This window comes from Macadamia integrifolia, chromosome 9 (genome assembly GCF_013358625.1).
Source record: "Macadamia integrifolia cultivar HAES 741 chromosome 9, SCU_Mint_v3, whole genome shotgun sequence".
NCBI lineage: Eukaryota > Viridiplantae > Streptophyta > Magnoliopsida > Proteales > Proteaceae > Macadamia > Macadamia integrifolia.
The window spans coordinates 10864198-10936286 of record NC_056565.1 but is presented as its reverse complement, the minus strand read 5'-3'; the positions used below and the strand labels follow the sequence as shown (position 1 = coordinate 10936286).

Genomic DNA, 72089 nt, shown 5'->3' with positions numbered 1-72089 from the left:
GACATAAGTCGTGCACCCTTAGTCAAATGGTCAAGAGGATAAAGCAAATCAAACATTACTGGACGGGGTAAAAAAAGGGTAGACAAGGTAAAAGGAGCATGGGTCGATGAGTTGTTAAGCATCCTATGGCCCTACCGGACCACGGCCAGAACCCCAACGGGTGAAACCCCATTCCACCTTACTTATGGAATAAAAGCACAAATACTAGTGGATGTAGTGCAGTCATCCTTTAGGACCACAATGTTCGATGAAATGGCAAACGAGGAAGGACTGCGAGAAAATCTAGAGTTCATCGATGAAGTAAGGGAAAATGCCCTAATACTCAGTGCGGCATATAAACAACAAGTGGAGCAGTTCTTCAATGGGAAGGTTCACCGCAGACCCTTCCAAGTGGAAGATTTGGCGCTCAGGAAAGCTAGCATATCCGAGCCTAAAGAGGTCAGCGAACTCAACCCCAACTGGGAAGGGCCGTATATAATCTCCAGAGTGGTACGTCCTGGAGCCTACTGATGAGCACATTTATGTGTGAAATCTTAGGTAATAAAGCATACATTTTTTCATATTTAGAATGGAGCTACCTTGTAAAGCATGCATTTTTACATATTTAGAATGGAGCTACCATGAGTTTTACTCTCTTTTCGTAGGTTGTGTATTTTAAAGACCTTAAGGACTATCAGGCCCCATATCTCCATTTTTACACGTATAAAGGTCCTGTTTCTTTTCATGGTTGCGAAGAGGATAAAATTTTAAGCAAGATGGATGTGTTGTATTAAGAGTACACATTCGTTTAATGATTATTCTTTTTAAGCCAGAAAAAGAATAATAGACCAGAACTGAACCGAGATGCAGGCCAGCCCTTCTGCATGCCAAGAAGATGGAGGGACCCACATGGGGCATTGAACACTCTCTCTCCTTCCATTTGGGAGATTTTCTCCTTTCTTGGAGATTTTGTGAAGATTTTTTCTCTCTTATTTTCCACCTACTTAAAGACAAGGGCATGGATGGAATTTTCAATAAAAGATTATCCAAATCAAATCAAAGCAAGATAAGAAAATCTTCCAAGAGGGTTTCTATGCAAGCTTGAAGAAAAGGGAGGAAAAACAGGAAAGAAAAAAAAAAAGGAAAAAGAAGCAAAATCGTGGGAGACCTTTTTTTCCCTACTTTCTTTCCTATTTTCTCTCTTCTCTCCCCTCCACCTCACAAACAATCCAAGCAGGGCCCACACTTGGGTGTTCTTCCCTTTTCTCCCCTATTCTCTCTCCCTCTCTCTCTCTCTCTCTCTCTCTCTCTCTCCTCCACCTCATCAGCCAAATCGTCTAAGCTCCTTTTCTCCCCTATTTTCTCTCCCTTTTTCTCCTAATTCCTATTTTCCACCTCATCACACATATTCGGCCAAGAGGTTGAATACGAAAGAGAAGAAAAAAGAATATAGGAAAAAAAAGGCAAGAAATAAAAAAATCCCGTCCTTCCTATTTTATCTCTACCTCCCCATTCCCTATGTAAGAGAGTCAACCAAGGGGAGGAGGGAGCACCTTTCTTCTCTAGTTTTTCTCTTTTCCTCTAGGTTTTTTTTCTCTTCTAGTTCTAATTCTCTAGTTCTTTGTTTTAGGTTTTGGTTTAAGCACTTATATAATGTTTTTTTTTTATTTAATGAATGCAAGCACTTTTGTTTCTGATTCAGTCTTTTATTTTATTGTTTATGGTATTGAAGTTGTAATTTTCAATTTCTAGTTCTAGGCTTAGTTTTAGGTGACAAGAATAAGTGAAGCATCTCTTTCAAGTTCAGTTTTTTTTTCTTCATGATTTGTTTTCTCTAGGCCTTGCAATTTCAGATTTGATTTAGTTCAGATATGATTTTTAGGGCTGATAGTGTCTCAAATCAATCAAGTTTTCAGTTCAAGGATTGAAGTTCAGGTAAGTAGGCTTCTACATAAGTCATCGCATCCCCCCTCTCATTCCCTCTTCTTGCTACCCATTCATTCTTAATTTAGAATTTAAATTTTAGCTTTTACTTTGATGCTTTCCCTTTCCCCCAAGGTCCTTGGCTAGATGCATGTGTTGGCTTTGCCCTTCTCTAGTCATGGAACCATCTTTTTACTTTCGTTATTTATATTGCATCCCTTCCCCTAGAGCTAAGTAGAGCAGCCCTTGTAAGAGTAACTCTCTAGTCAAGTAGGGAAGCTCATATTATTTATGGTGCATTCCTCGGGCTAAGTAGAGAAATCTACTATCCCCTTTATTTGCACTTTTCTTTACTTTTCAACACTTTTTATTTCAGCACTTTTACTTTCAGTTATTTGCTTTTAATTGCATGGTTTGAGTATTTAAATTCCTAGATGATGAATGGTTAGGGTTAGATGTGAATGGTTAGGTCGTTCAATTTTTATTGCAATTTCAATTCCAATTTCCCTAGATGTGTTAGTTAGGATGCTTTTAGATGCATCTGTGTTAGGACGGTAATTAAAAGTAGATCACCATAATCAATCGTTACACTTTCGCATTACTAAAAGAAGCTAAAAGTAAAGTGGCTGCTCTCCTTGTTTTCAACCCGTTAGCTACATTGATCGGTATGCTTATGGTTACTTTTAAAATTCAAACACGTACCTCTTATAGACTCAAGGGGATAGGATTATACCTAGGATGTGGAACACCAAACACCTCAAGAAGTTTTACCAGTGAAACACTAAGCTCACATGTCCGTAGACAGCTTCGAATTCCATTTCATTTTCTATCTTTAGTTAGATATATTTTCGGATTTCAACATCCTTGTTATTAAATTTGCATTTCCTTCAACATTTTTCTATAGTTTGATTTCAATTTATGTTCAATTCAGGTTTTTAATTCCAGCTCAATTGAATGTCTCTGAAATGTTGTGCACTCATGTAAGGCGTCTTCACCGCCCAAATTCAAAGAAACATTCAAGTTCGATTGTCTCTGCAATTATCTTATGCAAGGTTTCATTAAGCAAAATGCTAAGTCTTAGCCCTGGCTTAGCATTAGCCCAGCACGGCTCTAATACCGTCGTAGCCAAGGATTGGACCACAAAGACCTCAACCTTGAGGTGCAAGCAAAATGCTAAGTCTTAGCCCTGGCCCGGGCTTAGCATCAGCCCAGCACAACTCTAATACCGTCCTAGCCAACGCTTGGACCACAAAGACCTCAACCTTGAGGTGTAAGCAAAATGCTAAGTCTTGGCCCCAGCCTGGGCTTAGCATCATCCCAGCACGGCTCTAATACGGTCCTAGCCAAGGCATAAACCACAAAGACCTCAACCTTAAGGCATAAGCAAAATGCTAAGTCTTGGCCTCGGCCCGAGCTCAACATCAGCCCAACACAGTTCTAATACCTTCCCAACCAAGGCATGGACCACAACGACCTCAACCCTGAGGCACAAGCAAGAGTACTAAGTCTTAGCCCCAGCCCAAACATAGCATCAGCCCAACACAACCCTACGATTTTCCTAGCCAAGGCTTGGATCACAAAGACCTCAGCCTAGGGCACAATTGAAAATTCTAAGTCGGAACTAAGGCTTGAATTCGGCTAACGCTACCTATATGTCATTCTAGCACATGGAGACCAAAAACTAAAATCACAATTGCAGCATATGAAATGAAAAAGGGATGCTTTCATTAAACAAGGAAGGGAATGTACAAGAAAAAAAAAGAGAAGATGGCAGCAGGAGTAGATCAGGCAGCATTGGCGAACGGTGAATTTTTCTCTTTAGGTGGAGGGAGAGGCTTCTTTTTCTTCCCAGAGGCGTTAGCTCTAGCATGGTCTACCTCGTCGCTTGCTTCTTTGACTCTGGGGGCTTAGGAGGAGGAATGTAGTGCTCATAATCACTTAAATTTTCTGAAGGATACTTTTGCAAGAAAAAGGCGGCCATTGTGTCAAAACCGGAGTTGAAGGAGGCAGTATTGAGACCCAATAGCCAATCCTGTCCACATATCGCTTCATGGCCTTTTCCATAGCTTGCTTAAGTTCCGATCAGTGCCGCTCCTCCAAGGACTGGATAGTTGACACATGAGCGGCTGAACTCTTCTGAAGCTCCTCCTGTAACTCTACCAAGTCAGCCTAAAGCGCTTCCTTGGCCTTAACCATTTCGCTCCATTCCAAGAGCAACTTCTTCACCTCCTCTTCCAGCTCAAAGGACCGCTTCTCATGTGTCAAGGAGCTAGCCTTGGTAGTACGACACTCTTTGCTGGTGACGTCCAACTAGCCGCTGACTTGTGCAAGCTGATCCCAGAGATGATGGTTGTCCTCCACCATCTTGTTTCTCCTCCCGACTGCCTTTTCCATACGATGACATACCTCCATCGACCAGCTATAGCCCTATCCACCAAAGATACAAAGAGATCAGTACCAGTTCAGTGATAACCACAAAGAAAGTAGAAATCAAGACTCCACATGGAACACTCACATCGCATATATGCTGATACATGTAGTCAAGCAGGTAGGAATCGGGCAGTTGCCTCATCCACTCCCAATCAATACGCAGGTGCCCCTAACTCCCCCAGGTCCATGCCACATCCTTGTCAGCAATAGAAGACTCCTCCTCCAGCAGATTCCAGGATGGAGGGATGGCCTTTTGAAATGGACGGCGACCACCAGCAGCGGCCTAGGCAGCCACTCCTCGGCGGCCCTCAACCTCCTGAGAGCTCTCTTCTTCTCTCTTCCTCTTCCTCTCCTAGTCCTCAGAGGTCAGATCAAATGGTTGATTGAATGGTTGAATGCCAATGTCTAAGTGCTCAGCATCATCACCCATAACTCGACGAGCAAGGGGAAGTCTCATTACACCCTTTCCCTTGTCTGCGTCCCTGAGGATTGGTGACTCCTCTCTTTTCTTCTCTCCTTTCTCAAGCGACCTCACCACCGACCAAGCTGGAGTGTTTACCACCTTCTTTGTCTTAGCATGCCCAGAGCCACCGGTGCCTTGCCCTTGGCAGCCTTCTCCTCGGCTCGTTTGGCTACCTATTCTACCGCCACGCGCTTCCTCACCTAGGCCCACGCAGCAGAGAGCTTCTTGGGATCCAACTAAACATTCATGTCTGCAACAACACCAACAGCATGACAAACATCAGTAAAAGAAAAAAAAAAAGAGAAAAAAGGGGACATCGGAGCTCAGGTCTCATCCCCACTTAGATCCCACTTCCTCAGGAACTTTTCCTCCTAGAGCAGCCTCACATCTATTGCCATCCCGTTTAGGCACATTTTGACCATCTCACTATCATCCTCACAGAGGGAAGGAGCATAGTTCAGTTTTTTGAGTGAAGGATCACCCCAGGTGGCTTGGAAAGGGTTGTCCTGCATCGTCATGAAGAAGAACCTCTCCTTCCACCCCTTCACTGATGAGGGCATGAACTCGAAGAACTGCACCTCTCTGGATGGACCCTTCCCCTCTTGATGAGCAGAGTATTACCACCCAGAATGATGCCTTTTCAAAATAAAGTAATGCTGAAAGCACCCAAGGGTAGGAGCCCGGCCCAACTGAGACACATATACAAAGAAATCGAGGAGAATATGCCAGGAATTGGGCATCAACTGGCCAGGGGAAATCCCCTAATAAGTCAGCATGGCATACACGAAGGAGGGTACGGGGATCCTCAGCCCACACTGGAACGAGGCCTCATACATGGCAACTTCCTCTTCATTGGAATCGAAGGACTCCAGGGTGTTCGGAACCAGTATGACCATGTCATGGGGAATCTCGTACTGCTCTTGGAAGAACCCTAGAATCTCAGGCGGGAGCAACCTGTAGGTAATGCTCGCAACTTGTCGTGGACCAAACGACGAGGCTGAGACTTCTCCTTCTTCACCCTTGCAGTCACCTACATTGACAGCTGCTTCATTGCCCCCTCCGAAACCATCACCACCAACTAGAACATCCGTGCTCACCCTATCCTCTTCTTTGGGAATGACCCTCACACCACCATCGGTGCGAAGGGTGGCCGATTCTGCCTCGTGTGAATCGACCCCCACACTAGAGTCTATCTCAGTGTCTGAGCCCTGCGAAGACTCAAAACTGCCAAAGGATGATTCCTCACTGGATGACAGAGTAAATGGTAGTGCCGCCTGCTCTCCTAGGGACAGATCAGGACAAATCACTACATTGGGAGCGGGCTAGCCTGGAGGAACTGGACCCAAGGGATTTCTAGCAGCTACATGGAAAGAGCGAGTGCATGCTATCTCAAGAAAAGTACAAGAAGGCAAGTAAAACTTACTTAAGTGAAAGGATGGAAGAAAACGAAGCGCTCCAAAAAAATCACATTGTAAGAGATCTCCTGTTGTGTTGCCGAGCTGAACTGTCTGAGCAATCAAAGTTCTCTTACGAAGGAAATAATGAAATAATGAGGGAAAAACACTATTTATAACATTGGACGAAGACACAATTGACGGTTAGAATCGCATCAATCGGATGGAGGTAAAGTTGGGCATTTTCTCTTCTCGAGGCATAACCATCGCGTTAAACACATGTCAGAGGCTGGGAGGTGCAATGTCCCAAGAAGGAAACATACAGACTAGGTGCCATAAATACACAGCAGCTCACCGACATATATCGAACTGCTCAGCTCTGATAAGTCGACCCGACTCATCAGAGCTGGGGGGGCCTATGATGTGCCAATATTTACCATGCCCTTGGATACCGCATTGACAACCCCTTTCTTTATCTCTGAGCTTTGTCCTCGGCACATCATAGATGAGCTCTCGTCTTGTCCCATTCATGCCAAGCTCTAGCCTCGTCCCATCATGGACGAGCTCTCAACTTGTACCGTTCACTCCGAGCTCTGGCCTCGGCCCATCACCGATGAGCTCTCGCATCATCCCTTACACGCCTAGCTCTGGCCTCAGCCCATCATGGATGAGCTCTCGCCTCATCCCTGTCATGCTGAGCTCTCGTCTCGTCTCACCACGGATGAGCTCTGGCCTCGTTCTTTTCACTCTAAGCTTTGGCCTCATCCCATCGCGGATAAGCTCTCGCCTCATCCTGTTCATGCCGAGCTCTGGCCTTGACCCATCGCAGATGAGTTCTCGCCTAGTCCCATTCAAGCTGAGCTCTGGCCTCAGCCCATCATGGATGAGCTCTGGCCAAGGCCCATCCCAGACAAGATCTTGCCTTATTAACCCTTCGCAGTGGTAGCGTCTGCCACTTGGGTAGACTTCCTCCCTTGGTTAACGAAAAGTCTCATGCTGAGTCAATGCCATGACATCATAGCTGACTGTATACCATGTCATTACGGTTGGTATAGCCATCCACCCAGGACATGGACAGAGATGGAACTCCGAAGGAAGTGGAACTACCAGTAGGAGCACTCCCTCAAAACGTTATACACGTCTCCCCTTTGAGACTCCTAGTGCTTCACGACGTCCATGTGGAACATCCAGAATATTCCCCCTCTCATGCACATGTTCATGAGAGGGACACACTGAAAGCCAAGGAACTCAAGATCTATAAATACAAGAGGTAAGTCCTTGAAGGAGGGGGAGAAAAAACTTGGAGTGAGAATACATACCTGTTGCCTAATTCTGACCCTGATTTCATCATGGAAGGCTTATCGCACCGGCCAGCACGATGCCCCTTTTTTGAATTGTTCATTTTTACAATAGGAACATTAGAGAGTCCTTGGTCAACTCTAAGGTCATTTGAAGAATTTATCTTTGGTTTGAATTTACTGCATCACAATGTTGGCTTATGTGTCTCTCCTCAAATTTAATCTTTTTAAAAAAATTTCTTTTCTTTTCTATCATTTCTTGAGAACCAAACTAAGCTTTTGTGAAAAGACATCCCTGCTACTTGTTTTGAAGAGGAGAGAGATAAAACTATAGAGCAAGCACATCTCAAAACAAAGCAACAATATCCAAAAAAAAAAAAAGTGAAGAAAGGAATGAAGGAAATGGCAGCTAAAGGCTACAAGGACTGTGAATGTTGTTTTTAGTAGTTACACTACAACAACAACAACAACAATAACACAACGCATTTTCCCAACTTAATAAGGTCGACTTCATGGATTTGAAAAAAAATAAAAAAGTGACAGAGTAGAACACAACTATATGGGGTCCATTACCTAGATTCTAGCCCTCCAATTTTCTATATTCAATGCCATACTCGAGATAAGGCCTAACTATTGCATGTCTTTTCTCACTATTTCTCCTATGAAAATTTTTTTCCTACCCCTACCTCTATTAAATCCTTCTATCAAGATCAGATCACTCCTTCTTACTGGTGCATCCGATGGTCTCTATTGAACATGGTCATTCCATCTCAAATGAATTTCCTGAAGCTTATCATGAATTGTGGTAACTCTCAAATCTACTATTATACCTTCATTCTTTACCTTATCCTTCCTAGTTTTCCCACACATCCATCTTAATATCTTCATGTCCTCTACATATAGTTTATCACTATACCGCTTCTTAACTGCCAACATTTTTCCATGTAAATTATAGCCAGCATACTACTGTTCTATTGAATTTTTCTTTAAGTCTTACAAGGATATGTTGATCACATAGAACTGCAGACACACCTCTTCACTTTATCAATCCCACTTAAATTTTATATGATACACCATTTTCTATATCATCTTCTTTATTTATGATAGATCTTTCGAATATCTGAAATAATCACTTTGCAGTATCTCACTTTAGTCAATAGTCACTATGTCATTATCCATCGTAATATGACTAAAGTTACATATCACATACTCCTTCTTGGTTCTACTTATCTTAAAGCCTCTTGATTCCATGGTTGATCTCCATTGCTCAAGTTTAACATTGAGTCTTGTTTTTGTGTCATCCAATAAAACAATATCATCCACAAAAAGCATGCACTATGGAACCTCACCTTGATTTTTTTTTAACTCATCCATAACAAGCGCAAACAGATATAGTCTTAAAGGTAACCCTTGATGAACCCCAATGGTAATTGAAAATTTACTACCTTGATTGCTTTTAGTTCTCACACTACGTCACCATATCACCATATTTATATTTAATTATATCCACATATTTACTCTACACCTTTCTCTTCTCTAGAATGTGCCATATTATCTCTCTATGTTCTCTGTTATAGGCCTTTTCCAGGTCACATAAACCATATAGGGGTCCTTCTAGCTTTGTTAGGTTTCCTTGATTCTCCTAAGCAGGTAGATAGCTTATGTAGATGAACTATCTGACATAAAACCAAATTGGTTATCCAAGACATCTGATTCTCTTCTCAAGTGGGCTTAAAAAACCTTCTCCCAATGTTTCATGTATGGCTCATAAGTTTTATGCCTCTATAGTTATTGTAGTCATGAATATCCCCTTCATTTTTGTAGATAGGGACTAAAAAGCTTCTCCTCCACTTTTTTTGACATCTTCCTTGTACTCAGAATCGTGTTCAAAGGGTTGGTTTACTATGATATCCCATAAAGGCCTAAGCTCTTCAAAACTTCTATTTGGAATTCATCTATTGGAGTCTTTCTTGATTTCATCTTTCTTAAAGCATCTTTAACCTCAGCCACTCCAATCCTTCTTATATATCTATAGTGTGTGGTGTCTTGGTAAAGAATGTACTCTTTTGGTCTAAATCCACTCGAGATGTCTCTATTTAATGACTTGCAAAAATAATCACCCCATCTATTCATAATGTCTTCACCTTTGTTAGCACTCTACCATCTTTATCATTGATACACCTGACTTTCTCAATATCTCTACTCTTCATATCTCTCATTTTAGCTGTTTTATAAATATATTTTTCCCCAGCCTCAATGTTCAAGTTATTCTAAAGGTCATCATATTTCTTTGCCCTTGCTTTTCACACAAATTTCTTCTATCTTCGTTTATAGTAGAATAGTATCTCTTTTATCATCTACTACTTTAGTCCTTTGTCAAGTCTTAACACAATATTTCTTAGATTTGATGGTAGTCTAGACATTGTCATCCCACCACAAAGTCTACCTACGTGCCTTACAAGTGCCCCTTGATTCCTCTAGGACCCTATTTAGTGACCTTCTTTATACATGTTGACATCTTGGTCCACATTGCATTGGAGTCTCCCTTACTGTCCCACTTTCCTTGTTTGACCATTTTATTAGTAAAAGCATCTAGGATGTCTCCTTTTCTCCACCATATAATCTTAGGTCAAACAGGTCTAGACACCACATTTTATCACCCCTGGAATGGCTAAACAATGATGAGTTGGGAACCCCCTAAGATGCAAAGGGACCATGTACTTCGGTTGAGATCCTTTCTCAGACCGAGGCAGTGTACTTTTGCTTCCATGGTAGCATATGATGGTTAAAATTTAAGTAAAAATATTTTCAAAATAGTTAAGGGCTTTGACGTTCTTAGAATTGACCAAGACCACCCAACAAACCATAGATTGATCCTAAATTGAGTAAAAAACCCAATTGGACTAGATCATCTGAGTCAACTCGAGCTAGAGTTGTACTGACCCAGGTTGACGATGGATGCAATTTGTTCGGTGCCATTTGCATCTAGGACGATGTCGGTCAATTGCCAACTATGTTGGTCAAAACATATATTATGCCGATCACTACGATTTTGTAGGAATTTAGTCAATATTTAGCCATATCTCGTTCAAATCTTGTACTTGTTACTCAAGACACATACCTAAACACACACTAAGACCCTAGGACACCTAGAATACTATAGAAAACACATGAGGCAAATGTGTTAATTTCCTGGACCTTTTGGGAGTATACGCTTCCTATATATAGACCGAAATCTCTCTCCAAGGAGGAAAGAGATTATACCTTCATTTGGAAGCTTCTCATACTTGCTTTGGTGGTGAAGAGAGCTCCAAGAATACCTAACCCCTCCCATGTTTTGGGGATCCCACACATGATGTATCTTACGTATGACCTGAAAATCTCAGTCCAAGCTGCCAAAATTCACATACTAGGATCATCATGAACTATTGTTGTACTTCGCATCAGTCCAAGCTTGCACTGATCATAGCTGAGTGCATGCCCTTCCATCTACAAGCATCCTTTATGAAAATTGTAGTTTACGGATTCATATTTGGAGTTATATGCTTTTTTACAGAGTCACATGCTTTCTCATATCGTACATTTACTGAACACAACTTATTGTTGTCCTCAGTAGGGTAGTAGTGAAATACAACCAACTATATGTCTTTCCATAAGAATTTAAAAAAAAATTATTTCTTAAATGTTGTATATTAGTTCATGATATTTCTATTGTACAATGTTCACATTTTTATAATTCAATTTACTATTTTTCTCGTATTTATTTCTTTGCTAGCCGGTGCAAAATCTGTGATTCCTTCTAATGGAGTCTCATACTACAAGCATGCTAAATGCATTTTGCCATGGTTTTGGCAAAACTTTCCTCTTTAATTTTTTTTTTTTTCAGATGTATTCTATTTACCTTGATTTTCTCAGATTGTTTCTATTTTATTTCAATTTTCTACCAACATACTTGTATATTATATCTTTTCTTTTAAATTAACAGTTCAATGCTTTGCTTACTTAACTCACATTTTCACATCATCTGTATACAACGACCCCCAACCCTATGCCAACTTTACTTACACCATGCTCCCTGAGACGAGTACTAGTGCTACTTTTGTCTCTATTTTCCACATATTTGCTTTACATTCCGTATACTAACCATGCAAAGTAAAGTTGTGGATTGAACTTCCTCGCTTTATGTTGTTGGCCATTCTTTCCTTCCAATGCATGTGCGATAGTAGTGCTTGTATATACTTAGAACCTAGACGGCTCATTCAATAATAAGTGTATAGACCTAGAGTTGAAGTCCAATTTTTACTAGGGTGGACCGAGGTGCCTAACCCCTTCCTCGGATTGTAACCTGACACGAACCCTAACTCGTGATTAGACAGTTCGGATGGAGTCATTTCAATTTCAATTTCCATTAGCAATGGGTCCTAGATGCTAATGTAGGTGGCAACTCCTATTAAATAGAGACTGTTGGACATATGTTAAAGGAAGGAGCGGAAGAGGTCCAGGAAACCTTGCCTGGTCCCTCATAGTGGCAACTCCATTGGGGACTAGTCAAACTTCATACCAAACCTATTTAGATCATATAATATTGCATATTTTATTTGTAAAATTAATTGTTTGATCCTTGTATGCAAAGAACATGTTTACTAGGGTTTTGTTGTAACCAACAAGCATCATGCGTTATAGGTCCACACACTTGGATTGCACGGATGGATGGTCACCCATGTATAGTAGCTATGGACCGGAATGAAGGTTTTTCGGGCCCCATGTTGAACTCATAACCCTTCAGTCTAGTACCTTCGGGTATATTAAATGGACGCATCAATGTACCATTTAACATTGACAACAAAGATTGGGTGTGAGGAATATTCAACGCTCTTTGCTATAATACGGAAACCTCATGTCCTATTGAAGGTCAAATAGATACATCATTCAAAACATAGATTGATACACCTAGGGATAAAAGCTTACTAACTTTGCATGAATAACTCGTCCATCCAATAGACTTTGAATAGAATTGTGTGGTGTGAATCTTTGTTTGTGCATCATTTCCCTTACTAGAGTCGTGATATCGAGGAGTCTAAACTGGCCTGGAGTTAGATATCAAGTCCTTCACCTGTGCCATCAGCAACTTCACCCATTAGTACCAATAAAGGAACTTTCAAAACAAGTCAGCTTAGATTTAAGATGTTCGACTCGAGGAATATTGTTGAAGATTTAGCCACAGCATATAGGAATCACCACCCCATACGGTTCCTGAATAATTCTCATCCTAAACACGAATCAACAAACCAAATGGAGGGGCACCTGGCCATGACACATTTGTCAACACTGAATTACCACCCAACCTGGGGAAGAACCGACCAAAGAAAGCGCACTCCCCAAGAAAGAGGAACGACTAGAGAAGGCCATTAGGGGACTTAAAGCCATTGAGCAATAGATCGCCAACATAAAGGGATTGAATTTCTTCCCAAATGTTAGTCTATCCCTAGGATTTCCCATTTGACTCGCTCGGGGATGTACTTGTAGATACATTAGTCTTAGTGGGTCGTTGGCTCCACCTGTTATCTCCTTCTAGGATATACTATTGTCATCGCCATATTTATTCTTTATGTCACTTAGTCATCTCTGCCTTGTTGCAGGTCAGCCCCTCAGAGCGTAGCTCTGGGTACTTCATTCGGTGACTCCACGATTGCCCTCTGAATGATCAGAATAAGGTAAAGCTTGAAGGTAAGTTTTGTACTCTATTAATTTCTCAATCCCTCTAGTTGGGTGGGCGCCAGTCGATCTTTCTGCTAGATCCCCCTAAAAATTGAACGTGTGGGCCTCCCCGAATGGGGCTCACACCATTCAAGGTAGCCCAGCCAGCATTCATTCAAAAATACTGTAGTGAAGACTGCTTGACCTTGAAAGCTAATTTGCGTGTAGGTTGTCTGTTGTATCGTTGACTCTATCTTTTCATTGATCCAACAAGATACGGTGAAGCCAAGAATCAAGGGCCCCACTATAGTAAAATGCCCCTATTTAAGTAAGGCACGTGCAACCTTGAATGCGAGACGCCAGCAGAGTGATCGGTAGGACAGAGGCTAGGGCCACTTCCTTCCCATCGCGTCCTTCCTTGTGTGTCGGAGATACAAAGCAAGTGCACCGAAGGAGAACAGGAACTAGGTCAATCTATTCTATTGCGAAGCATCCGAAGCATAACTGCACACTCACCTGGTCTTTTCCGAGAGATAGGAGCACTCGACACTTGCTTTTGGATAGATGTGTGGGATAGAGGGTCGTGGTACCTACTGCCCACCCTTCCTCCTCTGCTTTGAGAATTGTCTGAATGGAGAGTAGGTAGAAGGGAAGGAGGTCCTCATACGGAGTTGCACACTTACTAGAACAGTGTGGAGACTGGGGAATGGGTCGAGTAAACTCCACTGGGGCCAAAAAAATCATAGACGGAGTTAGCCTTTGATTTGATTGGTATTGTTTTTTCTAAGTAATTGGAAAGTGGGCACCTAGGCATGTTATAGAAAGGGAAGTCAGAGGTAGTACCTCAAATGGTGAAGAGGGACGCCTTGGTAGGGAAGGAATGGGAAATCATTAAGGATGACTTCTTTGTCGGAAAAATGAAGGGTGGTCATAGATCACTAGTGATTTTCTGAGCCGGTCTAGATTTCTAACGCCTCAAAAAACTGGTCAAGATAGTTGAAAGCACCTTTTTCCCTTCTTCTTTACCAGGAGGTCTTCGAACCTTCACCTCTCGCTTAGACCAGAAATCAAACCCAGTCCCCTTCTGGTCTAAACATTTTTGCAAGGGGGATCTAGAGCATTGCCCCCCTCTTATTCGAGGTCGGGTGGCCTCGCCCCACAAGCACCCAACCTTCTTTTTGCTCTTCCTTCAGTTTAGCTCAATGAACGTGCCACTTAGGAGCCCTACTCATATTCAAAAGGAGTTACTTTAATTCAAGTGCAAGTCCCCCACTTTGACTATCAGGAAAGTACCAAAGTGGTTGCGGGAATGGAACTAGGTGCTTTGGTTACCGAAAAAAGATTACAAAGGTGGCCCTCTCGAGTTTCTGACTTTTACTATCAATGAAGTAGCCTTTCATCGCCCTACCCCTACAAGTAAGTTGAAATCACTATCTGTCACACCCCGTTCACATAGAACCGAACCGGTGATCGGGTTAACACCAGTTAACCCAAACCTGCCAGGATCATCTGACACAGTATCCCACCACAGCATACACACAACTAAGAAAGTGTTCATCAGTTCAGCGGAAGACTTAATTTACCTGTAAATATTCCCATTATACTTGATACCCAAATTGTAATACATAGTTAAGTACATGTGGGCCCGCAGGCATGATATTTACACAAAAGAATACAATTTACATATCAAGTACACAAAAGGGATCATCAAAAACATAAAGGGTACAACTCAGCTCGGTATCAAAAGTAGAGCTCAGCTCAGCATCAAAGGCAAAGCTCAGCTCGGTATCAACAGTAGAGATTAGCTCAGTATCAAAGCTGCGGTCCCACAGCACAGCCCTCGCACGAGTAATCCGTGCCGTGCTCTAATTCCTCGGGGACCCACCAATGCTCTTCAGGGAATTCAACCGTGGGGCCCAACTCGTGCTCTTCAGTTTGATGACCTGCAAAATCATCTAAAAGAGGTGCACACGTGGGATGAGCTCACTAGCTCAATAAGTGAAAAGAAAGACCACACAGCAGTCCACACAACAAATCACAACCATATGCACTATATGCTATGCAATTCATTTTAATCACTTCCACCTAATCAACATTACTAAGTCTTTGGTTTAGTGCTACTACAACCACAGTGCGCGTATACTCTAGGTACGAGCCGCGAACTCCATCCCGCGATATGCCCATAGGGCTATCGGAGAAGGCCCACCATGAGTACTCAAAAAAGTAAAACATGCCGACCACCGGCTCTCAATATAAAGTAAATGACAGAAATAAAGGTGCTGACTTTAACAACTTAAAAGCAATACGATTGGCCCTCTTGAATATACCACCGGGGTTGTCGACTGTCCTATTGACCAGCTGGGCGTATATCTAACTGCCATAGTGACCCGACAATCGCAACCACTGCTTCCCCCCAAATGGTAACCCAACACCTCAACCCCTGTTTGGAAGGGTCATAGCACGGGAAGATGATAATCCTACACCGCATGCTCCTATATGACATAGTAAGATTACATAGTGCCTCCGCGTCCCATTCCACGGGCCACCAATACACTCGTTTCTAAGCCGACTACGACATCTAGTCTACTAATGCATTATGCACAATGATGTCATCATTCATCACATATTCACATCATCATTTGACATTAAGAAAATAAACACAACACACAAGTCATGATAATATGAGGATGGCTAAGTTACACATAATTCACATGATGACATGACTAGTCTAGATTCAATTAAATGAATGCCAAACAAGCGTTACCATAAGGCTAAACGTCCTCTCCCCACTTACCTGTAGTGTACAAGGACTCACGCTCAGTACGGGTGAGATCCGGTGTGAGAAGCATACGTGTTGGTGAACCTAACATAAGTGAATGGAGTTATCACTTCACCATTTTGGGATCAAAATTAACACGATCCAATGACAAAATCATGTTTAGAATCCTAAAAGAAGGTCGCACGTCCGTTTTGGGTCTGTTCGGACGTAAAAATCACGTTGGGAGCCACTCGGGTGGGTCGGACAGCCCACCTGTCATGACCCACCAGTCAGACCCACTGGTCATGACCGACGGGCAGGTCGGCCCATAGGTTGGCTCGCCGGTTGGTCCCGAGGGTCTGCCCTCTCAGGTGGGTGCCCTCAGGCGGGCCATTTGGCCCACCGATTTGGCCCACTGGTCTTGGCGGGAAAATGCCATTTTTTCCCAACCTTCCCCAACCTTTGGGGAATCAAATGGGGCTTTTCCAAACCCATTCTCCACACATTCAAGGTCTCATAAGATGGTTCTAACCTAGATCTAGGTTAGATTTAAGGAATGGAAGCCATCTTACCTTCTTTGTTCAAGAACTCATTCAAAGACCCCAAAATCACTTCAAATCACCAATGCTCCTCCAACCGTGGAAACACTTCTTCAAATCCTTCAAAATCAACACATAGATCATCTATTAAACCTTAGATTCATCATCTAAAGGGGGATTTACAAGACCTCAAGAAACTCTACCCAAATCAAGGGTTTAACTTGGGTATGGTGAAAGTTTTAGGAACCCAGCCTTTGCTCACCTCTAAAAGTAGATCTCGTATTGGAGATCACTCTTTCAGCGTCGGAATGGGAAGATCAAACCTCGGCGCCGCTGAAATCCATCTCTTCTTCCTCTTCCTTCTCTTTTCCTCTTCTTTCCCTTCTTTTCTCTCTCCTCTTTACTCTTCTCACCAAACGTCCGAGTGTCATAAATGAGAAAAAGAAAAAGGGAAAACATAAGATAGCTATTTATACCTTTTAGAATAACTAACTAATCACATGGGTGGGTCACTCAGGTGGGCGGATGCGCCCACCTGTGACCGCCCACCTGAGAGCCGAAAATTGGCCAACAAGTGGGATTTTGATGGGATTCGACTCTCGGCACGAATCACCCTCTCGGCATAAGGTATATTATATGTATGCGCTTTAGAATATGGCTACATACCTGCTTTATCCGTACATGGCCTTATGATATGTGAATGTACACGGCTTGGGTACACCCGTCTCCTCTGGCACTGGCTCGGACTTGTCTGGCCAACCTGTGTTGAAGGTCACCCTACCCATCATGGTCCATGAGGAACCCACCTTAACTTTCTCCGGTTCGGGTCCTACATGGTTAAATCAGGTCAACCGTGTAATCAGACCGGGTTTAAGAAGTAGGGTATTACATTTACCCCCCCCCCTTTCTGAAAATTTCGTCCTCGAAATTGGCGTACCTAGTTGTTCAAAAAGATGAGGGTACTTGGCTTGGATTTCATTCTCTTTCTCCCAAGATGCTTCTTCCAGTGAATGATTTGCCCATCGCGCCTTTACGTAGGAAATGGAGCGGTTGCGAAGGGTTTTCACCTTTTGGTCCAAAATTTCAGCTGGCTGCTCTGTATAGGTCATATCAGCTTCTAGATACTCTAGTTCCCCGGGTAATACATAGGATGGATCATGGACGTATCGCTTCAGCATGGATACATGAAACACGTTATGAACATCCCCGAGTGAAGGTGGCAGAGCAAGCATGTAGGCTACTGAGCCAACCCAGGCTAAGATCTCAAATGGGCTAATGTATCTTGGGCTCAACTACCCCTTTCTGTGAAATCTTTGCAACTCCTTAGTAGGAGAGATCTTGAGAAACACCTTTTCTCCTGGCTGAAATTCAATATCTTTTCTGTGGGTGTCTGCATAGCTCTTTTGACGAGACTGAGCTGCTTTAATCCGTTCTCGAATAATATCGACCATGTCACAAGTCATCTGTATCATTTCAGGTCCTAACATTCGGCGTTCACCCACCTCATCCCAATACAGAGGAGTTCTGCACTTCCTACCATACAATGCCTCATACGGAGCCATCCTAATTGTAACTTGGTAACTGTTGTTATAGGCAAACTCCATAAGGGGTATAAATTCTTCCCAACTACCACACATTTCCATTACACATGCCCTGGGCATGTCTTCTAATATCTGTATGGTTCTCTCTGACTGACCATCAGTCTGTGGGTGGAAAGCAGTACTCAAATTCAGTTGTGATCCCAAGGCACGTTGGAAGCTTTTCCAAAATCTGGAAGTGAATCTTGGGTCCCTATCTGACACAATGCTCACTGGCACTCTATGCAAGCGCACTATGTTATCCATGTAAAGTTATGCTAATTTTGCCATAGAGAACTTGGTCTTGATGGGAATAAAATGAGCAGTCTTAGTAAGCCGATCAACGATCACCCATATCGCGTCCTTCCCCTTAGGTGTACATGGTAGTCCGGTGACGAAGTCCATTGTAATCCTATCCCACTTCCATTCTGGTACTGGGAGCGGCTGAAGAGTACCATAAGGTCGATGCCTCTCAGCTTTTACTTTCTGGCATGTAAGACAAGTCGCCACATACAGAGCTATTGTGACTTTCATGCTTGGCCACCAGTAATTTTGTTTGAGGTCTTTGTACATCTTTGTGCTTCCTGGGTGGAGTGAGTACTCAGAGCGATGTGCTTCTCGTACTATCTTGTCTTGTATATCCAAATCATCGGGTACACACAATCTGCCTCCAAACATCAATTCCCCATCACTGGCTAAAACAAAATCTGGGTCATTCATTGTTTGATCTTGAACCCTGACTCTGATCCACTGTAATTCAGGATCCAAAGGTTTTTTCATTATTACCTCTTGCCTAATAGTCAGATGCACCTGTAGAGCCGCCAAGGATACGGTCAACCATTTAAGGTTTTCTGGTTGACGTTCAAACTCTAAGGTTGCTCCTTCATATAAGAGAGCTTCATCCATTAGTGTCACCTCTTGTACCAGTGGTGGGCTAACTACTAAGTATGAGAGTGACACAGTCTGTGCCTTCTGACTCAATGCATCTGCCACTACATTAGCCTTGCCGGGTTGATACTGAATGTCGCAGTCATAATCCTTCATGAGCTCAAGCCATCCCCTCTGCCTCATGTTTAAATCCTTCTGGGTGAAGAAGTACTTAAGGCTTTTGTGATCACTGTATATCTCGCACTTCTCCCCATACAAGTAATGTCACCAAATCTTAAGGGAAAAAATGACTGCGGCTAGTTCCAAGTCATGAGTGGGGTAGTTCTTCTCATACTCCTTTAGTTGTTGGGAAGCATACGCTATCACCTTTCCGCGTTGCATGAGAACACAACCCAACCCAACTTTGGAAGCATCAGCGTAGACTGTCATTCCACCTGTGCCTTTAGGGATGGTCAACACAGGGGCTGACACCAACCTCTTCTTCAATTCCTGAAAACTCGTCTTGCATTCCTCTACCTAGTAAAACTTCACACCCTTTTTTGTCAACTTAGTCATTGGTACTGAGATCCGAGCAAAATTCTCAATGAAGCGCTGGTAGTATCCAGCCAAACCTAAGAAGCTTCTAATTTCTGTGACATTTTTAGGGATTTCCCACTCTACTACTGCTTTCACCTTATCAGGATTCACCTCGATTCCGGCCTTAGACACTACGTGCCCCAGGAATCCAACTTGCTCAAGCCAAAATTCACATTTGTTGTATTTGGCAAACAATTGTTGTTCTCTCAACCTCTGTAACACCATTCTCAAATGTTGAGTGTGCTCCTCTTCTGTCTTGGAGTAGATCAGGATGTCATCAATAACAATAATTACCCATTTATCGAGGACATCGTGAAATACTCGATTCATTAAATCCATGAATGTTGCCGGTGCATTGGTTAACCCAAAAGATAACACTAGGAGCTTATAGTGACCATACCGAGTCCTGAATGTTGTCTTGGGTATGTCGCCGCTCTTTATCTTGAGCTGATAATAGCCGGATCGAAGGTCTATCTTTGAAAATACTTTGGCACCCTGCAGTTGGTCAAATAAATCATCAATGCATGGCAATGGATACCAGTTCTTAATTGTTAGCTTATTTAATTTCCGGTAATCGATGCACATACGCAAGCTGCCATCCTTCTTCTTGACAAACAATACTGGGGCACCCCAAGGTGAAACATTTGGGCGGATAAACCCCTTTTCCAATAATTCTTGCAACTGCATCTGCAACTCCTTCAGTTCGGCTGGTGCCATTCGGTATGGGGCTTTAGACACTGGAGCTACCCTAGGAACCAAGTCTATGGCAAACTCCAACTCTCTATCAGGCGGTAAATGCATCAGATCATCTGGAAAGACGTCGGGAAACTCTTTAACCACCTTTACCTCTTTTAGAGGTGTAATCCTTGCATCAACATCAAGTACCGATGCTAAGTAGCCCTGGCATCCATTCTCCAACAATTTTACCGCTTGAAGGGCGGAGATGAGGACCTTTCTCACCCGTTTCATTTTATCTGCTCGGTATACCAATTCTCTTCCTTCGTCATCTGTCACCCTAATCAGCTTTTCAGCACACATCACATTAGCTCGATGAGCCAACAACCAATCCATGCCCAGTATAACGTCGAAATTCTGCATATTGAACTTAATGAGTTGTGCATCCAATTTCTTCCCACTGATCTCCACTGGGCACGGCCCATACACCTCCTTCAACTGTGTAACTTTACCAGTAGGCATACTAACAATCATCCCATGATCTAGGGTCCTGGGTGGCATGCCAAGTTTCTCAGTAAATCTTTTAGATACGAATGAATGTGTAGCTCCTGAATCGAATAAAACATAGGCTGGTGTGCCCGATATAGATAGGACACCTAGTGTAATAATGCATATAATTTTAGCAGGTCATCAATATTTAACATAAGGAAATTCTTAAATTTAAAACGTACATACTACCACTTCTGTGTTGGCCTCAGCTTCCTCAGCTGATAGGGCATACATCCTTCCCTGCGGTTGATTCCCCCGAGTTAAGGGAGGTCGGTACGCAGAGGGCTGACTGGAGGGCAAGGCTGGTCTGACCCGGTAGTCTTTTGTATAGTGCCCATAGGAATGGCAGTTAAAGCAATGGATCTGAGACGTCGAAACTGGGGCGGGGCCCCTCTGCACTTGACCCGTTGAAGATGGAGGTCGGGGCGGCCTTGGAATTGTAGGTACCGCACTAGTGTTTGGGCGGAAAGATGTAGAGCCCAAACCACCAGCCGGTTAAGGAGGGTAGCCAGATGGCCTATAAGGCTGCCTATATGTAGGCTTAGAACTGTACGACCCACGGTATGCCTTGGAGTAGTTGCCCATATCCAGAAATGGATTTGTTCTCTTCCACAGTCCAGGTGTGAGGGACTGTTCTCCCTTCTGCTTATCCTCCATGGTCTTGGCCTTCTACATAATCTGGTCATAGTCGGTCAAATCTAAGACCTCAAGTACAGACCCAATGGATGCCTTTAGGCCCTTCAGAAATCTTGCAGTCTTCTCTTCAGTTGTCCCCATATGCCTAGGGGAAAAATGGAACAAGCTCTCAAACTGCTGCTGATACTCAAGGATAGTCTTACCTCCTTGAGTTAAGGCCATAAATTCCGTCTCGTTGCGGTCTCTGAAGCTGCGTGGGTAATGATTGTCCAAGAACAACTCCTTGAACTGTTCCCAGGTGGGTTCCGGATGTATAACCAACAATATGGGCTTGGAGGCTTGCCACCAAGAGTTGGCCTCCTTCTTGAGTTGTAACCCCGCAAAAATAAGTTTCTGTGCTTCGGTGCACTCAATCACCTCAAATATCTTCTCCAACTCTTGGATCCATTGATCCGGCTCCAGAGGATCACTCTCCACATTAGAGAATACAGGTGGCAAGTTCCTCTTGAATGACTCCACTACCTTTGACGTATTATTCGTCGACGGGTAATTAGGAGCATAAGCTGGATAATAAGGGTATGGAGGGGGCACCACATACGGAGGAATACTGAATGGCAGAATTGGAGGTGTACCTCCCACTTGTGGCCCGGTACCAGACCCTACAGGCGGGTCTTGTGGAATAAGTATCCGGGGAGGTTGACCTATTTGAGAAAGGTCCAATTGTTACTATATAGCAGTCATAAATGCTTGCTGATGCTGAAGCATTTGTTGCTGGAAAGCCTGTTGTGACTGTTGGATTATGGTAGCAACATCCCCCAGAGTAATAACTGGTGGAGGGTCCGGAAGTGCAGTCATAGGTGGGTCCCCTTGTGCCCCACCCTGACCAAAGGTCTCTGGAGGTTGTGGAGATGAGGTTTGCCCCCACAGAGCGGGACCTCCTGGGATTCGGTGGTCGACCGACCGGACAAGGACCACACGGGGTACCTCGTGCATTGCTATTGGATCTAGTACGTACCATCGTATCCCTGTACCTAGAGCATATCATACACCACATTGGTTAAACACCATAGAATTGATATCGACACATAATTATATGCCAACACGTAGAGTATTATAGTGTATGATCGTTTACAGCTAACCGCAACTTAATTCTAAAAACATAGGGCTAGTGCTTCAACAAGTATGACAATGGTCCCACTTGGCCATAACATATTATTATAAGAATAATAATAATAATTATATTAATAATAATAATAATATTAACAACCCCATTTTTTTTTTCAAGTGTTCTCTCAACCGGTGGGCTGACACCAGTTGGCAGGTTGGCCCGTCGGTCGGCCCGCCGGTCCTACCCGAGTAGCAATTTCGAACAGGGCTTTTAAGCCCCTGTTCATCATTTGTTCCCATGTTTTCTTCCTCACTCTCTCTCTCTCTCTCTCTTAGGCGATTTTGGAGAGCTTTTTGATGCTTCCACTCGTGATCTCACTCAACGATCCGGCGCTTTTGGGAAGATTCAACTCCTCTACTTACAAGTAAGTTTCTTCCTCATTTTCTTCTCAGAACTTGTACTTGGGGGGTAGAACTCATGTGTAGTCTTTAATCTAGGTTCTTTTCCCGTGTTTCTCTCCATAGAACAGTGTTTCCATGAAAATGTGATGTTTCCCTTGTGTTTTATTTCTAGTTTTAGTATTTACTTCTCAATTTTTGAGAGAAACCCCAACCGTGCCCTAGTTTTCTCAAATTTGGGGATTTCTTCAATTTTTGCTCTTTTCTTCCCAATTAATAACTCAAATGCAATGCATTATGTTTGATTTATACTTAACATGCTGTAGAGATCATGGAAAGTCCCTTATGCTTGAAATCCCATTTCTTCCCATGAACATCCATCTCTGTGTTGGGTTTCTTTGATTCTCTTTCACCTCAATATCATAATAGCAGATGTTTTTGCATATTCTAAATTGTAGAATGATGGCATTTCATCCATGAACATGTAAGCTTCATGCTTCACTCTATTGTGAGTCTTTTCATTTTTTTTCTTAGATTGAACTTGCACAGTGAGAATTGGGATTTTTTTTTCTATCATTCTTTACTTGCCATGCTATATATATATATATATATATGCCCTTTCTGTCACATTTCTGTTTTGCCATAATCTCTGTCTTGTCACTGGCCAGGCATTTCATTCATAGGCTTTTTATCACTCCTCACCTATCACATTTTCTGTTTTGCGAGAATTGGGTTTTGGGGCTTCCTTTTACTACTCACCCATCTATTATTCCCTTTGTTACTCCTTTTTCCTTACTCACCCCTCTTTCCTCTTTTCTTGCCAGGATGTCTTCTCACAAAGGCAAAGAGCCCGCATCCTCTGGCACTCGGTGTAAGACCACCACTTCCAAACGGAAGAGTGCAGGGACTAGTTCTCCAGCCCCTCGCACAGGGTGACCCGGACCTGCCCCTATCGATTCTTCCGACTATGACGAGGAGCTCTTCCGCTGTTCAGAGGTAGCAACCAACTGGCAGGCCTTCCTGAAGAGGTCTATAATGATGGAGAAGACTATGGTAGTTGACGACTTCCACAAGGTTCAACTTCAGGAGAGGTTCACAACACCGGGCTGGCAGTCTATCCTCCACATATACCGTCCGTGCTACGAGCAGTTGGTTTGTAGGTTCTACTGCAACATGGAGGTTTCCTACCAGTATGGGGAGTATGCGATAATTAGTATGGTGAAGGGGGTGGACATTTAGCTGACCGTGGACACCCTGGCTAGTATTTTGGGTATTTCTTCAGCTGGGCACTGTTTCTATAGTCCTCCCAGGAGTAAGCCCATGGGCCCATTTATGAGTTTGGAGACACCAGACTACATCTATGAGACCATCTGTGGCAGCAGTGCACGTCCGGATTCCGAGACATCATTTTTCCCGAAGGTTTGTGTGTTTGCCTGATTGGTCCAGTTCAACTTGCTCCCCAGAGGAGGTCATCGGAACCAAGTGGGCTTCATGACAGCCTTCTTAGCTTACTGCATCTATACGGCCTTAGAGGGAGGCACCGAGCACTTGTGCTTGCCTTACGTCATCCTCAAGACGATGGGGCACCATACTTCACACCCCGAGGACGGAGGATTTCCATATGGCAGGATCCTCACCAGGATATTTGAGTTCTTTGGGGTGGACCTGAGTGGTGAGGAGGGGAAGACTCCAGCAGATAAGTTCGACAGGGGAAATCTATTGAGGATGGGTCTCCACACTCTTATAGATGTACCTCAGAGAGCAGGAGCTCAGAGAGGTAGGGATAGGAGGGTTGCCCCTATGGAGGATGTTCCCATGGAGGAGGAGTCTAGTGAGGAGGATAAGGACTATGTTCCTCAGGATGGGGAGGATGATTTTGTGGATGAGGACATCCTTAAGGAGGTGCCTCAGGAGTCGAGAGGTACTGATCCTGGCTTCATCAGAGTTGCAGGCCCACAACATAGAGCCCCACCACCTGAGAGTGGTGCATATGATTTTGAGGGCATGATGTCTACTATGAGGGCTTTGAAGGACGGGTAAGATCAGCTGTTAAGAAGACTGGAGGAGAGTGCTTCTAGGAAGGAACGCATCCTGGAGAGGCAGGCTACTCTGGAGAATTCCTTTCTCAGACTGGGCCAGGACTTGGATACAACGGCCAATGCCATTTCAGCAGATTTTGGCCAACTTCGGAGGGAGGTACAGCTGGTGAACTCGAGGTTTGACTAGTACGATCATCGACTCAACGTTAACTCTAGACCTCAGGTGAACGTAGTAGTATTGGACGATGATGATGACGATGATCAGTGAGGACTTAGCTCGTCCACACCAGCTTCTCAACTGTTTCATTTTGTTGATCTTATTGTATTTTTTTTTCTTTCTTTTCTCATTCTTTGTACTTTCTCTGTAACTGGACTTTTTTGTGGGGTGATGTGTTTTGATGGTGGTTTGTGATGAGTTTGTATGTTTGAATACCTGTGTAGTTTAGTTGTGGTGTCTTTTGTAAATTTTGATCATTGTTATTTATATATCTGTTGTTTATCAGGTGTTTGTGTGAAAAATTTTTGAAAATCTCGTTTTGCGTCGTTATGCTGCCGAAATTTTGTTAAACTCGTACTCGATGGGTTATGACATCATTTAATAAACCTTTCATTTTCTCTCACGCATGCCACGAATGCAATATCTAAATGCAACCATTTTTATTACTTTCTTTCTTTGGCTTTTAACTCTTTAAAGTTTTTTTTTTTTTTTTTTTTTTATATTAACCCAAACCCATTTCCTATTATAAATTCTATGGGGTCTAATGGTATGCTATGAGTGGAATAAAGCATCATGCTCTGATACCACCGTTGTCACACCCCATTCACACAGAACCAGACCGGTGACCGGGTTAACACCGGTTAACCCAAACCTACCAGGATCATCTGACACAGTATCCCACCACAGCATACACACAACTAAGAAAGTGTTCATCAGTTCAGCGGAAGACTTAATTTACCTGTAAATATTCCCATTATACTTGATACCCAAATTGTAATACATAGTTAAGTACATGTGGGCCCGCAGGCATGATATTTACACAAAAGAATACAATTTACATAACAAGTACACAAAAGGGATCATCAAAAACACAAAGGGTACAGCTCAACTCGGTATCAAAAGTAGAGCTCAGCTCGGCATCAAAGGCAAAGCTCAGCTCGGTATCAACAGTAGAGCTCAGCTTGGTATCAAAGCTGCGGTCCCGCAGCATAACCCTCGCACGAGCAATCCGTGCCATGCTCTAATTCCTCAGGGACCCACCAATCCTCTTCAGGGAATTCAACAGTGGGGCCCAACCCGTGCTCTTCAGTTTGATGACTTGCAAAATCATCTAAAAGAGGTGCGCACGTGGGATGAGCTCACTAGCTCAGTAAGTGAAAAGAAGGACCACACAGCAGTCCGCACAACAAATCACAACCATATGCACTATATGCTATGCAATTCATTTTAATCACTTCCACCTAATCAACATTACTAAGTCTTTGGTTTAGTGCTACTACAACCACAGTGTGCGTATACTCCGGGTACGAGCCGCGAACTCCATCCCGCGATACGCCCATAGGGCTGTCGGAGAAGGCCCACTGTGAGTACTCAGAAAAGTAAAACATGCCGACCATCAGCTCTCAACATAAAGTAAATGACAGAAATAAAGGTGCTGACTCTAGTAATTTAAAAGCAGTACGATTGACCCTCTTGAATATACCACCGGGGTTGCCGATTGTCCTATTGACCAACTGGACGTATGTCTAACCGCCACAGTGACCCGACAACTGCGACCACTGCTTTCCCCCAAATGGTAACCCAACACCTCAACCCCTGTTGGGAAGGGTCGTAGCACAGGAAGATGATAATCCTACACCGCATGCTCCTATATAACATAGTACGATTACATAGTGCCTCCGCCCCCCATTCCACGGGCCACCAATACAATCGTTTCCAAGCCGACTATGGCATCTAGTCTACTAATGCATTATGCACAATGATGTCATCATTCATCACATATTCACATCATCATTTGACATTAAGAAAATAAACACAACACACAAGTCATGATAATATGAGGATGGCTAAGTTACACATAATTCACATGATGACATGACTAGTCTAGATACAATTAAATGAATACCAGATAAGCCTTATCATAAGGCCAAACGTCCTCTCCCCACTTACCTGTAGTGTACAAGGACTCACGCTCGGTACGGGTGAGATCCGATGCGAGAAGCGTACGTGTTGGTGAACCTAACATAAGTGAATGGGGTTAGCACTTCACCATTTTGGGATCAAAATTAATACGATCCAATGACAAAATCATGTATAGAATCCTAAAAGAAGGTCGCACGTCCATTTTGGGTCCGTTCGGACGTTAAAATCACGTTGGGAGCCACTCGAGTGGGTCGAACAGCCCACCTGTCAGACCCACAGGTCATGACCGACGGGCAGGTCGGCCCATCGGTTGGGCCCTCCGATTGGGCCCGAGGGTCCTACTAAGACCGGTGGGCAGGTTGGTCCGCCGGTTGGGCCTACTGGTTGGCCCCGAGGATCTGCCCTCTCAGGCGGGTGCCCTCAGGCAGGCCATTTGGCCCATCGGTTTGGCCCACCGGTCTTGGCGGGAAAATGCCATTTTTTCCCAACCTTCCTCAACCTTTGGGGAATCAAATGGGGCTTTTCCAAACCCATTCTCCACACATTCAAGGTCTTATAAGATGGTTCTAACCTAGATCTAGGTTAGATTTAAGGAATGGAAGCCATCTTACCTTCTTTGTTCAAGAACTCGTTCAAAGATCCCAAAATTACTTCAAATCACCAATGCTCCTCTAACCGTGGAAACACTTCTTCAAATCCTTCAAAATCAACACATAGATCATCTATTAAACCTTAGATTCATCATCTTAAGGGGGATTTACAAGACCTCAAGAAACTCTACCCAAATCAAGGGTTTTACTTGGGTATGGTGAAAGTTTAAGGAACCCAGCCTTTGCTTACCTCTAAACATAGATCTCATATTGGAGATCACTCTTCTGGCGTCGGAATGGGAAGATCAAACCTCAACGCCACTGAAATCCATCTCTTCTTCCTCTTCCTTCTCTTTTCCTCTTCTTTCCCTTCTTTTCTCTCTCCTCTTTACTCTTCTCTCCAAACGTCCGAGTGTCATAAATGAGAAAAAGAAAAAGGGAAAACATAAGATAGCTATTTATACCTTTTAGAATAACTAAGTAATCACATGGGTGGGTCACTCAGGTGGGCGGATGCGCCCACCTGTGACCGCCCACCTGAGAGCCGAAAATTGGCCAGCAAGTGGGATTTTGATGGGATTTGACTCTCGGCACGAATCACCCTCTCGGCGTAAGGTATATTGTACGTATGCGCTTTAGAATACAGCTACATACCTGCTTTATCTGTACATGGCCTTATGATATGTGCATGCATACGGCTTGGGTACACCCGTCTCCTCTGGCACTGGCTCGGACTTGTCTGGCCAACCTGTGTTTAAGGTCACCCTGGCCATCATGGTCCATAAGGAACCCGCCTTAACTCTCTCCGGTTCGGGTCCTGCATGGTTAAACCAGGACAACCATGTAATCAGACCGGGTTTATGAAGTAGGGTATTACACTATCAGTCCTACTGAAGTACCAAAGGTGCACTCTGCCTGGTGACTGAGAAATTGGTTTGTGACTGAAGGAAGGAGGGCGGCGGTGTTCGTCCCTTAAAAGGCGACCAACTTTCAATACTAGCTGTTATGTTACACTGCCATTTTTTCAATCTAATTAAATAGCATAGCTTGGGGCCCACGGAGCAGTAATTCAAGTGGGAGAGTCGTGTCATGGGTGACCTTATTGCACGATTTAAAGAGCACTTATGTAGATGCAAGTGAACGTGTAAGAAAAAACTATCATAAAGTTCCGTTGTTCATTCCGTCATCGACCCTATCTCTGCTTTTACGATGGCCAAAGAACACGCTCATTCTTCATCCTAGAGAGACTTTTGAATTGCAGGGTACCATTACAAGCTCAATATATACGAGTGTTATTTTATGAAATAACTCAGAATTCAAATCATTCAATTGCTTCAACTACTTATGCTATGGACGTGGGAGCATCAATTCCGTCTCTGTGGGCTTTTAAGGAGGGGGAGAAATTGTTAGAATTCTATGAAAGAGTGTCAAGAGTCAAGATGTATGCTAGTTTCATACAATCAGGTGGAGTGGCGCAAGATCTACCCCTTGGCTCATGCCGAGATATTGATTCCTCCACACAATAATTTTCTTCTCGTATTGACGAATCAGAAGAGATGTCAATTGACAACCGCATCTAGAGACAATGATTAGTGGATATTGTTCTATCACTGGACAACAAGCAAAGGATTGGGGATTCAGTGGTGTAATGTTAGGAGGCTTCACACCAATGCATATTATGACAGTGAAGTATTGGTGTGTAGCCTTGGAGAGGATGTACCCAGGGTGAGGGTGAACTGAAGGGGGACAGCATAAGTGAGAGAATTTGTGTAAGCCCAGTCAAACATTATTGTTCTAGGTGGGGCAAGCCACCCAACTTCGAATGGTGTTGGTCCTACGGACTGTGAACGGATTCGCCTCTGGTCTCTTGGCATGTCGGAACCACATGAGTTCACAGAGGTTGAGCACAGTCCACCAAAATCAGCATAGGTTAGGTGCTATTGATGGAACATGATAAGCCCATCTTTCTCCATATGGAATCGCTATGGGCACATAGAGATGTGGGTAGAGGAAGCCTCAAAAAGCAAAGGCTGAGCAGTAGGTCACATGACCTGCATCGATAAGGTGGATGATTGGGCTTTCTCCTTGAAAGTGGCAATAGGCGAGCTTGCCCCATTAGTCGGTCCAATCGAGTGGACTCCTACTCCAAAACATCGAATGATATAGGTGGTCGAGTTCTCTTTCTACAACCCTTTTGATATGATAGGCCCCGACCATCCCATATGTTTAGTATAGGAGCAAGATCTGCTCAAGAATAAACAATCTTGAAGTGGTACGGAAGGCATGGACTCCGCGAACGTCTCGTGCCCTCAGAGAAAAAAAGCCTCAATGAGAACCACATTCTTTTTGCATGCAGATGTAGCTAAGTTTTTAACTCTATTGGTCATAGTTCCCTGCTATTGTGGCTAGTGCTCATTTGCACCTACGTGAACTAACCCAACAAATAAGGAAAGGCATCTGAGAATGATTCGAGCCGTGTGAAGGGAAACTCCCACATACAGTTTGTTTTAGGGGGAAGGAGCCCGCCAAAGTCCCCCCCACTGACTTGGCCCGGCCTAAGTGAAATTGAATTGGTGGGCCTACCCATCCCAACCAAGGTTTACAGGGATTCGCAAAGAGAAGCACCTTACGATGTTTATGACCAATCGGATCTTGACGTACCAGTAGGTGGCACTAGAGGAGATCGCTATGATTGTTACTGTACCCATATCTTAGAGATGTGAGTAAGTGTTTGGATCATTGTGCAATGTCCTAATAAAATGCCTAGTGGCATGATCAAAGATGATAATCATATGCTATGTCCTCCATCATGATCTCAAATGAAACTATCCATGGAATCATACGCCGTGTGAAACATAGATCATCGCCATTCTTAACTGAGACTTAGGTTAAGCTCCATCTCGGAACCTTGTGGGGTTAAGAGGAAAGCACCCAAGGTTCGTGCATCTCGTTGGGCATGGAGAAGCATTGGAAACCCTAATTTCTTTCTTCGAAGCAGTTTCTTTTCCCGTGTCCCCGCCCCGGCATAGTGCTTCACTTCCGGTTATTTGGAAGAATCAATTGGCATCTTCCTTCTTCATTGATCTAAGAGAAAAGGAACCACCTACCAATTGAGAAGCTAGACATCAAGTGGCTTGATGAGGATAACTAAGTTGACATGCAGAAGTTGGTTGCTACCACAATCGGGTGGTGCCTTACCGCACCACAGGTAGATGTGCGGTAGTGCTCGTGGTGGTGCTTAAGGATTCCAATGTACTGCGTCCAAGATCCGAATGAGCTTGCTGGCGGACCACGGCCATCCCATTCTTGAGTGAGCTGGAGCGCAGCCTTATTATCCCATAAGTGGAAACCAGAGAAGTCACTAGTACAAAAGACCCTAAGGCTCATCTGAAGGCCTTCATTGGCCAACTCAAAGTGCAATAGTTCTCTGACGAACAACTTTGTCAATCCTTTAAATTCCTCTTAATCAGGCCAACTTTACATTGGCTCATGTCTCTATATAGTTCTTATAACTTTGTCAGAAGGGCCTTCAAGAACTAGTACTCTTACAACACTGAATGGAAATGAGAAGAAGGGATCTGAAATAACAAGGCAAATGAATAACGAAGGATTCACCACTTTCCTAGCAAGTTTTAGGGCTAAGGCCGCTTTAATGTAGGATAGACCAATAGAGAAAGAAAGGGCTAAGGCCGCTTTAATGTAGGATAGACCAACAGAGAAAGAACAAGTCCAAATGGTGGCCAAGAACCTCTATAGGTATAACAAAAAACTATATGTTTACACAGTCATTTCCTACTTTTGAGACATTGGCGAAATTGGATCTTTAGTAGAAGATACCATATTTAAAGGAAATCTACCTATTGTCACTAGATAAAGGTACAAATCCGATAACAGTAAGAAGCCATTTAGACCTAAGGCTAGTAAAAATGTGAAAGAAGTCAAAGCGATTACTCCTAACTAATTGAGGTTTGTACCTTTCATCTTGGAGGAAACTACTTCAAACAATCTCAAGAGGAATTTTACTAACTTGGGTTTGCCACTTTTGGTAGTCTATCGAAAACTGAAAGCCGAAGGCTTACTCATTCACTCCCACCACAGCCATTATTGGATCCGCTTCCTAAATGGTACAAAGAAGAACTATCCTATGATTACCATGGATAGAAGGGGAATTGAACAATTGTTGTATGCTGATAGGCCATCCACGACCTATTGGATAAGGGAGAATTCACGGTTCGTTCCAAATCACAACTAAATGTGGTAAAAACCCACTTCCAATATATGATGGAAGTTCTAACTCGGTGCATTGTCTTGAGGATGATAGTAAAGATGATGCTAGATATGAAGCCACTCTTACTACCATCAGAGGACAAAACAATCCACCTCCAGCGGAATAGATCAAGGATATGGCCTTGGCCATGTCCGCTATTGCATTAGGAGAAGTCCTATCTAAATAAATATGCATAGTGAACATCTGTAATGATACCGAGGAGGATGAACAAGTCCCAACTAATGCCAAGATTGCTCCCAAGCTAGAAGAGGAAGCTAAGACCAAAGTTTTCAAGGACAGTCTCTTTGAAATGGCTGAATTCAAAAATGAGATAGATGAGATCAATGCATACTATGACATACTATCTTTGGCCTTAGCCGTGGATGTCAGAATGGTAAGGCATATCCCAATCGGTGAGTCAAGTACAAAACCTTTAACTGAACCCAGCATTGAATTAATCTGCATTGAAAAAGGTTTCAAGATAGGTGAGTTGATTGTAGGATTTGACACAGAGTTAGTGTTCAATTTAGCCGTTGAGTGAAACAATTCCAAAACTAGGAGTGGTAAGGCGTTCAACCTCCAGAATTGAATATGGCCAACTTGATTGAGCTAGCTAGAGAAAAGTAAAGAGGAACTAACACTGGAAATCATTTTGAACCAGAGAACGAGGTACTCAAGCAACTGAAGAAGACCCAAGCAAGCATCTCTTTGGATGGCTTCATCTTAGCATCATAATGCAATGCTAAAGGCCTTGAACAAGGTCCATGTGCCTATGGAGACCGGCCCTCTTCAATTATCAGAGATTGTACGAGCCATTTAGGCATCCATGACCTTATTATTTAATGACAAAGATCTACTAGCTGATGGTAGTCACACCAAGGCTTTACATATCACCATTGTGCAACGGAATGAGGATTCCATATGCTCTCGTCAATATTGGCTCAACATTGAATGTTTTCCCACTTAAGACCCTCAAACATCTAGGGCTAAGCGTGGCTAATGTCAAACCCTTCATGTAAGGTGTTAGAGCATATAACAAAAGAAGGGACATCCTTGGACTCCTCGCCATTGACATAGTGGTGGGACCGACTATGTTTCATGTCGAGTTCCAAGTTAATGACATACCGAATGATGTTACTTGGAAGACCATGCTCTATGCCATCGATGTTATACCCTCTTCTTCCATCAAAAGCTCAAGTTTAGTTGGGAAGGTAAGATAGTCACCATCATGGCTAACCCTGACCTTTTTAATACTCTTGTGAACATCGAGAATGGAAGACTAGTCTCGTCTGCTACTATTATTTCCTACAAGGTTGGTGGATTTGACTTCACATATGTCTTGGCCACATACCTTGAAGATCTACCAAAAGAGACATTCCTTTTATTGGGGCAAGCCAATGGTAACCCATCGGTCACCAACATGATCAAGAAAATGGGATAGTTCCCCGACCTAGGCTTAAGTAAACACCATCAAGGAGGAACCATTTGGCTTGAGCTACTTGGCATTGAGAATCACCACGGTCTGAGATATAACCCAAATAAGGAGGACTATCAAAAGAATGTAAAATCCACTACTCACAATGGATATTTTATCAAAGAATGCCATTATTCTGGATTTAAATAACCTTGGTTTGATTACACATTCAATAGACTAATACTAGGATTGAAAATATTCTTTATAAACAATTTCGATTGGCTGGAGCTTACATCACCTGGAGAAGGGAGTTCTAAATACATTTGGTATGATGATGAAATTGATCTTGGAACAAGATATCTCTTCAAAGAAAGTATAGACATGTTAGTAGAAGAAATAAAGGAGGTTCCAAGTCCTCAAGATTTGATCCACCTGGCAGAAGGGATAATTCCAACCTGGAGCATAAAGACCAAGTTCATCTTCACAGAAGGAGGAGACAAGAGTGATACCAAGCCCGAGTCTTAAGTCTTCATCAATTTCATCCTCAGCATCTTGTTTCAATTCCATGTCTAAGTCAGAGTTGTATAGATTTAGAATTTCTTTTTTTTTCACAAAGCGTCAGTGTCAGTACTTGTAAAATCACTTTCATTAATTCAAGTCAAAATTCTATTTACACTGACTCCCCCACTTCTTTCTATCGATGAGGATGATCTTAACGATCCCCCTAGGGACTTCCTTAAACATATTGAAATACTAGAGGAAAATAAATTGCTATCCATAGTAGAGGAGTTCATGATAATAAACATAAGGTTGCAGAGACACCCCGCGAGCTTAAGCTTAGAGCTTCCCTCACACATGAGGAGGCCGAAAAACTAACAAAACTTCTAAAAGAATTCAAATAAGTTTTTGCATGGTCATATGATAATGTACCCGATATTAGCACAAGCATATTGTAACACCGACTACTTTTATATTCAAATGCTAAGCTAGTGAAACAAAAGCTAAGGCGCATGAGACCAAAATGAATATTAAAGATTAAGGAGGAAGTTACCAAGAAACTTATTGCTGGTTTCCTTGAAGTCACCAAATATCCAAAGTGGCTAGCAAACATCGTTCCCGTTCCAAAGAAGGACGAAAAATGTTAGAATATGTGTAGACTTTAGCGATTTGAATAAAGCAAGCCCAAAAGTTGTCTTCCTGCTACCCGACATAAATATTCTAGTGGATAATACACCTAGACATGCTCTCTTATTCTTCATAGATGGGTTCTTAGGCTATAATCAAATTAAGATGACTCTTGAAGACAAGGAGAAGAAGACATCCTTCATTACACCAATGGGCATGTATTGCTACAAGGTGATGCCTTCTGGGGTACAGAATGCTAGGGCAACTTATTTGAAAAACTACCAGAATCCTCTATGACCTCATGCATAAGGAAGTAGAGGTGTACATTGACGACATGATAGTGAAATCTAAGGATTGAGAGAGTCACGTGACAACTTTGAGAAAACTCTTTCAGAGAATTAGCTAATATGAGATGAGATTTGATCCGCAGAAGTGTGTTTTTAGCTCGACAACTAGGAAGCTTCTAGGATTCATGTTTAACCAAATAGGATTGAAGTTAACCTTTCCAAGATTAAAGAAATCCTAGTCTAAGAATAGAGAAAGAAATCATAGGATTCCTAGGGAGGATTCAATACACCAGCCAGTTTATCACGGAACTAGCCATTGTGTGTGAACCAATCTTCAAATTTCTAAAAAGGAATCAACCAAAAGAATGGAATGAACAAATCCAAAAGTCTTTTAGTAAGTTAACTAATATTTAACTAATCCACTTATCTTAGCACCTCCGACTTCAGGATTGCCTTTACTACTTTACATTTCGGTAACATAATAAGCAATGGGAGTAATGTTGACACAACACAGCCTAGAAGGAAAGAAAGAACAATTTATCCTACGAGACCAACTACTCTGCACTAGAGAAGAAGGATTTGTAAAGAGCTGCATTACCCAATTTACACTCTATGAAGGCATCCTATATAAAAGATCATACGAAGGAGTATAATTGGCGTGCATAGATGAAACATACGAAGGAGTATAATTGGCGTGCATAGATGAAAGACAATTACAAAAGATCATAGACCACATTCATCAAGACATATGCAGATCCCACATAAATGCTAGAATGTTAGCAAAGAAGATCCTAAGATTGGGTTATTATTGGAACACCATGGAGGCCAATTGCTCTGAATGCATTAAAAAATGCCACAAACGTCAAATATACGCAAATCTTACCCACGTACCACCCTCAAAGCTACACACTCTAAGTTCACCCTAATAATCATTTGCAACTTGGGGCATAGATGTTATTGGTCAGGTCATTCCCAAGTTTTCCAATGGACACAAGTTCATACTCATTGCAATAGACTACTTCACTAAATTGGTGGGGGCACAACCATATTCCAAGGTGGACAAGTTGATCACATAGAACATCATTTGCAAACATAGATTGCCACAAGAGATAATCTTCGATCAAGGAAACTATTTCGAGGAGAAGTTGAAAGGTTAAATGACCGTGTAAAGATCCGAAGTAGATCCTCACCATATCGACCCAAAACTAATGGAGTGGTCGAAGTAGCTAACAAGAAACTCAAGATAATCCTACAGAAGATGGCCATGACAAACAATGATTGGGTTGACAAGATATCATATGCATGATGGGCATATAGGACTTCCATTCGCACATTTACTGGGGCAAACCCATACTCTTTAGTCTATGCCATGGAGGTAATACTTCCCATACAATTGGAAGTTTCCTCCTTACGAGTTTCATAGGCAACAAACTCCTAGAAGCAGAGTGGAAAAAGTCAAGATATGAAGCACTCAACTTGATCGATGAAAAGAGGCTACGCACCGTGGACAATATGAAAAAATATGATGCCAGATGTCACACCCCACTTCCAATGAACCCAACTTACCTTTAGGAATACCGGTGGTGTGAGTAAGACACATACCTATCTTACAAACCTACTAGGATCTCTGATAGCAATACCTTAATATTTCACAATCTCACATCACAAACCAACCAAAAGTAACAGAATCAGAGTATAATAGCGGAATCACCAAAATAAATTGGCAAATATCTAATAATAAAATGGCATCAATAACTGAGTTATTCTGTTTACAATCCTTCAAGACTTACACATATCAAATTTATAAACATAATATCCATAGACCTGTAACAAAATAATCAAAAATACGCTGTACACCTCATGGTGCCTCATATGCACAAAAGTCACAAGCACAGTCCTGGCCATACTCCTTTACGTCCGGCATCCACCAGTCACTCACTTCGTGCTAGGCCCCGGAGGAGAAAAATTCACTAGCCATAGGCACGATCGTACCTGCATCATCATCTAAAAAGTGTGTATACGTGGGGTGAGTTTTCCAACTCGCTCAGTGAGGAGTGGGGTTCAAGCGCATCCAAGCAAAACAATCGCAGTAATAATTTATGATGCATGACAATAGAAATTAAACACATAGTCCATGATGCCCATGATATAATTCACTTATTTTATTACCCACCTAACAATACAATTAAGTTTGGTAAATGCTATTATGGCACATTAGGCAGTATCCCTCTTCTCGGAACCGCCATCGACTATGTAGGGATACAAACCCTAGCCATGAATAGAAGCCTACCAGTCCCGGTATGCATCCATGGGTCACCCAGAAAACCCCTCATAACCCCCTCTTGGCTTTCACGACACCGATACCAATTATCAGCCACGCCTGACAAGTTCCCACCTTCGCCGACAATCACATCGTACCGCGGGTGTGGCATTCTGAAAAGGCACTTCGAACATACCACAATGGGTTATCCAACACCTTAACCCCTGTTGGCAAGGGTTCATAGCATAGGGAGTGATACCTAACCACATATATGCTACATGCCTTTATAATGATACAGTTAGTATGAATAACACAATACCGGTAACACATCGGCCACAAAGTGTAATCCATCTCCAAATACAGTCACGAGTACACGATACCAGTAACACATAGGCCACAAAGTGTAACCCACGACCGTTTATCTAATCTAGCATGCATATAATAGTTTAGTATGGACTACACAAGATCAGTCGAAATGTATCCATTTCCAAATGCAGTCTCGGAGCACATGATACCGGTAACACATAGACCACAAGGTGTAATCTGTGACCACAACTAACTCTAATGCACATAATCAATGCATGAATGCAACAAGCATACCGAAATCATGGCACCGGTACCACCTCGGCCATGTCGGATTTTGTCTTATAAATACAACAAACATACGGTGATCACTGTACCGATACCACCTCGGCCACACCGGATCCCGCCATACATCTCCACAACATTTCATATAAATTCAATAAAAAAATGTAATATGTGATTGGATACAATCATCATTTGAGCAATTAATAATCATGTATAATCCTACACATGTGAGCAGATCTATAATAATAAAACAATCCCAAAAATAAAGCAACCATCCCTCACCTTGTTTATCTCTATGTGTGTTAGGGTTCAGATAAGGCCACCAATCGATCAAGTCAGTTTCATTCTCAGGGTTCGTGTGCATCACTGTCCTAGACACAAGGGAAATTGTACATTAATACATGTCGGGAACATCGGGAGAGGGCCACTTGGGTCAGCCCCAAAGGATACAGACAAAGTTTCCCAGTGATAGTAATGTCACCGGAAACACCCACCGGAAATAGGGTCTTTCCACAAGAAATATCAGTCCTGTTTCTGGTGGTGGTGGCAGAGAGCTCACAAGGTTCTGTGGTTCACCAGAAGTAGCCCACCGGAAGCAACCCTAGTGTTTCCTGTGGCTTGTTTCCTATGGCAGTACAAAATTGTCCAACTCGAATTGGGGCTTTTTGGCTCGGGCCCGATCACTGGGATTTGTTCCTTAGAGTTTGTAGGGAATGTTCCTAGCACCATTCTAAGCCAATAAAATCCTGATTCCACTGAGCCGTTTGAGAGATACATTGATTGACCGATCAAAACCCTAGTTGGTCATTTGGTAATTCTTACTGCCGTAGCTCATCAGGCTTGGTTTTAGCTTGGCAACAGTACCGGGGAGGTAGAACACGCATTCCTCAACCTTAAGAGGGTTTATGCACTAAGATTACACCCATACCTAGCCTAACCTAGGTAAAAATGAAGAGTGAGGGTAGTAGGAATGATTGCACTTACCTCCAGCAGCAATTCCAGCAACTAGGCGGCAGCTGGCACCAAGGTAAGACTTCCACCCTCTTCTTCCTCTTCCTTCCTCTCCTCTTCCTCTCCTCTCCTGCCTTGAGCACAAATGAAATGAGGAAATGAAATCCTTATTTCCTACTTATGTGTTAAGTTAGACCTTATGGTCCGTTTGTTTGGACCCTATTCGGACAGATAGGGTTAATATGGCTTTCGGAGCTAGAGAACCCGACCACTTAGGTCCACAATGTGCTCATGTCACAAGGAAGATGTGGAGGATGATTTGGGATCATCCAAGATTGTCTACGATGTGAGTAGTGGGACCTACGGGCATCAGATCCTTGACAGCAGCCTATTTGGCTCACAGGAAACAGCCCACCGAATTCAGGCCCAGTGTTTCTGGTGGCTTTGTTTTCTGTGCTGTCTTGACTGCTTGCTATCCACCAACTGGCCTTACATGGGTAGTTGTCCCCGGCCATGCTCAGAGTCTTTTGGCAACTTCAGTATGTGCCAGGATTCATGTGTGAGGAGTCGGGTCACTTACCGTCTGGGGTCAGAAGGTATGAACCCCCTCCAGTTAGACTGGCACGCGATGCATGAACATTAGGGGTCATCTCTCCCCCTTTAGCACACGAGCCAAAACCCGGTCGTACTTCTGATCTCTGGTCCAAGACCTATCACAACAGTTCAAATTAAACTGAGTCAAGGCATGAGTGTAATATTCCCCCCACCTTACAAGAATTTCATCCTCAAAATTGAACATACCTGGAAAATCAAACAATCTAGGATACTGCTTCATTATCTCATCTTCTTGCTTCCAAGATGCTTTCTGCTCAAGGTGATTCAATCATTTCACCTTGACGAAGGAAACGGCGCGGTTATGGAGAATATGCTCTTTTAGGTCAACAATCTTCTCTGGATACTCCACGTAGGAAAAATCCTCATCCAACTCATGGGGTATATAAGTCAAGACGTGAGTGGGGTCAGGGTTGTACTTCCTCAACATGGATACATAGAAGACATCATGTGTACCCTCAAACTCTAGTGGTAAAGCTATTCGATAAGCTACTAGTCCGATCCTTTCCATTATATGTATGGTCCCATAAACCTCGAACTAAGCTTTCTCTTCTTGCCGAACCACATCACTCCTTTAACTGGGGAGATCTGCAAGGACACCTTGTCTCTGACTCCAAACTTTAGATGCTTCCTTCTGACATCTGCATAGCTCTTTTGTCTTAACTGAGCCACTTTAGTCCTCTCTCTGATCACGTTCACCTTCTCACTGGTAGCCTGTATCAAGTCTAGACCAAGAATATACCACTCATCAACCTCATCCCAATAGAGTGGAGTCCGACACTTTCTGCCATATTGTGCCTCAAATGGGGACATTCCGATAGTGGCCTGATAATTATTATTATAGGAGAACTCATTAAGGAAAATGTGCTCATCCCAAATGTAACTCATATCTAAAGCACATGCTCAAAGTACTCCAATGTCTGGATAGTCCTTTCCGACTGACCATCAGTCTATGGATGAAAAGCTATGATGAATTTTAGCTGTGTGCCCATAGCTTTCTGTACACATGTCCAAAACTTAGAAATGAACTGGGATCTCGATCAGAGATGATACTAACTAGTACACCATACAATCTGATGATGTTATCAACATACAATTTAGCCAACTTATCCATAGAAAATGTGATCTTGATTAGGATAAAGTGAGCTGCCTTGGTCAAGCAGTCCACAACAACCCAAATGGCATCCATGCCTTTCTATGTGCGAGGTAGGCTTGTGACAAAGTCTATGGTAATATTCTCTCATTTTTACTCTGAAATGGGCAGTGACTACAATAAACCATGGGGCCTTTGTCTTTCAGCCTTGACTTGCTGGCATGTGAGGCATCTAGACACATGTGTGGCCACATCATTCTTCATTCCTTTCCACCAGTAGGAGCCCTTGAGGTCCTTATACATTTCAGTGCTGCCAGGGTGAATGGAGTACAGAGAGCTGTGTGCCTCTCTCAAAACTGTGTCTCTCAATTCACCATCATTAGGCACATATAACCTCCCTTTGAACTTAAGAATCCCGTTTTCAGTTATAGAAAAATCTAGGTCTTTCTGGGTTCCTTCTTTGCATTATGCTATCAGCTTCTGCAACTCTGCATCAATACCCTGAGTTATAGTGATCCTATCCAGACTAGGTTGTACCACCAATGCTGATAGTGACAAGGTGACACCTTCTACTAATAGCTCCAAGTCTAGCTTCCCGGCCTCCTCTATGAGATGCTCATTGGTGGTCAGTGATGTAAGAGTCAATAACTAGTATTTCTGACTAGGTGCATCAGCTACCACATTGGCCTTTCTTGGGTGATAGCAGATAGTACAGTCATAGTCCTTTATCAATTTCAACTAACGCCTCTGTTTCATGTTGAGCTCCTTTTGGGTGAAGAAGTACTTGAAGCTTTTCTGGTCACTGAAGATCTCACTCTTCTCACCATACAAGTAGTATCTCCATATTTTTAGTGCAAAAATCACTACTACCAACTCCAAATCATGGGTGGGGTAGTTCTTCTGAATACATAACCGAATCCCAGCTTGGAGGCATCACTATACACAACCATACCACCTGTACCGGTCAGAATAGTTAGAACTGGAGCTGATACCAACCTTTGCCTTAGCTCTTTGAAACTATTTTCACAAGCATTAGACCACTCAAATTTCACACCCTTCCATGTGAGTCGGGTCATTAGAGTAGCAATGCAGGAGAAGTTCTCAATGAACTTCCTGTAGTATCCAGCCAATCCCAGAAAACTATGTATATCTGCTACACTCTTGGGAATCTCCCATTCTAAGACTGCCTTCACCTTGCCTGGGTCAACCTCTATACCCTTGTTTGAGATAATGTGGCCTAGAAATGCCACCTGTGACAACCAAAACTCACATTTGTTGAATTTGGCATAGAGTTGCTTCTCTCTCAGGCTTGCAATACTAATCTCAAGTGAACAGCATGTTCCGCTGCACTCTTGGAGTCGACCAAGATGCCATCAATGAACACGCTTACAAACTTATCCAAGACATCCTGGAATACCCGGTTCATCAAATCTATAAATGCAACCGGTGCATTGGTCAACTGGAATGACATCACCAAGAACTAATAATGTCCATACCATGATTTGAAGGTCATCTTGCTGACATCACTATCCTTGATTCTGAGCTGGTGGTAGCTCGATCTATGGTCAATCTTAGAGAATACCTTGGCACCCTGCAACTGATCAAACAAATCATCTATCCTTGGAAAAGGATACCGGTTCTTGATGGTTAGCTTATTAAGCTCCCGGTAATCAATGCACAACCTCATACTTTTGTCCTTCTTGATGAACAATACCTATGCTCCCCATAGAGACACACTAGGTCTAACGAATCCCTTCTTCAAAAGGTCCTGTAGTTACACCTGTAATTCTTTCAACTTTGTGGGGGCCATGCGGTAAGGAGCTTTTGACATTGGTGCTAAACCAGGGAGTAAATCTATAGCAAACTCTGTCTCTCGGTCCAGGGGCAAACCTATCAAGTCATCTGAAAATACATCAGAAAATTTCCTCACCACATCAAGCTTGGTCAATGGCCTAATCTCTATCTCAGTATCAATCATAGATGCTAAGTAGCTTTGACACCCTTTATCTAGCAACTTCTTCATCTAGAGTGCTGATATAATAACCTTTTTGGGTCTCTTGGGCTTATCCCCATGGAACACAAACTCATCATTATCATGAGGTCTAAAAATGATAGTCTTCTTTGCACATAGCACACTAGCTCTGTATGTGGACAACAGTCCATTCCTAGAATCACGTCGAAGTCAATCATATCCAACTTGATCAAATGGGCATTCAACTCATGTCCACCTGTGGTCATTAGACAAGGCTCATATACATAGTTCAGACCTACTACGCTCCTGTAGGGGTACTCATTGCCAAACATTGAGTCAGTCCCTTGGGTGGAATTTCCATCTTCTTCACGAATGCTGTGACACAAACAAATGTGAGGCTCCTGAGTCAAATAACACATGTGCAGGCAATAATGATATCAATAATGTACCTATCACTACACCGGATGCATCCTCTGCATCTTTCGCTATCATGGAAAAGACTCTGCCTTGTGGTCTTTGGCCCTGTGGGGGCTATGCTGGTCTAGGTACTGTATAGGTCTTTTGGGGCCTAGGTGGCATAGTGTATGGTGCATCGCCTGGCCTTTGGTGGGCATATGTCCTCGCTAAGTGGCCCAACTGATCACAATGAAAACACCTTGGGCTCAATCCCACAGACTGAGATATAACACTAGAATGAGAAGATAGGAAGGCTAACTAGCTTTGGGCTTTCTGAACTGTACTGGAGTTGGGTTGATATAAGGCACTCATAAGGGTTTTCCACCTCCACTGGAATCAATAGACCCCATAGGCCTCTTTTTCGTTCCCTACTGGGCCCAGAATTTTCTCTATGCCGGTCTTCAATAAATTTGGCCACTTGGACCACCTTAGCATAAGTCTGCAGTTTCAACCCAACTATGGTTGATCCAATAACTGGCCTCAACCCTTTCTTAAACTTCTTTGCTTTGGCCCCATCACCATTGAGATACTCAGGAGCAAAATGGAATAGCTCCTTAAGACGTTGTTGATACTCGAGCAAAGATTGGGAACCTTGCACCAATTGAGAGAATTCACTCTCCCTCTTATCCTAGAAGCTATCCAAAAAATAATTCTCAAAGAAGGCCCTTTTGAAGTCTGCCCAAGTAGGGTTTAGGTTACCTGCCCTCAGAATGGGCTCAGTAGCACTCCGATAATCATAGAGCAAATTGGGTCCTCTTCTTTCACCGGAAAAAGAGACTGGAAGCAGGTCCAGTGTTTCCAGTGGGTTGTTTTTGGTAGACCTAAAATGGCTATAAATAGACTTGAGTTTGTGTCTTAGATCACAAAACCCTATTCTAATTCATGGAGAAGGAGAGGAAATGGCCAATAAGGTTTTTCAACTCATTCCACACCTTTTCCTTACGATTTCACGATCGATCGGTGCCACCTACGCACCAAAGGTATGTTTCTTCTTTCTTTAACCTAGTTTTGAGAATTTCTTCTCTGTGAGCTTTATTTCAAGCCATTAAACTAGGTTTTCATTCTTGAATCCTTAGGAATCATCTTGCAAGAATGTTTGGACACCATGTACGTATTGGTCTTGCTGTTGCACAAGAGACACAAGCCATTCCTGTTGAAGCATAGTATAACCCACTCCTATTCCGCTCTGTGGCTGAGCAAGATCATTGGGAGAGCTTCGAGTACCATAATGTGGACCCTGTAAAATATGTGAGGATAAGAGACTTTCGTGCATTCCGTCTCCATCAATGCTTTGAGGCAATCTGGTGGTACCACATCTTGAGACCCAACAAGCATTACTACCCACGGTTGGTGAGGCTATTTTACTCCAACCTATACTGCGATAACCGAGGTATTGAGGAGATGCGGATCATCGCCTATGTAAAGGGGGTTGAGATATCCTTTGATATGAGGCAGTTGGCCAACATCCTAGTGGTTGACAATGCCTATGACCTGGTTTATTACCCGCCTCGAACTCCAGTTCATGATTTCCAAAGCTCCGATACTCTTCAAGAGATAAACAACATGTTGACCAAGCATGCTCGTGGATGGGAATGCATAACCAACTACCATGCCACTCCCAAGATCATTTGTTGAGTAGTCCAACTAAACTTTCTCCCCACTTGCGGGCATTACGACAAGGTATCCATCTTACATGCCTTCGTGACTTACTACGTTTACATTGGGGCGCATATATGTCTTCCTTAAATTTTGATGTGGACCATGATAACTCGATCCAAGGGACTGGACCGCTGAGTTGGGAATCTATGTTATGTAAGCATACTGACAAAAAATTTCCTTTGCTTTGGGGTGTACTTGGAGGGTGAGGGATGCTTGGGTGACGAGGTCATAGACTTCAACTAAGACTCCCTGAGGAAGATGACTTTAGACATAAGCGAGGTGTCACCTATTGAGGAGGAGGATGAGCAGCCTATATAGGGACATAGTGGTGGTGCCGGTGATATTGGCAGAGTTGGTGGAGGCATTGGTAGAGGTGCTGGTGGTGTAGGGAGAGAAGCTGTTGGGGTTGGTGGTGTTGGTGGTATTCCACCACCTAATCCATAAGCCATTGGCTTTACTATTGCCTCCACTTCTCGTGGCACTAGGGGTGCGAGGCCTTACGGTCTTAACGATGTTATGGCATGCCTAGACACTACCACATCACTATTGAGGAGCATAGACAGCCGCCTCAAGAGCGTGGATAGGACCTATTGTCATATGGATAATAGAGTGGCCTCCATTGAGGCACAGATGCATGCGATGGTCTTCCATCTTGGAATTCCAGTGCCGCCTCCAGGAACACATGGTTCGAACCAGGCTCAAGGCCAAAGACAGAACCAACAGTAGTAGCATCAACAAGAGTAGTGGCATGTTTCCACTGTAGGTTTAGGATTTCCCTTTCATGTTTTATTTGAGTTTAATGTTTTAGGTTTTAGTTGAATTTTCCTTTCTGTCATTTGCTTCAGTTATTTGAGTTTTCTAGACTTAGGCTAGTTAGGATTTCCAGCTTTCAGTATTTTATTTTCTTATGAAAAAGGTGTAAGCTATGTAATCAAGTTCCTTATTTAATGAAATGGCTTTAACACCTATGCTTGTCTCCTAATTTGTGCAATTCTATTATTGTTGTCTTTAAGATTTTTATTTAAATCCTAATTTTCCCAAGTTGTGGCTTGGTCGAGATACAAAGCTGTCACACCCCACTTCCAGTAAACCCAACTTACCCTTAAGAATATCAGTGGTGTGAGTAAGACACATGCCTATTTTACAAACTTACTAGGATCTATGATAGCAGTACCTTAACATTTCATAATCTCACATCACAAACCAACCAAAAGCAGTGGAATTAGAGTATAATAGTGGAATCACCAAAATAAATGGTGAAATATCTAATGATAGCATAATATAAATAATTGAGTTATTCTGTTTACAATCATTCAAGACTTACACATATCAAATTTAAAAACATAATATCCACAGACCTATATCAAAATAATAAAAAATAAGTCGAACACCTCATGGTGCCGCGTATGCACAAAAGTCACAAGCACAGTCCTGGCAATAGTCCTCCGCGCCTGGCATCTACCAGTCGCTCACTCTGTGTTCGGCCCTGGAGGAAAAAAAGTCACTAGCCATAGGCACGATCGTACCTGCATCATCATCTAAAAAGTGTGTATACGTGGGGTGAGCTTTCCAACTCGCTTAGTGAGGGGTGGGGTTCAAGCACATCCAAGCAAAACAATCGTAGTAATAATTTATGATGCATGATAATAGAAATTAAACACATAGTCCATGATGCTCGTGATGCAATTCACTTATTTTATTACCCACCTAATAATAAAATTAAGTTTGGTAAATGCTACTATGGCACATTAGGCAGTATCCCTCGTCTCGGAACCGCCATTGACTACGCAGGGATACAAACCCTAGCCATGAATAGAAGCCTACCGGTCCTGGTATGCATCCATGGGTCTCCTAGCAAACCTCTGGTAACCCCCTCCTGGCTTTCATGACACCGATACCAATCATCAGCCACGCCTGACAAGTTCCCACCTCCGTCAACAGTCACATCGTACCATGGGTGTGGCATTCCGGAAAGGTACATCGAACATACCCCAATGTGATATCCAACACCTTAACCCCTGTTGGCAAGGGGTCGTAGCATAGGGAATGATACTTAACCACATATATGCTACATGCCTTCATAATGATACAATTAGTATGAATTACATGATACCGGTAACACATCGGCCACAAAGTGTAACCCGCGATCGTTTTCCTAATCTAGCATGCATATAATAGTTAAATATGGACTACGCAACACCGGTACCAATCATAGGCCATGAAGCGTATCCATTTCCAAATGCAATCCTGGAGCACATAATACTGGTAACACATCGACCATAAGGTGTAATCCGTGACTACAACTAACTCTAATGCACATAATCAATGCATGAATGCAACAAGCATATGGCAATCATGGCACCAGTACCACCTCGGCCACACTGAATTTCGTCTCATACATACAACATACACACGACGATCATGGTACCGGTACCACCTCGGCCACACTGGATCCCGCCATACATCTCCACAACATTTTATATAAATTCAGTAAAAAATGTAACATGTGATAGCATACCATCATCATTTGAGTAATTAATAATCATGTATAATCCTACACATGTGAGTAGTTCCATAATAATAAAACAATCCCAAAAATAAAGCAACCATCCCTCACCTTGTTTATCTCTGTGTGTGTTAGGGTTAAGATAAGGCCACCAATCAATCAACTCAGTTCTGGTCTTGGGGCTCGTGCAAGTCACTGTCCTACACACAAGGGTAATTGTACATCAATATGTGTTGGGAACATCGAGAGAGGCCCAATTGGGTCACCCCCAAAGGATACAGACAAAGTTTCCCAGTGACAGTAATGTCACTGGAAACACGAACCGGAAACAAGGTATTTCCACAGGAAATATCAGTCATATTTCCGGTGGTGGTTGTGGTGGTGGTAGAGAGCTCACAAGGTTCTATGGTTCATCAGAAACATCCCACTGAAAGCAGAACCAGTGTTTCCTGTGGCAATACAGAACTGTCGAACTCAAATTCGGGCTTTTTGGTTCAGGCCCGATCGCTGGGATTTATTCTGTGGAGTTTGTAGGGATGTTCCTAGCACCATTCTAAGCCAATAAAATCCTAATTCCACTGAGCCATTTGGGAGATACGTTGATCGAACAATCGAAACCTTAGTTGGTCATTTGGTAATTCTTATTGTCGGAGCTCATCGGGCTTGGTTTGAGCTTGGCAACGGCACCGGGGAGATAGAACACGCATTCCTCGAACTCAAGAGGGTTTGAGCACTAAGATTACACCCATACCTAGCCTAACCTAGGTCAAAATAGAGAGTGAGGGTAGCAAGAATGATTGCACTTACTTCTGGCAGCGATTCCGGCAACTAGGCGGCAGCTGGCACTAAGGTAAGACTTCCACCCTCTTCTTCCTCTTCCTTCCTCTCCACTTTTTCTCCTCTCCTATGTTGAGAACAAAGGAAATGAAGAAATGAAATCCTCATTTCCTACTTATGTGTTAAGTTGGACCTTAGGGTCTGTTTGGTGGACCCTATTCGGACTGATCAGGTTAATATGGCTTTTGGAGCCTGAAAACCCGACCACTTAGGTCCGCAATGTGCTCACCTCACAAGGAAGATGTGGAGGATGATTTGGGATCATCCAAGACTGTCTACAATGCATGTGGTGGGACCCACAGACATCAGAACCTTGATAGCAGCCTGTTTAGCTCACAGGAAATAGCCCACTGAATTCAGGCCCAATGATTCCGGTGGCTTTGTTTCCTGTGGTCAAAACAGCTTGCTATCCACCAACTAGCCTTGAGCGGGTAGTTGCCCTCAATCGTGCTCAGGGTCTTTCAAAAACTTCAGTATGTGCCAGGATTCATGTGTAAGGATTTGGGTCACTTACCGTCTGGGGTCGAAAGGTACCTCCAGTTAGAATAGCACACGATGCACGAACACTTGGGGTCATTTCTCCCCCTTCACCAATAGGTGGCCAGGAGCAAAAACCCGATTATGCTTCCGATCTCTGGTCTAAGACCTATCACAATAGTTCAAATTAGATCGAGTCAGGGCACGAGTGTAACACCAGAGCCTATAACAAAAACATTATACCCATACAATGCAAGTGGGCGATTTAGTCCTTAAAGAGCAAAGGGATCTTATCTATGATCCAAGAGGGAATTTCAAACCAAATTGGTATGGTCCCTACACTATCATTAAGATCTTGCCCAGTAAAGTAGTGAGACTAGTCGATCTAGACGAAGTAGAACTCACATATCTCACAAACATGGATCAATTAAAGAAATACTATGTCTAAAAATTCAATCAAAGATAAGAACTGCGTTCAACCTAATCTCCTCGAATAGAGAGGGGTAGTAGGAAGCCTGAAGTGGAAATCAGGTTCAGTCCCAAATAAAAGATAAAGGCAAATAATGGTACCATAATAATCAATAAACAATTAAAGTATCCAAAATTGTGGGTCCATACCCTTTGTCTTTTAAATAAAATCAACATCAAAACAAAAAAAGCATTCAAACCCTAAAGCAATAAAAAGAAAGTACTAAGGTTATATCCAACTCCTACTCGGCATCCCAAGGGGTTTCTGTAGTTTCTCAATACTTTCTTTGAGATCCTTGACTCAGCCTCACCAGCTTCCTTAGTCTTGTCCATTCATTTTCCACCTTGGTCTCGTCACTTTTGATATGTAGAGTTAGGTTCTCCATCTAACATCCTTTTCCAAACACTTTTCCTAGTCCAAGAAGTTTCCCTTATGAGAGGCATCTCCACGTACGGTCTTTTGAAGGCAAAGGAACCACTCTAGATACTCATGAGTGGTACAAATGAAGGATGAAAATTCACCATTAGTAAAAAAATACACGATTGTGCCAAGGGTTGCTAATATGGAACACCAGAGCATGAGAAGGGCATTCGGGAAGGTGAAACTTCGCCAGATCTTCAAGAATTGATTGAATGAGACAGTATTGGTGCATGATTCTACTAAGCAAGTAGAATGAGGTATAGATTAGCCCTAACATCCTCACATAGTCATAAACACCGAACTTCATCACCGATTTGTCCTCTATTTGAGATTTAAAAGTAACCACAAGCGTACGGATCATCGTAGCTACGGGTCGAACATAAGGAGGCAGACACTTTATTTTTGGCTTCTTATAGTAACGCGAAAGTGTAAGGATTGCTAATTATAATCTACTTCTAACTACTGCCCTAAAACAAATGCATCTAAAAGAATGTCCTAACCAACACAACTAGGGAAATTAGAATTGAAATTGAAATCAAAACCTAATCATACATCATCTAACCTTAACCATTCATCATCTAGGAATTCAAATACTCAAAGCAATTAAATACAAAGTAATAAAGAAAAAGAAAAGAAAAGGGCTGAAATAAAATAAATAAAATAAAAGGAGAATAAAAATAGAGAGAGGCACACAAGTAGGTATCTCTAATTAGCCCGAGTGATGCACCGCCAATAGTACGAGCTTCCCTACTTGACCAGAGAGTACTCTTACAAGACTTTTCTACTAAGCTTTAGGAAAAGGGATGCAATATAAATAACAAAAGTAAAAAGATGGTTCCATGGCTAGAGAGAGAGGCAAAGCCAAAACATCGTCTAGCAAAGAACCTTGGGGGAAAGGGAGGAAAGGGAAAACATTAAGTAAAACTGAAAATTAAAATCCTAAATTAAGAATGATGGGTAGCAAGAAGAGGGGATGAGAAGACTAATGTAGAAGCCTACCTACTTGAACTTCAATTCTTGAATTAAAACTTGGTTGATTTGAAATACTACCAGCCCTAAAAACCAAATCTGGAATAAACCAAATCTGAAATTGCTAGGCCTGGAGAAAACAAATCTTGAAGAGAAACTTGCACTTGAAAAGAGATGCTCCAAAGCTTAGTTCTTGTCACCTAGATCTAAGCCTTGAATTAGAAAATTAAAATTACAACTTGAATAGCATAAACAATAAAAGATAAAAGACATTGCATTAATTAAATAAAAACAATTACAAAAGTGCTTTAAGCATAAACAAAGAAGAACTAGAGGGAGAGAAAGAGAACACCATGAACTAGGAGAAGAAGAGAACAAGAGAAGGACACCCCTCCTTAGCCTTGGATGACTTTCTTTTATAGGGAATAGGTGAGAGAGGAGAACGTCCAAGTTAGAATCTTCTAAGATCGTTTGTCATAAGGTAGAGAGAAGGAGAGAGAAGAAAAAAGGAGAGAAAATAGGGGAGAAAAGGACAGAGAACGATTTGGTTGGAAGGTTTCCAATTTGGTTTGGATTGGGAGAGATAGGGAGATAAAGTAGGAAGGATTTTATTACTCTTTTTTTTCTCCTTTTTTTTTTTTCTTCTTCAAACTTGTGTAGCCTCTCTTGGATGATTTTCTAATCTTGCTTGACTGATTTGGACAATATTCTACTTTATGTGGAAGTTTTGCCCATGCCCTTGACCTTTAAGTAAGTGGATTGTAGGAGATAGAAGAAGATCTTCAACAAATCTCCAAAAAAGTAGGAGAGATAGTGTTCAACGCCCAAGGTGGAGGAGAGAGAGTGTCTTCAAGGCCTAAGGTGGGTCCCTCAATCTTTGTTGGCATCTAGACTATCTCTTTTACCCCTGGGACAGCTGCAGAAGGTCTGGGCCTGCATCTCGATTCTGTTCTGGTCCACTATTCTTTCTCTATCTCGAAAAGAATAATCACATGTATGGGTGCCAAAACAAGTGTGTACTTTTAATGCGACACTTCCATCTTGCTCATAATTTTATCCTTGTCGCAGCCATAAAAAGAAACAGGACTTTTTTATATGCAAAATTGGAGATATGGCGCCCGATAGTCCCCAAGGCCTTTTAAATTCAAAACCTACAAAAAGAAAGAAAAACCTAAGGTAGCTCCATTCTAAGTATGTAAAAATGCATGCTTTACAACCTAAGATTTCACACATAAATGCGCTCATCAGAATTCCCCCACACTTGGACTTTTCTAGTCTTCGAGCAAAAGAAAAAGAATAAAAAGTAAACAACAAAAAATCTAACTCTCTTTCGTAGGAATCACGGTTGCACTTAGCATGTGCAACAAGCCTTTAAACCCTTAGGTCACCCCTAGAGGATAAGTTGTGTCTCGTGGGTGTTTGCAATAAATATACACCTAAAATTCAAAAAAAAACAAGTCCCAACCTTGGCTAAAGGTAAGGGTCATACTGATCCAGAGCAAAGATAATTCCTCTTATACTTGATCTAGGGACCCCCACACTTGAATTTTTATTACGCCATATCAATTCCAGGTACCAGCATATTTCTTAATTCAGAACTCACCTTGTCTCTTCCAAAACATCCTTATCTTAAGGCAAAACCACTTGTAAAGTAATAGGGAACCAAGGACAAAGGCGTTGGAGTGTTTTCGACCAAAATATCACCAAGGCATTGATGACATTTGCACATACTTTCCTACTGTGTGGTTTTCTTTCTTTCTTTCTTTTTTTATAATAAACTATATTCTACACCACTACTATTGTCTTGAATGCCATGGTGGAGTAAACACCAGACAGCCAAGTTACTATGTAGCTTCACTTTTTGTATATGCCCACATAGATAGTGATGCTAGAGTTCTTTCAGAAATTTCTTCCTTAAGAGTTTCGATCAAGACAGCTCGCTTCCTAAGGCGTAATGCCCTGTCTAGTTCCAAGGAAATTAACTCTTACTCTTCCTTTATATCACTTTCCACACTTTATTTAAATTGTGTATTTGTCAGTTCATGCCAATCTAAAAAGGTCTCAACTCCAAATCAAGAGTACAAGGAACCGACAGACTTACATATGGTCCAACATAATAAAACAAGGGTCTCTTATTTTTCAAAAGAGAGTCCCATCTCAAGACACAGGCTTGATTCTTTTTTCTCAACAAGGTTTTTATACATTCAAGATGGGTACCTTAATCAAAACTCTTACTTTCACACATCAACCAACCGAATGGTATAATCATTAGCCAAAATCCAAAGTAGAACTTCATCCTTAGCAAGCTCAAAAACAAAAAGAAAAACAAACGCAAACAAAGGGAAAAAATCAAAAATAAAAAGACACTGTCTTTTCTCCCCCACACTTAAGTCATGCAATGTCCTCAATACATGGAAAGAATTAAAAGTAAAGACAATGCAAGGGGGTCATACCTGGGTAAAAGTTAGTCACTTGTGTAAAAAGGTTCATGAAAATCCATGACCTCTTCACTTGCAGCAATAGGAAGCTCTAGGAATGTTTTTAAATGCTGACCATTAACCTTTGAAATTACCCCTGTTCTTGGATTCAGAATCTCCACAATCCCATGGGGGCTATACATTGTATACAATAAATGGGCCATCCATTGGGATCTAAGCTTACTAGGGAAAAGATGCAACGGAGAGTTGTACAATAAGACCTTATCACCAATTGCAAAATATTTGCACAGAATGTGCTTATCATGGAAGGCTTTAGTCTTTTCCTTGTAAATCCTAGAACTTCCATAGGCATCATTCCTAAGTTCCTCCAACTCAGATAGTTGGAGCCTACGATGAATACCCGCATTAGAAAAATTAAATTTGATCTTCTTAATGGCCCAAAAGGCCTTATACTCCTATTCAACTAGTATGTGATAGGCTTTCTCATACATCAAATGGTAGGGCGACTGACCAAGGTCAGTCTTGAATGCAATCCGATGGGCCCACAAGGCATCAATGAGCCTAAAGGACCAATCCTTACAGTTGGGATTAACAGTTTTCTCCAGCATTTGTTTGATTTGCCTATTAGACACCTCCACTTGGCCACTAGTTTGAGGGTGATAAGGGGTAGCTAACTTATGGGTGATCCCATACTTTTTCATCAAGGCCTCAAAAGGCCGATTACAAAAATGAATACCCCTATCACTAATTATAGCACGTGGTGTACCAAAGTGAGAAAAAAAGTTCTCTTTGAGAAACTGGACCACCACTTTGTGGTCATTAGATTTACAAGGTATGCCCTCTATCCATTTAGAAACATTATCATTGGCCAAAAGTATGTACAAATTCCTAAAATAATTAGGGAATGATCTTATGAAATTGATGCCCCACACATGAAAGATCTCAACTACCAAAATAGGGTTGAGGGGCGTTATGTTCCTTTTATGGACACGGACAAAAGACTAGCAGGTGGGATAAGCCTTACAAAAAGAGTGAGCCAATAAAATCGGAATTGGAGACGATTTGCGATAATCTTCTTAGGGAAAAAGTGTCCACCACATGCATGATCATGGCAAAAGATAAAATTGAGTGCTGCTAATGATCTGACACACAACGTCTGATAATTTGGTTAGGATAAACTTTAAAAAGATAAGGATCATCCCAAAAGAAATGCTTGACTTGTGAAAGGAATTGATACCTATCTTGGGTAGACCAGTGATCCAAAGTCACACCCGAAACTAAAAAGTTAACAATTCCAGTAAACCATGGTTCATTGGACACTGCAAGTAACTGTTCATCTAAAAAATTCTCGTTGACTGGAGAATCAACAGTCAAGGAATTGGGAAGCTTGGATAAATGGTTTGCAACAAGATTTTCACTTCCTTTCTTATCCCTAATTTTTGAATCGAACTCTTATAAAAGTAAAACCCACCTAATGAGGCGAGCTTTGGCATCCTTCTTCTGAACAAGGTATCTAAGAGCGGAATGATCAATATACATCACTACATGTGAACCAACTAAGTAAGACTAGAACTTTTCTAGTGCAAACACAACTGCTAAGAATTCTTTTTCAATGGTTGTATATTTGAGTTGTGCATCATTTAGGGTCCTACTAGCATTGTAAATGACAGTGGGAAGCTAATTAATCTTTTGACACAAAATCTCTCCTATGGTAAAATCTAAAGCATCACACATCAGTTCAAAAGGTTCAGCCCAAATAGGTGATTGAACAATGGGTGCATTGGTCAGCTCCTTCTTAAGTTGCCTGAAGGATTCTTGACACTCTTTAGAAAACTAAAAAGTTTGATCTTTGGTAAGTAGTGCCGTGAGCGACCGAGCTAACGAGCTAACTGACTAAAGTTCTTAATAAACCTTCTGTAGAAGCCTACATGGCCCAGAAAAGAACGGATGTTCTTAACAGATTGAGGAGATGGTAAATTATCAATTAAATCCACTTTGGCTCTATCTACCTTAATTCCCTCCTTGGATACCCCTTTTGTGCTCTGGATGGTTAAATTGTATTTCTTGTGTATATATCAAGCCTACAGGCCCACATGTAAATGTATTATGTAATATAATTTGGGTATCAAAAGTATTGGGGTATTTATAGGTATGTACATGTAAGACTTCCGTTGAAATATAGAATTTGTTTTGTTTAGTGTGTGTGTATGTTGTGAGTAGTTACTGTATTAAATGATTTTGGCAGGTTTTGGATTAACAGGGGTTAACCCGGTCACCGGTTCAGTTCTGTGTGACAACGATGGTATCAGAGCGCAATGCTCTACCAACTCACAGCATGCAAGTTAGATCCCATAGAATCTTATAATAGGACCCCCTGATTGGGTAAATATAAAGCCTTAAAGAACTAAAACTTGTAATAAGATGAAAAGTCTAAATCCTTGCAATTCATTTCATGTATAAGGGTAGAACTTAAACAGATTAGCAAAGGATCAACTGACCAATTTCATAAACCATCAATTAAAATTCTAACAAAATTTGGTTAGCATAATGGCGCTATATTGAATTTTCAAAAATTTTACAAAAGTCACCAAATAAACCGCATACATGAAGATAATTACAAAAGGGGGGGTGACAGACACTATCACCACCAAACCACAATAGGATAATTAAACAAGTAAATTTATCCAAACAGTTTCTAAACGTCCACATAATTACTGCAAAGTTCCAAACCATAGAAAAGTGTAAAAGTATTCAAACTACCACAGAATTATCACCATCAGAAAGGATAGAAAAGGAGGAAAATGGAGGAAAGCTCCAAAGAGGAAGGTAGAGGGAGGAACTACCGCTTCATCAATCATCAGTGGGCGCGATGGATGTATTCCCCCATTTGGGCTGCGATATGCAATGGAAGTGGTAGTTAGAAAAGTCTAGCCGGTCATTTGTCAGTACGACCTCCCTTTGCACTCAATGAAAATCGGCGATGATACCCTTGGAAACTTTATCCAAGTCCTCTGCTAGAGTCTAGAAATCAGCCTCCATCCTTTCCAACCTAAGATGTATTGCCAATTCCCATATGACACTCTCCTCCACGTGCCCCAAAATCTGATCTTGCCCGTTTTTCAGGGCACTAATACTATTCACCAATCTCTAAAAATCAAAAGCCCCACCTAGAGGTGGTGGAGCTCTAAAGTGTGGATCAGCAGCCCTAGTCTATAAGGGCTCCTCCTAGAGGATCTCATCCTCATCAATCTCCTCCTCATCAATATGAGGAATGTAGTCCTCGTTTTTCTCATTATCATACTTTCCCTCCATATCCTCTGGCCCTTGTTCTGCCACCTCCTGTGGTGCATCCATCATCAAAACTGGTAACCCCATCCTCCTCAAGTTTTCCCTAGTGAACTTGTCCCCTAGATACTTCCCCTCCTCACCCAACATGTCCACCTGGAAGTACTCAAAGACCTTGGTGAGTGATCTACCATAGGGGAAATCAAAATCATTGGACTGAGTCGTATGGTATGCCATAGTTTTTATTATGATGTAGGGGAGGCAGAGTTGGGAAGCACCCCCTTCCAAGGCCACAAAGATGTAGTAAGCAATATAGGTCGTCATAAAGTTCCTGTGACCAGCTCTAGGGAGCAAGTTAAACAAAGCCAGGTGTGCAAACACTTGGGCATCGACACTATAGGCTGTCTCAGATGACGGACATTCCTTACTACCATAGATGGTCCTATAGATATGCTCCTGCATCTCTGGGCTCAAGTCTGGGCCCACAGCCTTTACCCTTGGGGGATTGTGGAAATGAGCACCCTTAGCTGAGATACCCAGAATGGCTACCAGCAAGCCCACGATCAAGACAATGTATAACCCCTTCACCAGGCTGGTGAGGGAGTACTTCCCATTCTCATAGGAGACCTCCAGGTTACAGTAGAAATACTGGATGAGGTCTTCATAGCACGGGCTGTTAGGATATAGCATGGGGTCCCAACCTAAAGTGGTGAACTTATCCAAAATCTAATAAGCACTGTAGTCATCGGTCACCACTGTCTTCTCCATCATGACGGATTTCTTAGAGAAGGTTGACCATGAAACAGCTATCCCAGGGCTATGGAACAAGCTCTCATCAAAGTTGGATGGGTCAGCGAAGGCCTCCCTCATGGGTCAGGCCCGTGAGGAAGAGGAATTGGGGGTTGAATTCCTCCCTTGGGATGTAGTGTTCTTCCTCCTTTTGGAGGAGGAGGCTACCTCCTTGCCCTTCTTAGACGACATCCTAAAAACACCAAGGAGATATGTAAGTGTAACCGAACAAAAGAGTGCAAAGGGATGTGATAAGTAATGTTATAAAAAGGGGGGGTGAAATGAACCCTAAGAGAAGTGACATGAATGATAGAACTTCAAAATGTAATGGTATAAGTGGTGAAATTCAAAGGAAGTAAAGAAGTATATATATATATATATATGTAATGATAAATGAGTCAAGGATGCTATCAAGTAAAGGAAGATGAAGTGGATGAGTGCAAGGAGTTTCCTCAAAGATCTAAATGCGATAAGTAAGCATAATGATGGCAAATGGTTACATTAAATTGAAGAAAAGGGATGGAAACCCTAACACAGTCACTTGAGGAAATATGGAGTTTTATTCATGGTGAATTCGAGTAATCATAGCGGAAAATTGAGTATATGCCTACAAATTAAATTATTCAAAACTATTCCACAATCAATTGATAGAGGATGGACATAGTGGTATTTTCATTCAGAGAGGGAGGGTGAAGAAATGAAGGAAAAACCCCCAAATTCCAAAGATTTCAACCATAAAGGGGTAAATGCATAGCAGAAGAAAGGAATCCCAAGCATACATGAATGAAAATGATTTCTCTACTAATGTGTGTGTGCATTGAGAGTGAAGAATATTATATGAACCATAAATTGTTAGAAATAAGTGAAATGAGAAGAAAATCCTACAACAGAAAAATTAGGGCGAAAAAATTGGGATCTTCTCTCTAGAATCGGTCAAGCAAGGCCAATAAACAATGGAAATCACAAATGAACTACCACATTGTCAAGAAACAAACATTCCATGGAAGAAATGAAGTATACAATGAGATTCTAAAATTTTTATAATGAAAGAATACCGAAAAACATCATTCTCAAAGAGAAAGTGGAGAAAAGAGAACTTACTTGAGTATTGAAGAAGATGAAGAAGAGTTGAACGCCGATTGGTTGAGTGAGATCGTGAGTTGTAGCATGGGATAGGTCCCTCAAATCACCCTAGCTCTGAGTTAGAAAGAAAGAAAGAAGAAAGTGAGAAAAAGGGTTTTAAAACCCCTTTTTAAATTGTCTCAAACGAGACCGGCAGGCTGTCAATAGGCAGGCCCCTGCCTGACTTTACTCACCAGTCTTTGCCCGCCGGTTTGGGTATCAAGGCCCAAAAAGGCCCAAGTCTGAAATTTTTCCTATTCCGTGACTACTTGACCCCAATTAGACACCAATAGGGGGGTTTTACCGCGTAGTTAAGCATCATTGAAAGGCTGAACTATGTATTGGTAATTAAGTATGGCTGTGTTGGTCATGTGGTGTGGTGCATTGATGTAACCTGTGATATAAAATATAATTGATTGTGAATGTATATATAAATGTTGTGGCACATAATCAATGCTTACATTTTGGAATAAACTAGGTACATAACACCATGGTACGCACCAGATCCAGTGGACATGCCCGTGGTACCTCTCGTGGTCAGCCACCCATTTCCCATGGACCTCAACCCATGGGGAAATCCTCACATCCACCACCACAAGTGGATCATGATTCAGAGGAAGTTCAGGGTAACCCATCCATGAATGAAATCCATGGTCCCCCACATGTCATCACTCCAGGTGACGTTGTGACACTTATACAATAGTCGTAAGGGGCCTTCCAACAGCAGTTGCTTCAACAACAACAAATTTTCATGGCTGCTATGCAGCAATACTTGAACCCTACTCTATAGGATCAGCCTCCTAGGGGGGTTATTCCATAGGACCCTCCCATGGGGTCGGGTCTTGGAGTACAATCCAGAGGAACACTGCCTGGGGTTGCACCTCAAGATCAGTCAGGAGGTACCTCTCCGGTTCCACCGTATGGAACTCCTCCATTCATAATGCCTCCACCCTATCCATACTATTTGGCTTCTCCACCTTATCACCCACCATCTACCACTATTCCAAAAGTGGCAGAGTCTTTTAAGAAGTACATACCACCCATCTTCACCAAGGTGGATAATGACCCATTGGAGCCGGATCGATGGATCAAAGAGTTGGAGAAGGTCTTTGATATTGTAGAGTGCACAGTGGCACAGAAGTTTATCTGTGCGGGGTTGCAATTTAAAAATGAAGCTGATTCTTAGTGGAAAGCTTCTAAGCCTATCTTGATGGCAACTCACCTAGAGCCTACATGGGAGCAATTTAAAGAATTGTTCTTATCAAATTACTATCCTAAAAGCTTTAGGGATCGCAAGGAGGCGGAGTTTATGGCACTAACTCAAGGAAGCAAAATTGTTCTGGATTATCAGCAACAGTTGTTCTATTTTGCCCCTCGCCATATAAAGATAGTTGAAGAAAAAGCCCAAAAGTTTTTGAAGGGATTGAAAACATCCATTGGCACAATGCTGGAGGTATTGGACTTAACTGATTATGCATGGATTGTGCAGAAAGCCAAGGCAATGGAAGACAAATAGAGGGGAGAGCCATCTCTTACACCTGGACTATGAAAGAGGGCAAACCTATATGCTAATTTGGGTAGCCTGAGCAAGAGCTTTCGTGGGTCATATTCTTATGGTCCCTCTTACCGATAGCCTTACAAGCTGTTAGTTTATCCTTCCCGATCGACTAGTGGACCGAGCGCAACATCTTTTCACCCCAACACTAGTGTGGTGCCTATGGCCTTGAGACCCCCTCGTCCTCTAGTTATACCAGGATCAATACAAAGAGCTCCCACTCCGATTCAAGCATCTGGTACCTATCATTTGTACCATCAAGCCAGCCCCCTGTCTATAGACCTGCATTGACCCAAGAGAACCAGCCTTAGGGAAGGATGTATGCCTTATCAGCTGAGGAGGCTAAGGCCAGTACTGAAGTAGTAGTAGGTACACTTAATAAAATGATTTTGTGATAAAATTTGAGTAACCTTTTATACTTATATGCAATGCAATGCTAGGTGTCTTATTTGTAGTAGGTATACTTGCATATGTATTATTCGACTCTGGAGCTTCGTATTCATTTGTGTCTAAGAGATTTGTTAGGAAGCTTGATGTGCCAACTAAGACCTTAGAATGCAAGTTAGTTGTTAGCATGCCCACAAACACGGTGGAACAGTTGAAATAAGTGTGTGGGCCGTGTTCAACTGAGATTAGTGGAAAGAAGTTTGATGCCTAGCTTATCAAATTCAATATGTAGAATTTTGACATCATTATGAGCATGGATTGGCTGTCAGCTCATCGACCAAATGTGATGTGTGCCGAGAAACAAGTTAAAGTGTTGGATGATGAAGGAGAAGAGCTTGTATATCAAGCTAAATGGCCAATGCGACCTAGAAAGACTATCATCTCTGCATTGTAGGTGGTGAAGTTATTAGAAGATGGATGTCAGGGATACCTTGCATTAGTACTAGATGTGGATGCAAAGGTTACACCACTAGAGGAATTAGAGGTAGTTAAGGAATTCCCTGATGTCTTCCCAAATGATTTAACCCAACTACCGCCTGACAGAGAGTTGTAGTTTGCCATTGATCTAACTCCTGGAGTTGCCCTAGTGTCTAAGGCTCCATATAGAATTGTACCAGCCGAGTTGAAGGAACTACAGATATAGTTGCAAGATTTGTTGAAAAAGGGGTTTATACGCCCAAGTGTCTCACCTTGGGGTGCACCAATCTTATTTGTTAAGAAGAAGGATGGTAGTTTGGGTATGTGCATCGATTACCGGGAACTGAACAAGTTAACCATTAAGAACCAGTATCCATTTTTGTGCATTGACGATCTATATGATCAATTGCAAGGTGCTAAGGTGTTTTAAAAGATTGATCTTAGGTCAGGTCATTATTAGCTCAAGATTAAGAGCAGTGACATACCAAAGACAACTTTTAGAACCCGATATGGTCATTATGAATTCCTAATGCTGTCTTTTAGGTTAACCAATGCACCAGTTGCTTTTATGGATTTAATGAACCAAGTATTTCATGATGTCCTTGATAAGTGGGTCATCATTTTCATTGATGACATCTTTATTTACTCAAAATTGGAAGAAGAACATGTAAGACACTTGAGAATGGTGTTACAAAGATTAAGAGAACAACAGTTATATGCCAAATTCAAGAAATGTGAATTTTGGCTCAAGCAAGTAGGATTCTAAGGACATGTGGTGTCTAAGAATGGAATCGAAGTGGATCCGGACAAAGTTAAGGCTGTGGTAGAGTGGGAGGCACCCAAAATGTAACAGAAATCAGAAGCTTCTTGGCTTAGCAGGCTACTACCGGCGCTTCATTGAAAAATTTCTTGGATTTCGGCACCAATGACTAAGTTGACCAGGAAGGGTGTAAAGTTTGAATGATCAGAAGAATGTGAAAACAGCTTCCAAGAGTTGAAGAAGCGGTTAGTGTTGGCTCCTATATTAACCATTTCAAATGGTACAGGTGGGATGACCGTCTATACCGATGCATCCAAGATAGGATTGGGCTATGTTCTCATGTAACACGGTAAGGTGGTAGCATATACATTCAAGAAACTCAAGGAGTATGAGAAGAACTACCCCACTCATGAATTCGAATTAGCAGCAGTCCTATTCACTTTGAAGATCTGGCATCATTATCTGTATGGGGAGAAGTGCAAGATATACAGCGATCACAAAAGCCTTAAGTACTTCTTTACCCAACGAGATTTAAATATGAGACAGAGAAGATGGCTTGAGCTTATGAAGGACTATGATTGTGATATTTAGTATCACCCAGGTAAAGCTAATGTGGTGATTGACGCTCTAAGTCGAAAGGTTCCGACAGTTTCTGTGATATCCTATTTTCTAAACCCGGCCTAATTTTCTAGTTGGTTCGATTTAGTCTTGTAGGACTTGAACCCGAGCAAACCGATACGAGTACCTTATGGAGCATGGTGGCAAGGGTGACTCTGAACTTGGGTTGGCTAAATGAGTTGGAGCCAACGCCTAGTAAAATACATGTCAGGGCTGAGCCCCATCGAAATTCCTGATGTTTAGGCTAAGTTCTGGCCAACTGATGGGTGGTCAAAAGTGGGTCAATCCACCAGTGTGACCTACCAATCTAGTCACTAAATATTTTTACCCCACTATAAATAGCATTTATTACCTCTCTTTCACCTTATTTATGATTTTACACGGTAGTTGAGAAAAGTAAATAAGAGAGAAAGAGGAGAAAGGAAAAAAGGAGAAAATAGGGAAGAAGACAATCATTGCGCATCACTGGGATCAGATCTCTTGAATCCGGTGCCAGATTTACGATCCTCATATTGAGATCTACGATTTGAGGTGAGTAAAGTCCATATTCCTTAAACCTTTATGAAACCCAAGGTGAAACCCTTCGATTTGGGTAGAAATCCTTTGGATCTTGCTACTATCTTTTGAGAATACAAATCTAAGGTTTAATAGAGGTTATATATGTTATTTATGAAGGATTTAGAGGAATACTTGCAAGATTTGTAAAGCTTTTGTTGATCCCTTGAGCTAAAGAGAAGGATTTGAGGGTTTGAGGTGTTCTTGAGCAAAGAGGTAAGATCCACACTTAAGACCTTGGATCGACCTTAGATCTAGGTTAGATTAATGATTTGGAGCCTTAGATTTGTGAAAAATTTTGTCGAATCGACCCTTGATGGTTTCCCCAAGGTGGGATGAAGAATGGGAGAGAGAAGCAAAACCTTGGTCACATGTGGTGGGTGCCTGGAAATGGATGGGACCCACCGGTCCAAACTCGACTGTTTGTCTGAGAGGCAAGGAAGGACTGGTGGGTAACTTGTCCTCCGGTCTTAGCCCGTAAGTCCAGGTAGGGTTCTTAGTCCGATAAGCGAGCAAGGACTGGTGGGTGCCTTGCCCATCGGTCGACCTACCAATCCAACTTCTCGAATTACGACTATATCCAAATTTGTCGGGTAACCTACTCTTGTGATTCTAAATACATTAGAATCATCAAACCTCACTAGTTATGAGCTTAAAGTGGAGGTATAATAAACCTAACTCTATTATGATAGGTTGCACTAGCACTCGCTTCGTTGCACGCCAGATCTACCTCGTATCAAGGGTGATCATCATACACAAATAAGAAAGTTGGAAGAGGACATTGCATCATGTCATTCTAGTTGTAGACTAGTCATGTCATCACTTGTTATTGTGTAGACTAGTCATCTATGAATGCCATTGCATGTATTGACGTGTGCATTATAAAATTCAATTATGATTTAACATGTTTTTATCTTTAATTGTTAAATACCTGTTCTTGTTCCTTGATGTGAGATGGGTGAATATAACTGTTGATTTTGATGCTTGTTAGACTAGATACCATAGACGGCTTGGATATGAATGCATTGGTGGCCCGTGGTATGGGATGCGGTGGCACTATGTAGTCATATAATCTCATATAGGAGCACTCGATTAGGATTGACACATCCCTATGCTACAATCCTTCCCAGTAGGGGTTTAGGTGTTGGGTATATCCTATCAGCAATTTCAGTGATATAACAGAAGGCCAATCGTACTACTGTTAAATTAATGCAAGGCAAGACCTATTTTGCTTTAATACAGGGTAAGGCCCATTTTACTTTAATATAGGGCAAGGCCCATTTTACTTTAATGTAGGGCAAGTCCAATTTTACTTTCTGGTACCAATGGTTGGCCTTCTCCAGCAACCCTATGGGCGTATTGTGGGATGGGGTTCGCGACTCAGACCTGGGGCATACACAGTGTGGTTGCGAGTAGCACATTACCTATGACTTCGAATTGTTGTCTAGGAGGATTAAGATAATAAAATGAACTGCACGCATGTAGGTTCATTTGTGTTGTGCATACTTGTTTGGTCTTTCTTTTCACTTACTGGGCTAGTGAGCTCATCCCATGTGTGCACACCATTTTAGTTGATCTTGTAGGATATCCAGCTGAGGAGCTAGAGCCGAGACCCACCATAGAGTTTCCAGTCGAGGACTGGTGGGTCCCTAAAGATCTTGAGCACGGGGCCGAGTACCCTTGTGATAGCTGTGTTGTGGGTTAGCAACATTGATACCATATAGGGATTCTTTTTTATTATTTTGGAGATCTTGCCCCTATTGTATTCTAGATGCTTAAATTGTGTTTCTTACATGTATATATATCACGCTTACCGGCCCACATGTATTTATGTTATGTAATACAATTTGGGTATCAAGAGTACTGGGGTATTTACAGATATGTACAAGTAAAAATTTCGCTGAAATATAAATTTTATTTGACTTAGTGTGTATATGTTGTGCTATGGTTACTATGTCTTGTGATCCTGGCAGGGGTTAACTCGGTCACCAGTCTGGTTCTGTGTGGAACAGGGTGTGACGACGGTGGTATTAGAGCGTGATGCTCTACCCACACACAGCATACAAGTTAGATCCCATAGAGTCTTATAATAGGACCCCGGGGGGATTGGGTAAACATAAAAGCTTTAAAGGAATAAAATCCGTAATAAGAGTAAAAAGTCTAAATATTTGCATTCTATGGCATGTATAGGAGTGGAACTTAGATAGATTAACAAAGGACCAATGGGTCTATTCCACAAACCATTAACTTAAAATTTGATAGAAATTTTGGCAGCATAACAACGCTATATTGAATTTCTAAAAATTTTTACAAGCACCTGATAATCATATATATAAATATAATCACAAAATGGGGTGACTCCTACTGTCACCACCAACCCACATCAAATAAGTCAAATTAAATAAAACTGTTCCAAAAGTTATAACATTAACAAAATACCACCAATTTCCCAACCATAAAAATATATCCAGCATATACAAGTGTCGAAGACCATCAGAACCACCATCATAAGTTAGAAAGAGAGGAATGGAGGATAGAAAAGAAGGAAGGTGGAGGAGGAATCTGCCACTTCACTGATCATCCCTGGGCCGTGACTTGCAATGGAAATTGTAATAAAAAAAGTCCAGCTGGTCATTGATCAGGACCACTTCCCTTTGTACTCTACGGAAGTCAGGAGTGACACCCTTTAAAACCTCATCCAAGTCCCTTGTTAGGGTCTAGAAATTGGTTTCCATCCTCTCCAGTCTGTGATGTATCACCAACTCTTGCGTAATACTCTCCTCCATCTGCTCAAAAATCTAATCTTGCCCCTCCTTTAGGGCACCAATGTTGTCCATCAGCTTTTGAAAATCAAAGCCCCACCTGAAGGTGGTGGAGCTGTAAAATATGGATCAACTGCCCTAGTCTCTAGAGCCTCCTCCTCTAAAACATCCTCCTCATCAATCTATTTCTCATCAGGATGAGGGAAATAATCCTTATCCTCCTCACTATCGTACTCAGCCCCCATGTCTTCTGGCCTTTGCTATTTTGCCTCCTGTGGTGCCCCCATTGGCACTAGCAACCCCATCCTCCTTAGATTTTCTTTGGTAAATCTATCCCCTGGGTATTTTCCTTTCTCACCTACCAAATCCACCTGGAAATACTCGAAGACTTTGGTGAGTGACCTACCATAAGGAAAGCCGGACTCATCAAGAGGAGTAGTGTGACACTCCATGGTTTTCATCATGACACATGGTAGGCAAAGGTGGGAAGCACCCCCTTCTAGGGCCACAGAGATGCAATATGCAAGGTAAGCTATCATGAAACTTACTTGGATCCTATGACCTACCCTGGGAAGCAGGTTGAATTGAGCCAGTCGTGCAAAAACTCTGGTGGCTGCATTATAGGCAATCTCAGACAATGGACACTCCTTCCTCCCACAAAGGGTCTCAAAGATAGTCTTATGCATCCTCACACTCAAATCCAAACCCAAGGCCTTAATCCTTGGAGGGTTGTAAAAATGAGCACCCTCGGCTGAGACATCCAAAATGGCCGCTAGCAAATCCACAGTCAGAACGATATCTACCCCCTTTACTAGACTGATAAGGGAGTACTGCCCATACCTATAGGAAGCCTCCAGGTTGCAGTAGAAGTATCGGACAGGACCCTTGTAGCATGGACTATCAGGGTAGAGCATAGGTTCCCAAACCAAAGTCGTGAACCTCTTCAGTTACTACCGTCTTCTTTATCATAACTGGCTTCTTGGAGAAGATGGACTAGGCAACGGTTGCCTCAGTATTGTGAAAGAGGCTCTCATCATAATCAGTTGGGTCAGTAGGGGCCTCCCTCGCATGACGGGCCAATGATGAAGAAGAGCCAGGAGTAGCATTCCTTCCTCTGGAGGTAGTAGTCTTCCTCCTTTTGGAGGAGGAGGCCGTCTCCTTACCTTTTTTGGATGACATCTTGACAACACAAAAGAGAGGTGTGTAAGTGAAGGAATGGAGAATATGAAAAGAATGTGATAAGCAATATTTTAAAAAGGGGGGGTTGAGATGATCCCTATGAGAAATGACATGGATAATAAAAACCCCAAAATGCAATGAGCAATGCCAAAATGCAATGATGCTAAGTGATGAAATTGAGAGGAGTAAAGAAATGTATGCAAGGATAAGTGAGTCTTGGGTGTCTATTGAAAACATAGACATGAAGCATATGGATACAAGAAACTACTTAATACCCAATTGCAATTAGAGGGGGAGTGATAAATGCAATGATGGAAATGATTACCGTTAAATCAAGGAAAAAAGGGATGGAAATCCCTAAACCTTTGATTGGAAACAATGGAGTTGTGCATGAGTAAAAGTGAGATAATCATGAAGGGAAATTACTATCCCTAAAATAAAATTATTCAAATTACTTTGCAAATCATGATAGAGGATGGATGAAGTGATACTTTCATTCATATGTGAAAATTAATGAAATGGAAGAAAAACCCCCAAAATTTCCAAGGATTTGATCATACAAGGGGTTATGCATATCAAAAGGGAGTAAACCTATGCACACACAAATGGAAATGACTGCTCTACAAATATGTGAGTGCATTGAGAATAAAGAATAGCATTTGAACCATACGCTTGCAAGGAAAGAAGGAGAATGAAAAGAAAAACCCTAAAACAGAGAAATTAGGGCAAGAAATTGAGATTTCCTCTCTATAATCGATCAAACAAAGCAAATAAACCATGAAAAGCATAAATGAGTCATCACATTGTCAAGAAAACAAATATTCCATGGAGTAAATGTATTAGATGATGAGATTTAAAGATCTATAGCAAGAGAACACCGAAAAACATGATTTCAAAGAGAAAATGGAGAGAAGGAACCTACTTGAGAACTTGAGATGATGAAGAAGGGTTGGAATGCCATCAAGTGAGAATCGTGAGTTGGAGCATCAGATAGGACCCCCAAATCACCTTGCTTTGAGTTAGGAAGAAGAAAGAGAGAAAAGTGGGAAAAAGGGTTTTGAAAACCCCTTTTAAATCGGTCTCATATGAGACCGAAGGGCCCCTGCCCAAACTTACTCGCCAGTTTTGGCCGCTGGTTTGGGTTTTAAGGCCCAAAATGGCCTGAGTCTGAGATTTTTTCATATTCTGTGCCTAGTGGGCCCTGATTAAACACTAATAGAGGTGTTTGCCGCACAGTTGAGCAACGTTGTGTGATCAAAACTACACATTGTAATTAATATGAGCATGTTTGGATATGTGGTGTGGTGCATCGATGTGGCCTGTGATAGGAAATGCATTGATTATGAATATATGTATACAAATGCTTTGGCACTCAATCGATGCTTACATTTTGGAATAATCCAAGTATAGAACACTATGGTATGCACCGGATCTGGTGGTCGTGCTCGTGGTGCCTCTCGTGGTAGACCACCCCTCCCTCGTGGACCCCGACCCGTGGGGCAACCCACACATCCACCACCACAAATGGATAATGATCTGGTGCAAGTTCAAGGTGACCCATCCGTGAACGAAATCCTGGGTCCCCCACATATCATCACTCTTGGTGATGTGGCTACCCTTATACAACAGCCGCAATGGGCTTTCCAGCAACAATTACTTCAGCAACAACAATCATTCGTGGCTGCTATGCAGCAATATTTGAACCCTATTCTACAAGGCTAGCCACCTAGGGTGGTTACTCCACAGGAGCCTCCAGTGGGGTCAGGTATAAGAGTACAGTCTAGAGAAACACCACCTATTGTTGTACCTAAAGACCAACCAAGGGGTACCCCTCTAGCTCCACCATATGGCACTCCACCATTTATGATGCCTCCACCATGTCCATGCTATCCACCAGCCACTGATATGGAAAATGTGGCAGAATCATTTAAGAAGTACATGCCACCCATATTCACTAAGGTGGGTAAGGACGCATTGGAGCTGGATCGGTGGATCCAAGAGTTAGAGAAAGTATTTGACATAGTAGAGTGCACAAAGGCACACAGTTCTGAATACTCACTTCATCATGGAAGTACAAAGATGTATAAAGACCCTAAGTAAAGTTATTGGTGGCTGGCAATGAAGACCACTATTGCCTTGTATGTGGCAAAGTGTCTCGTATGTTAGAAGGTCAAGGCAGAAAGGCATCGACCATATGGCACTCTTCAACCACTCCCCATATTGGAGTGAAAATGGGACAAGATCACATGGACTTTGTCACAGGGCTACCCCGTACACCCAAGGGAATAGATGCAATTTGGGTGGTAGCTAATAGGCTTACCAAGACTGCTCACTTTATTTCAATCAAGACCCATTTCTCCATAGACAAGTTAGCTCATCTTTATATGAATAATATAGTCCATTTACATGGAGTACCGGTAAGCATTGTGTCAGATAGAGACCCGAGATTTACATCTAGATTTTGGAAGAGTCTCCAGCAAGCTTTGGGGACACATGTGAATCTAAGTGCAGCATTCCATCCATAGACTGATGGGCAGTTGAAACAAACCATACAGATATAGGAAGATATTGTCAGGGCCTATGCAATGGAAATGAGTGGCAGTTGGGAAGAATACCAACCTCTCATGGAGTTTTCTTATAACAATAGCTACTAGGACAAAGTTGGAATGGCTTCGTATGAGACATTATATGGTAGGAAGTGCAGAACACCCCTATAGTGGGATGAAGTAGGTGAGCAATGGATGCTTGGACCGGAAATGATACAGATGACATGTGATAAGGTTGACATCATTTAGGAAAGGATTAAAGCAACCCAATCACATCAAAAGAGCTATGCAAACAACTGCAAGAAGGACACTGAATTCCAAGAGGGGGAGAAAGTGTTCCTCAAAATTTCTCCTACCAAAGGGTTGCATAGATGCTAAGTCCAAGGTATATTGGCCCATTTGAAATCTTAGCTCAAGTTGGCTCCGTAGCTTATATATTGGCTCTTCCGCCTTCCCTCAGCAATGTTCACAATGTGTTTCACGTGTCTATGCTGAAGCGGTACCTCAATGATCCATCACATGTGCTACCCATGGAAGTTGAATATTTAGAAGCTGATATGACCTATGAAGAACATCCCGTTGAAAGTCTAGATCGTAAGATAAAGACTCTTCATAATCGCTCCATCGCCTTTGTGAAGGTCCGATGGGCAAATCATTCGCTTGAAGAAGCATCTTGGGAGAAAGAGGATGACATTCAGGCCAAGTATCCTCATCTTTTCGGATAACAAGGTACCCCAATTTTGAGGATGAAATTTTCAAAAGGGGGGGTAAATGTGATACCCTACTTTCTAAATATAGCCTAATTTTCTGATTGGTTCGGTTTGGTCTTGCAAGACCTGAACCCGAGCGAGCCAATTTGAGTACCTTATGGAGCATGATGGCAAGGGTGAGTCTAAACTCGGGTTGGCCAAATGAGTTGGAGTCAGTGCCTAGTGAAGCCTGCGTATCCAAGCCGTGCACTTACATGTATCACAAGGCCATGTACGCACAATAAAGATATGTAGCCATATTTTATGTCAAGTACGCATATTAATCAATTGGTGAAATACATATTGGGGCTGAGCCCCATCAAAATTCCCAATGTTTAGGCTAAGTTCTAGCCGACTGGTGGGTGGTCATAAGTTGGTCGACCCACCAGTGTGACCTACCAATCTAGTCACTAGATATTTTTACCCCACTATAAATAGCATTTATTACCTCTCTTTCACCTCATTTATTGTTTTACACGGTAGTTGAGAAAAGTAAAAAAGAGAGAGAAAGAGAAGAAAGAGGAGAGAGGAAGGAAAGAGAAAATGGGAAAGGAGATGATTGTTGCATGTCACTGGGGTTGGATCTCTTGAATCCGATGTCGGATTTACGATCCTCATCTCGAGATCTACGATTTGAGGTGAGTAAAGTCCATATTCCTTAAACCTTTATGAAACCCAATGCGAAACCCTTCGATTTGGGTAGAAATCCTTTGGATCTTGCTATTATCTTTTGAGAATATGAATCTAAGGTTTAATAGAGGTTTTATATGTTGTTTATGAAGGATTTAAAGGAAGACTTGCAAGATTTTTGAAGCTTTTGTTGATCCCTTGAGCTGCAGAGAAGGATTTGAGGGTTTGAGGTATTCTTGAGCAAAGAGGTAAGATCCACGCTTAAGACCATAGATCGACCTTAGATCTAGGTTGGAATCATGATTTGGAGCCTTCAATTTATGAAAATTACTGTAAAATCGACCCTTGATGGTTTCCCCAAGGTGGGATGAAGAATGGGAGAGAGAAGAAAAACCTTGGTTGCATGTGGTGGGTGCCTAGAAATGGACAAGACCCACCAATCCAGTGCTCGCCTATCCAAACGGAGCTATTGGTCCGACAGGCAAGCAAAGACTAGTGGGTGCCTTGTCTGCCAGTCCAGGTAGGGTTCCTAGTTGGACAGGGGAGCAAGGACTGGTAGGTGCCTTACTTGTCGGTCTTGGCCCACCGATCCAGGCAGTGTTCCTGGATCGACAAGCGAGCAAGGACTAGTGGGTGCATTACCTGTCGATCTTACCTCGTCGATCTTGGCTTGTAGGTCCAGGCAGTGTTCTTGGATCGACAGGCAAGCAAGGACTAGTGGGTGCCTTGCCTGTCGATCAAGGACTAGTGGGTGCCTTGCCTGTCGACCTTGGCCCGTCGATCCAGGCAGTGTTCTTCGATCGACAGGAGAGCAAGGACTGGTGGGTGCCTTACCCACCGGTCTTCGCCCACCTATCTAGGCAGTGTTCCTGGATCGACAGGTGAGCAAGGACTAGTGGGTGCCTTGCCCATCGGTTGACCTACCAATCTGACTTCTCGGATTTCGATTAGATCCAAATTTATCAGGTAATCTACTCTTGTGATTCTAAACACATTGGAATCATCAAACCTCACTGGTTATGACCATAAAGTGGAGGTATACTAAACCTAACTCTTTTATGATAGGTTGTACTAGAACTCGCGTCGTTGCACTCCAAATCTACCTCATACCAAGGGTGATCATCGTATACAAATAAGTAAGTGGGAAGTGGACATTGCATCATGTCATTCTGGTTGTAGACTAGTCATCTATGAATGCCATTACATGCATTGACGTGTGTATTATAAAATTCAATTATGATTTATCATGTTTATATCTTTAATTGTTAAATGCCGGTTCTTGTTCTATGATGTGAGATGAGTGAATATAACTATTGATTTTGATGCTTGTTAGACTAGATGCCATAGACGGCTTAGCCCCGAATGCATTGATGGCTTGTGGTATGGGATGAGGTGGCACTATGCAGTCATGCTATCTCACATAGGACCATGCGGTTAGGATTGACACATCCTTATGCTATGACCCTTCCCAGTAGGGGTTTAGGTGTTGGATATTTCTTGTCGGTAATTTCAGTGATATAACAGAGGGCCAATAGTACTGCTTTTAAATTAATGTAGGGTAAGGCCCATTTTACTTTAATGTAGGGCAAGACCTATTTTACTTTAATGTAGGGCAAGTCCAATTTTACTTTTCGGTACCAACGGTTGGCCTTCTCTAGCAACCCTATGGGCATATCGCTGGATGGGGTTCTCGACTCAAACCTGGGGCATACACGCATTGTGGTTATGAGTAGCACATTACCTATAACTTAGAATTGTTATCTAGGAGGATTAAGATAATAAAATGAACTGCACGCATATAGGTTCATTTGTGTTGTGCATGCTTGTGTGGTCTTTCTTTTCACTTACTGGGCTAGTGAGCTCATCCCACGTGTGCACATCATTTTAGTTGATCTTGCAAGATATCCGCCTGAAGAGCTAGATCCGGGACCCACCGTGAAGTCGAGGACTTATGGGTCCCTGAAGATCTTAGACACAGGGCTGAGTGCTCATGGGATATTTGTGTTGCGGGTCAACGATATTTGTGTTGCGGGTCAGTGATATTTGTGTTGCGGTTCAGCAATATTGATACCATATAGGGATTCTTTTTTATTATTTTGGAGATGTTGCCCCTATTGTATTCTAGATGCTTAAATTGTGTTTCTTGCGTATATATCACACCTACGTGCCCACATGTATTTATGTTATGTAATACAATTTGGGTATCAAGAGTACTGGG

General features: G+C 42.3%; 1 protein-coding gene, 1 long non-coding RNA gene and 1 pseudogene across 2 annotated transcripts; 1 reads left to right on the top strand and 2 right to left on the bottom strand.

Moving 5' to 3' along the window:
* Window positions 1-3605: 3605 nt before the first annotated feature.
* On the bottom strand, window positions 3606-6716 carry LOC122089503. The gene is made up of 4 exons (XM_042659260.1): window positions 6627-6716; window positions 5750-6117; window positions 4418-5045; window positions 3606-4329 (listed from the first exon to the last, which is right to left on the bottom strand). Exons 1-3 carry the CDS (start codon window positions 6714-6716, stop codon window positions 4685-4687), a joined length of 819 nt encoding a protein of 272 aa, XP_042515194.1. The 3' UTR covers window positions 3606-4329; window positions 4418-4684.
* A 22150-nt stretch (window positions 6717-28866) lies between these two features.
* LOC122089502 lies at window positions 28867-30509 on the top strand (annotated as a pseudogene).
* Window positions 30510-36482: 5973 nt separating this feature from the next.
* Window positions 36483-45863, bottom strand: LOC122088825. The gene is made up of 2 exons (XR_006143164.1): window positions 45733-45863; window positions 36483-36754 (listed from the first exon to the last, which is right to left on the bottom strand). It is a non-coding gene; the product is annotated as an uncharacterized LOC122088825 (long non-coding RNA).
* Between the last annotated feature and the right edge of the window lie 26226 nt (window positions 45864-72089).

What these genes read in the sequence shown, in the direction of transcription:
- LOC122089503 (XM_042659260.1), bottom strand. Translation starts at nt 6,716, where the DNA reads ATGGGACAAGACGAGAGCTCATCTATGATGTGCCGAGGACAAAGCTCA. An exon ending in ATGCGGTATCCAAGGGCATG is followed by an intron (nt 6,118 to 6,626) that starts GTAAATATTGGC and finishes CCTCCAGGCTAG; the next exon opens with CCCGCTCCCAATGTAGTGAT. An exon ending in GTTGCGAGCATTACCTACAG is followed by an intron (nt 5,046 to 5,749) that starts GTTGCTCCCGCC and finishes GTGTTGTTGCAG; the next exon opens with ACATGAATGTTTAGTTGGAT.